This window comes from Oncorhynchus kisutch, linkage group LG23 (assembly GCF_002021735.2).
Source record: "Oncorhynchus kisutch isolate 150728-3 linkage group LG23, Okis_V2, whole genome shotgun sequence".
Lineage (NCBI taxonomy): Eukaryota > Metazoa > Chordata > Actinopteri > Salmoniformes > Salmonidae > Oncorhynchus > Oncorhynchus kisutch.
This window is the reverse complement of record NC_034196.2, coordinates 31,769,304-31,840,885: the sequence shown is the minus strand read 5'-3', so window position 1 is coordinate 31,840,885 and position 71,582 is coordinate 31,769,304. Positions and strand designations below refer to the sequence as shown.

Genomic DNA, 71,582 nt, shown 5'->3' with positions numbered 1-71,582 from the left:
TGCTCACTACTCCCTCTCTGCTCCTATCAGGGCTCAGAGACACACAGAATGTTAATGCTCTGCTCACTACTCCCTTTCTGCTCCTATCAGGGCTCAGAGACACACAGAATGTTAATGCTCTGCTCACTACTCCCTTTCTGCTCCTATCAGGGCTCAGAGACACACAGAATGTTAATGCTCTGCTCACTACTCCCTCTCTGCTCCTATCAGGGCTCAGAGACACACAGTATGTTAATGCTCTGCTCACTACTCCCTCTCTGCTCCTATCAGGGCTCAGAGACACACAGTATGTTAATGCTCTGCTCACTACTCCCTCTCTGCTCCTATCAGGGCTCAGAGACACACAGTATGTTAATGTATTATTCAACACCTACAGAACTGAACAGAACCACACTGCCTGAGCACTGGACAAGTTTATTTCAGTCCGCAGGTATTTTCGAAAACCATACACTGGAAAATTCCCAAAGTGCTTTCTTTGTCGAAAATGGATGAAAAGTTTGGACCCTCAAGTAAGTTTTTCTTTGGGCAAAGAAAACACAACAGCAAATCTTCAGTGATTAGTTATTCAACTGCTACAAGCCTACACCACTATACTGTACTGTGTTCATCTATATCCAGACCTTTCTGAACAACAAGGCCCGTCCATACCATATTTTAACCACGAGACACTGCTAATAAATGATAAGCATTATGCGTGAGTAAGAATGAGGCCCTTTTATATCACAACCTTAACCCCCATCCCTTTAATGTCACAGTATTCAGAACAACAACCCCTCTCTTTTATATCATAATATTCAAAACCTCTCTCATACCCCTTACATTTTATATTCACAATCTCTCTAACCCCCCCCCTTTAATAGCACAATATTCACAACCTCCCTCACACCCCTCTCATTAATATCACAGTATTCCAACCTCCCTCACACCCCTCTCATTAATATCACAGTATTCCAACCTTCCTCACACCCCTCTCATTAATATCACAGTATTCCAACCTCCCTCACACCCCTTTCTTTTTAATATCACAGTATTCACAACCTCCCTCACACCACCTCCCTTTAATATCACAGTATTCACAACCTCCCTCACACCCCACCCTTCAATATCACAGTATTCACAACCTCTGTCACACACCCTCTCTTTAATATCACAGTATTCACAACCTCTCTCACACCACCTCCCTTTAATATCACAGTATTCCAACCTCCCTCACACCCCCTTCTTTTTAATATCACAGTATTCACAACCTCGCTCACACCCCCACCCTTCAATATCACAGTATTCACAACCTCTCTCACACCACCTCCCTTTAATATCACAGTATTCACAACCTCTCTCACACCCCCACACTTCAATATCACAGTATTCCAACCTCCCTCACACCCCTCTAATTAATATCACAGTATTCCAACCTCCCTCACACCACCTCCTTTTAATATCACAGTATTCACAACCTCTCTCACACCCCCACCCTTCAATATCACAGTATTCACAACCTCTCTCACACCCCCACCCTTCAATATCACAGTATTCACAACCTCTCTCACACCCCCACACTTCAATATCACAGTATTCCAACCTCCCTCACACCCTTCTCATTAATATCACAGTATTCCAACCTCCCTCACACCACCCCCTTTTAATATCACAGTATTCACAACCTCTCTCACACCCCCACCCTTCAATATCACAGTATTCACAACCTCTCTCACACCCCCACCCTTCAATATCACAGTATTCACAACCTCTCTCACACCCCCACCCTTCAATATCACAGTATTGACAACCTCTGTCACACCCCCTCTCTTTAATATCACAGTATTCACAACCTCTCTCACACCCCCACCCTTTACTATAACAGTATTCACAACCTCTCTCACACCCCCACCCTTTGAACTTCTTCTCACTCTGAGTACACATGTAAGGGGGTCCAGGCTCTAAATGGAACCCCCTGTCTTTATCTCCCTTTTTCTTTGACTGGGGTAACTGGTGTGGTAAGGCTGGGGGTCATGGTACATGTGGTACATGGTATCCTCCAGAGTTACCACCCTGTGTAGGGCTGAAATCCTTCATCTCTGACCCCCCTGTGTTGGAGAGAAGTAGGGAGGTCTGGACACCCAGAGGACAAGCAGATGACAGTGTGTCTCAGTGGGTGTCGTGTGGAGCGGATACACTTGGGTGCGGTACCTCTGGTCTCCACCAAGTAGTAGTAGAATCAGAGAAGATAGAAGGCATTCCTGTCTTGTCTGTTACTCAATGCGAAGGAGAGGATATATTTCAACAAATCCTTTATCTCCTTCCTCACACCCTACAGATCCCAAACAGTTTTATGAATGACTATACCAGGAGCTGAGGAAGCCGGGCCCTTGATTATACTGTATACAGCCTTATATAGCCTGTCAGTCTGTTGTGTCTGTTCTATAGAGATTAATCAGCAGACCATAGCCACACCTGGTTGAGTTAGTTCGGGTGCTTGACTGTAGACTGGACATCCTCATTGAGCCCCCAGGCCCTGTTTCCTAAACATGTAGCTGAGGTTACTCCAGAGACGGTGGACTGGTGGGGGTGGAAGGGGAAGGGGGAGGTTAGAATAGAGGGGGTGGATGGAAAGGTTGCGTTAGGATAGAAGAGGGATCAAGAGAGGCTGCAGTAGCTTTAAAACCCCAGTCGGTCACATTTGAATGGAAGAGGAGGAGTGAAGATGGGTTGCAATTCAGTAGCATGACTCTCCCTGTGTCTGTCTGTGCTTTTGAGATGGAATGTTGTGGTTGGAATGATTAAGACAGAACAGGATGACTGTTCAGTTGTTTTCTCTCTGACAACATAGTCCCTCCCCTTCTCTGACGGTCTGTCCCCCATATAACCATCAGCTTTCTCTGTTCTATTCAGTTCACAATTGGGTTGTATCATACATTCTGGGACCAGAATTTGTTATTTTGGTTTCTGTTTTACATTCTGGGACGAGAGTTCGTTATCTCTCGGAAGCAGGCAAATCCTCCTGGTACCCAACAACCAGCACCACCCTGGCCTCTCTATTTGTACTCTGTCCCCCTCTAACGTTTGGGGATTTGAATAGTATGAGTCAGCGGCAGTCCAATTCACTGTGTCCGATTATTCCCCATCAGAGGAAGTGTGAGTTCTATTGTTAATGGTAATGAGTAAACAACTTTACTCATCCTTTTCTCAAAGGACCAAGGAACAGACCTGAGGGAGGAGAAGAGTAGCATACCATCTTTCACACCCACGCACAAACGCATGCTAGCATACAAGCACACACGCACACGTGCACACACATAACCTACTGCTGTAGTTACTGAGCTTCCCAGACAATTTATTTTCCTGAGATATTAAAGGTAAAATAAAAATATAAATAAAATATGTAAATATATTCCCTACCAGAACAAATGAAAGCCACTCTCGTGCATCACAACGGAGAGTGATTAGAATGTTTGTGTGGAAATGGAACACAGGGGAACAAACTATCCCATAAGAGGGTTGTTCATTCCTTCAGCACACCAAATAGGGTTAAACGGTAACCTTTGGTCTTATCTAACCCTCTCCTGGCTCCACTAGCAGTATCTAGAGGGTCATTTGCATCCTAGACAGTAGCCTTGAGGCCTTTTGAATGAGGAAAGTGTGTGTGTGTGTGTGTGTGTGTGTGTGTGTGTGTGTGTGTGTGTGTGTGTGTGTGTGTGTGTGTGTGTGTGTGTGTGTGTGTGTGTGTGTGTGTGTGTGTGTGTGTGTGTGTGTGTACCGCTCCAGTGTGTGTGTGTATGTACCACTCCAGTGTGTGTGTGTGCTGTGATTCTGGGTCAATTAACATTCCAGCCTAGTTTCTCAGGGGTTTAGCATGCGTGACCTGAGGCTCCAGGGCATCTTGGGATAGCCGAGGTCCGTGGTGGAGCAAGCCATCCTTCCACGCTACTGACTTTTGACCTTCAATTGAGCATGGCTCAGGAGTTAAACAGCTAACTAAATGATAGAGGAGGTTAGAGAAAAGGGTTCTGTTGCAGGTAGTTTTCTGTGTTGACTGAAGTGCGGAGGTCAAAATCCTGGAGCATTGACATTGGAGATACTTTTGGTCATGTAGTGGATGTTGACACCTGCTTGTCGAACATCTCATTCCAAAATCATGGGCATTAATATGGAGTTGGTCCCCCTTTGCTGCTATAACAGCCTCCACTCTTCTGGGAAGGTTTTCCACTAGATGTTGGAACATTGCTATGGCAACTTGCTTCCATTGAGCCACAAGAGCATTAGTGAGGTTAGGCGATTAGGCCTGGCTCGCAGTCGCCGTTCCAATTCATCCCAAAGCTGTTCGATATGGTTGAGGTCAGGGATTTGTGCAGGCCAGTCATGTTCTTCCACACCAACCTCGACAAACCATTTCTGTATGGATCTCGCTTTGTGCACAGGGGTATTGTCATGCTGAAACAGGAAAGGGCCTTCCCCAGACTGTTGCCACAAAGTTGGAAGCACAGAATCGTCTAGAATGTCATTGTATGTTGTAGTGTTAAGATATCCCTTCACTGGAACTAAAGGGCCCGAACCATGAAAAACAGCCCCAGACCATTATTCCTCCTCCACCAAACTTTACTGTTGGCACTATGCGTTGGGGCAGGTAGCGTTCTCCTGGCATCCACCAAACCCAGATTTGTCCGTCAGACTGCCAGAGGATGAAGCATGATTCTTCACTCCAGAGAATGTGTTTCCACTGCTAGTTTCCAATGGCGGCGAACTTTAAACCACTTCAGGCGAAGCTTGGTGCATGGTGATCTTAGGCCTGTGTGCGGCTACTCGGCTCCATTTCATTTAGCTCCCGATGAACAGTTCTTGTGCTGAAATTGCTTCCAGAAGCAGTTTAGAACTCAGTAGTGAGGGAAAGGGAAAGGGGAATACCTAGTCAGTTGTACAACTGACTGTATTCAACTGAAATGTGTTTTCCACATTTAACCCCTCTGAATCAGAGAGGTGCGGGGACTGCCTTAATTGACATACACGTCATCGGTGCCAGGGGAACCGTGGGTTAACTTCCTTGCTCAGGGGCAGAACGACACATTTTTACATTGTCAGCTCAGGGATTCGATTCAACAACCTTTTGTTTACTGGCCCAACATTCCTACCCGCAAAGCTACCTGCCGCCCCAGTGCTGCAACCAAGGACAGACGATTTTTACGCGCTACACACTTCAGCACTCGGCGGTCCAATTCTGTGAGCTTATGTGGCCTACCACTTCGCGGCTGAACTGTTGTTGCTCCTAGACGTTTCCACTTCACAATAACAACACTTACAGTTGACCTGGGAAGCTCTAGCAGGACAGAAATTTGATGAACTGACTTGTTGAAAAGGTAGCATCCTATGACGGTGCCACATTGATTTTAGACACCTGTCAGCAGTGGTTGGCTGAAATAGCGAAATCCACTCATTTGAAGGGGTCTCCACATACTTTTGTATATATAGTGTGTTTCCCTTCTTCTGAGCAATATATACTGAACAGAAATATAAATGCAACATGTAAAGTGTTGGTCCCATGTTTCATGAGCTGAAATAAAAGATCCCCGAAATGTTCCATCGGCACAAAAAGCTTATTTCGCTCAAATTTTGGTCACCCAGTGACTGGCTGGCACTGTTAGTGAGCATTTCTCATTTGGCAAGATGATCCATCCACCTGACAGGTGTGGCATATCAATAAACTGATTAAACAGCATGATCTTTATACAGTTGCATCTTGTGCTGTGGACAGTAAAAGGCCACTCTAAACTCATTCTGATTGTCTGGGCCTGGCTCCCCAGTGGTTGGGTCTGGCTATGAAGTGACTGGGCCTGGCTACAAAGTGGTCCTATGCCCTCCCAGGCCCATCCATGGCTGTGCCCCTGCTTAGTCATGTGAAATCCATAGATTAGGGCCTAATGAATTTATTTCACTTGACTGATTTCCTTATATAAACTTTAACTCAGTAAAACCATTGAAATTGTGGCATGTTGCGTTTCTATTTTTGTACAGTATAAATAATCTCATTTCGGTCTCGCTTTTTTCTCTCTCGCTCTCTCTCTTATTCTATCTCTTTCTCACACACAGAAACACACACACACAAATATACACACAAATACACACACTCAGGAAACCAACCACATGACCTGCCTGAGGCAAAAGGAAATGTGAATATTGAGCGGCAACCTTTAACTGACCTCAGAGATGCAGAGCTCTCTCCATCATGATTGGACTGAAGCCAAGCCAGGGTCGTCCCTACTGGGTCGAGGCCAAAGTGGGCTCATTCATGCTGGAGCAGAGCCAAAGTGATGATTCAGTCAACAGAGCAGTGGAGGTGTTGTGAGTCCCACTAATGATGAGAGGAGAGGAGAGGAGAGGAGAGGAGAGGAGAGGAGAGGAGAGGAGAGGAGAGGAGAGGAGAGGAGAGGAGAGGAGAGGAGAGGAGAGGAGAGGAGAGGAGAGGAGAGGAGAGGAGAGGAGAGGAGAGGAGAGGAGAGGAGAGGAGAGGAGAGGAGAGGAGAGGAGAGGATAGAGAAAAAGACAACAATAAGGACAGATAAATACTTAGGGTTTTGTAGAGAACTAAACAGTCATTCAGTGCTTGGTTCAGACATGTTTTCATAAGAGTTAGCATTATGGAGTGGAATGGGGTAGACAGAGGACTGAATATACAGTATGCACTATACACAACTAATTACAATATTACTCACTATGGAGATGTATTTCATGCTACGTTAAAGATGCTCCAGGTCAGGAGATGTGTGAGTCAGATAGATCCAGTAGGAGTAGAGGGAAGGAACAGCCATAGCTTGTCTCTATCCGTGGGAGGGACTGCTTTGTGGATGGGAAAATGTCCTGGAAGATCAGTCATGAGGGAGGGCTGGAGGGAGAAGGTTGGAGGGAAGGACAGATGAGTTGTGTGTATTTTCCTGTGGTCTGATAGATGGAGAATGTCTGTGCACACAGAACAGAAGAGTCAGGGAGAGTTGAAAGTTGAAAACTGGGTCATGGTCTCTAAGGATGTTAACGTCTAGAGAGAGCCAAGGTTAGAGATAGTGATACAGCAAGGGAGGAAAGTGAAACAGAATTTTTTTGCTTCTCATACATTCCCCTAGAAAAAAGTAATTAGGAAAAGGCTGAAAAATAATATAGAAACTGAATGATTGTCTATTACAGCAGTATCGAGGAATATTCTGAAAAAAATGAATATGCCGTATTAGAGTGAGTAAGTTAGTTATAACACTTCAAATGTATCAATGTAAGCAAGGGGAGTCAGTTGTAAATGGAAAATGCAGTAATGAGAGAGGGGAAGGAAGGAATTGTAAATGAGGTGAGACCCGGCACATGAAGTGGGCCTGTTCAGAGGGAATGGATGATGGAGGTGCTGTAAGGATGTCATTTGGAGGTTAAAGGAGGTTATAGCTGTATGAAGGTTGAACTTCAAGGTAATAGAGAGTACAGTAGCCTAAGCCTGAGGTGTACTGGAGTTGTACACTGAACAAAGAGAGGTTTCCTCCTTCCTTCCACAGCTGTAATGGTTTGTCAGCTGGACCATTTCCAATCATCTTTAAATATTTAAAAAATCACAAAAGTCACAAAGAAACAGAAAGGAAGGAGAAACTTAAAGGGAGGGAGGGAGGGAGGGAGGGAGGGAGGGAGGGAGGGAGGGAGGGAGGGAGGGAGGGAGGGAGGGAGGGAGGGAGGGAGGGAGGGAGGGAGGGAGGGAGAAAAGTGAAGGCTATAGAGACAGCAGAATGACGAGATAAAGGGACATTCCCATTTCCCTCCTGAATATTCTCCTCCTCTTCAAACTGCTCCATCCCGGACTACCTCTAACCCCACTGCTTCCTGCCTGCCTCTTCTACCCTAATGCCTGCTTCTCCTCCCTGCCTGCCTCTAACCCCATTGCTTCCCGCCTGCCTCTCCTCCCTGCCTGCCTCTTCTCACTGCTTCCTCCCTGCCTGCCTCTAACCCCATTGCTTCCTGCCTGCCTCTCCTCCTTGCCTTCCCATGTTTCATACAGCACTATTTTCACCCTAAACATAAAGTCCTTGTTTTTTACCCAGACCCAGTCCATACGCTGTCACAGGAATCAACAGAAATAATCGTTTCTGTAATAGTCTCCGTGACTTTGTGGAAGGGCAAAGTCATTTTCCTCCATAATTGGAATGCTTCGTCATTTCATTCTATTTATCATGTCTGAGCTGGTGGAGAGAGAGAGAGAGAGAGAGAGAGAGAGAGAGAGAGAGAGAGAGAGAGAGAGAGAGAGAGAGAAAGAGAGAGAGAGAGAGAGAGAGAGAGAGAGACAGTCACAGAGACAGAGACATAGAGAGAGTGTTCCTGATTCTCACACTTCTGTATACAGACACTAGCTCAAAGTCATACACAATCAAACACACACACTAATAATCACACATACACACACACACACACACGCATATATAGACCCATGAGCACAGAACCCAATCACCTGCTGTCTGTCTCCCTCTCTGTAGACTCCCAGGCTAAATCCTCTTGCTAATCTTCAATTAAAACAGTGATAATAGCTGTTAGCATAACACTGCTGGCTAGTCCTTCACCCTTCCACCCAGTGACTTGCTGGCTAGCCCTCCACCCTTCTACCCAGTGACTTGCTGGCTATCCCTGCCCCTTCCACCCAGTGACTTGCTAGCTAGCCCTCCCCCTTCCACCCAGTGACTTGCTGGCTAGTCCTCCACCCTTCTACCCAGTGACATGCTGGCTAGCCCTCCACCCTTCTACCCAGTGACTTGCTGGCTAGCCCTCCCCCTTCCACCCAGTGACTTGCTGGCTTGCCCTCTCCCTTCCACCCAGTGACTTCTGGCTAGTCCTCCACCCTTCCACCCAGTGACTTGCTGGCTAGCCCTCCCCCTTCCACCCAGTGACTTGCTGGCTAGCCCTCTCCCTTCCACCCAGTGACTTGCTGGCTAGTCCTCCACCCTTCTACCCAGTGACTTGCTGGCTAGCCCTCCCACTTCCACCCAGTGACTTGCTGGCTAGTCCTCCACCCTTCTACCCAGTAACTGGCTGGCTAGTCCTCCACCCTTCTACCCAGTGAATTGCTGGCTAGTCCTCCACCCTTGTACCCAGTGACTTGCTGGCTAGTCCTCCACCCTTCTACCCAGTGACTTGCTGGCTAGCCCTCCCCCTTCCACCCAGTGACTTGCTGGCTAGTCCTCCACCCTTCTACCCAGTAACTGGCTGGCTAGTCCTCCACCCTTCTACCCAGTGACTTGCTGGCTAGTCCTCCACCCTTGTACCCAGTGACTTGCTGGCTAGCCCTCCACCCTTCCACCCAGTGACTTGCTGGCTAGTCCTCCAGCCTTCTACCCAGTGACTTGCTGGCTAGTCCTCCACCCTTGTACCCATTGACTTGCTGGCTAGTCCTCCACCCTTCTACCCAGTGATTTGCTGGCTAGTCCTCCAGCCTTCTACCCAGTGATTTGCTGGCTAGTCCTCCAGCCTTCTACCCAGTGACTTGCTGGCTAGCCCTCCACCCTTGTACCCAGTGACTTGCTGGCTAGTCCTCCAGCCTTGTACCCAGTGACTTGCTGGCTAGTCCTCCACCCTTGTACCCAGTGACTCGCTGGCTAGCCCTCCCCTTCCACCCAGTGACTGGCTGCCTAGCCCTCCCCTTCCACCTAGTGACTGGCTGCTTAGCCCTCAACCTTTCCACCCAGTGACTGGGCTGGCTAGCCCTAGACCCCTCTACCCCGAATCCATCCCTCTCCTTTTAAATCTGTAAAAGGAGACTGACACAAGCACACTAGCAAGCACACACACACACACATACACACAGGCAAACATTGCCGACCGGATTGACCTAAATTGAGCCCCACTTCACAAACTAATTTGTGTTTAACACAAAGAGGGATTAGTGCAGATTAGGATGACAGGGTCTGAGGGTAACAGGCCCGGGCCAATTAGAATCACTGAATGCATCCCAAATTGCATCCTATTCCCTATGTAGTGCACTACTTTGGAACAGATGGGCCCTGGTTAAAAGTAGTGCACTAAGTAGGGAAGGTGTGTTATTTGGGATGCAGACACCGCCTTTACAAAGACACCAATAGGGCTAATCCAGCCAGCCGTGCTGCAGAGGCTAACACTGGAATCTGTGATATATGGCTCCGAAATGTTACAACACTACAGAACTGTTATGTACAGCAGTTGTCACGAGACCTGCGTTCAAAAAGTATTTGTTTTCTTTCAGATATGTTAGCTGTGCTCAATGATCTTCATTGAACTTGTATCACTTGTAAGGCTTTGACTGCCCTCATCCTCCTATAATGCAGTCGTGGCCAAAAGTTTGAGAATGACACAAATATACATTTTCACAAAGTTTGCTGCTTCAGTGTCTTTAGATATTTTTGTCAGATGTTACTATGGATACTGAAGTATAATTACAAGCATTTCATACGTGTCAAAGGCTTTTATTGACAATTTCATGAAGTTGATGCAAAGAGTCCATATTTGCAGTGTTGACCCTTCTTTTTCAAGACCTCTGCAATCCGCCCTGGCATGCTGTCAATTAACTTCTGGGCCACATCCTGACTGATGGCAGCCGATTCTTTCATAATCAGTGCTTGGAGTTTGTCAGAATTTGTGGGTTTTTGTTTGTCCACCCGCTTCTTTAGGATTGACCACAATGGGATTAAGGTCTGGGGAGTTTCCTGGCCATGGACCAAAAATATCCTTGTTTTGTTCCCCGAGCCACTTAGTTGTCACTTTTGCCTTATGGCAAGGTGCTACATCATGCTGGAAAAGGCATTGTTCGTCACCGAACTATTCCTGGATGGTTGGGAGAAGTTGCTCTCGGAGGATGTCGGTACCATTCTTTATTCGTGGCTGTGTTCTTAGGCAAAATTGTGAGTGAGCCCACTGCCTTGGTTGAGAAGCAACCCCACACATGAATGGTCTCAGGATGCTTTACTGTTAGCATGACACAGGACTGATGGTAGCGCTCACCTTGTCTTCTCCGGACAAGCTTTTTATCCAGATGCCCCAAACTATCGGAAAGGGGATTCATCAGAGAAAATGACTTTACCCCAGTCCTCAGCAGTCCAATTCCTGTACCTTTTGCCGAATAATAGTCTGTCCCTGATGTTTTTCCTGGAGGGAGAGAAGTGGCTTCTTTGCTGCCCTTCTTGACACCAGGCCATCATCCAAAGGTCTTCGCCTCACTGTGCGTGCAGATGCACTCACACCTGCCTGCTGCCATTCCTGAGCAAGCTCTGTACTGGTGGTGCCCCGATCCCGCAGCTGAATCAACTTTAGGAGATGGTCCTGGCGCTTGCTGGACTTTCTTCGGCGCCCTGAAGCCTTCTTCACAACAATTGAACCGCTCTCCTTGAAGTTCTTGATGATCCGATAAATGGTTGATTTGGGTGCAATCTTACTGGCAGCAATATCCTTGCCTGTAAAGCCCTTTTTGTGCAAGCAATGATGACGGCACGTGTTTCCTTGCACGTAACCATGGTTGACAGAGGAAGAATAATGATTCCAAGCACCATCCTCCTTTTAAAGCTTCCAGTCTGTTATTCAAACTCAATCAGTATGACATAGTGATCTCCAGCCTTGTCCTCGTCAACACTCACACCTGTGTTAACGAGAGAATCACTGACATTTAGTCAGCTGGTCCTTTTGTGGCAGGGCTGAAATGCAGTGAAAATGTTTTTTGGGGAGGATTCAGTTCATTTGCATGGCAAAGAGGGACTTTGCAATTAATTGCAATTCATCTGATCACTCTTCATAACATTCTGGGGTATATACAAATTGCCATTATACAAACCGAGGCAGCAGACTTTGAAAATTAATATTTGTTTCATTCTCAAAACGTTTGGCCACGACTGTAGATAATATAATATATAATCTGAGTGTGGGAAGGGAGGGGGGGGGGTATGAGTGTGGGAAGGGAGGTGGAGGGGGGGGGTCAATGAGTGTGGGAACGGGGGGGGTTAAGAGTGTGGGAAGAGGGGGGGGGGGTTAAGAGTGTGGGAAGGGGGGTTATGAGTGTGGGATGGAGGGTCAATGAGTGTGGGAAGGGGGGGTTATGAGTGTGGGATGAGGGTCAATGAGTGTGGGAGGGGGGGGCTTATGAGTGAGAACGGGGGGTCTAAGAGTGTGTGTGGTTGTGTGTGTGGGGGAGGTCCATGTGTGTATGGGGGGGTCTTTGAGTGTGGCTATGGGAGGTCTATAAGTGTGTGTGTGTGTGTGTGTGTGTGTGTGTGTGTGTGTGTGTGTGTGTGTGTGTGTGTGTGTGTGTGTGTGTGTGTGTGTGTGTGTGTGTGTGTGTGTGTGTGTGTGTGTGTGTGTGTGTGTGTGGAAAGGGGGGTTGAGCAAAGTCTATTGTGGTTGTTTGAATGGGTGTTCAGCACATGGTTGTGATTATGAGTGTGTGTGTCCCTGAGTGTCTAGCCTCAGATGGAGGAAAAGAAGCAGGGCTCTCATCAATTGCACAGAGACATACAGACATTCGGGCCCCATCAACTGCACAGAGAAATACAGACATCCAGGCCCCATCAACTGCACAGAGACAAAAAGACATCCAGGCCCCCAAAGAGCAGCAGTAAAATAACAATAGTAAGACTATATACAGGGGGGTACCAGTACAGTTTCAAGTTATATTAGTGTTATGTACAGGATTAACATGGTATTTACCATCCAACAAAATGCTTACTTGATGGTTACTTCTCGACAGAAAATAAAATATAAGAATATGAACATAAAGTCAATTGCTCAGTAGAATAGAATAAACATTTTAGCATAAGTATTTTACAGGAAGACACAATTTATAGTCAAACATTTACATGTTGGAAAGTGTATAAACTGAGCAGTATAATAAGAGTCTGGTAGCAGCAGTTGGGATGTGTCTGTTTAGGTGTGTGTCTATGTGGGTGTGTCTGTGTAGGTGTGTGTCTATGTGGGTGTGTCTGGGTAGCTGTGTGTCTATGTGGGTATGTGTCTGTGTAGGTGTGTGTCAGTGTGGGTGTGTGTCTATGTGGGTGTGTGTCTTTGTAGGTGTGTGTCTGTGTAGGTGTGTGTCTATGTGGGTATGTGTCTGTGTAGTTGTGTGTCTATGTGTGTGGGTGTGTGTCTGTGTAGGTGTGTGTTCATGTGGGTGTCTGTGTGGGTGTGTGTCTGTGTAGGTGTGTGTCTATGTGTGTGTGTGTCTATGTGGGTGTGTGTCTGTGTGGGTGTGTGTCTGTGTGGGTGTCTGTGTGGGTGTGTGTGTGTGTGTGTGTCTGTGTGTCTATGTGGGTGGGTGTCTATGTGGGTGGGTGTCTGTGTGGGTGTGTGTCTCTGTGTGTGTGTGTGTCTATAGGCGTGTATGTGTGGGTGTGGATGTGTGTCAGTGTGGGTGTGTGTCTGCGTGGGTGTGTATCTATGTGGGTGTGTGTCTGTGTAGGTGTGTGTCTGTGTGGGTGTGTATCTATGTGGGTTTGTGTCTGTGTAGGTGTGTGTGTGTCTGTGTAGGTGTGTGTCTGTGTGGGTGTGTATCTATGTGGGTGTGTGCCTGTGTGTATGTGTGGGTGTGTGTCTGTGTAGGTGTGTATCTATGTGGGTGTGTGTCTGTTTAGGTGTGTGTCTGTGTGGGTGTGTGTCTGTGTAGGTGTGTATCTATGTGGGTGTGTGTCTGTTTAGGTGTGTGTCTGTGTGGGTGTGTGTCTGTGTGGGTGTGTATCTATGTGGGTGTGTGTCTGTTTAGGTGTGTGTCTGTGTGGGTGTGTGTCTGTGTAGGTGTGTATCTATGTGGGTGTGTGTCTGTTTAGGTGTGTGTCTGTGTGGGTGTGTGTCTGTGTGGGTGTGTATCTATGTGGGTGTGTGTCTGTGTGTCTGTGTGGGTGTGTGTCTGTGTAGGTGTGTATCTATGTGGGTGTGTGTCTGTTTAGGTGTGTGTCTGTGTGGGTGTGTGTCTGTGTGGGTGTGTGTCTGTTTAGGTGTGTGTCTGTGTGGGTGTGTATCTATGTGGGTGTGTGTCTGTTTAGGTGTGTGTCTGTGTGGGTGTGTATCTATGTGGGTGTGTGTCTGTTTAGGTGTGTGTCTGTGTGGGTGTGTGTCTGTGTGGGTGTGTATCTATGTGGGTGTGTGTCTGTTTAGGTGTGTGTCTGTGTGGGTGTGTGTCTGTGTGGGTGTGTATCTATGTGGGTGTGTGTCTGTTTAGGTGTGTGTCTGTGTGGGTGTGTGTGCGCCAAGGTGCGGAGATCAAACATATCAAACATATGGAAACCACGTGTGTGTGTGTGTGTGTGTGTGTGTGTGTGTGTGTGTGTGTGTGTGTGTATGTGTGTGTGGCAGAGATACAGTTTAGAGAATGAAGCTGCATGTCACCGGTCGGGGGTCAGTCGGAGGAGTGGAGCGTCTCTCTCTCTGAGACACAGTTAACAAGAAGCCTGCGGGGCAGAAGATAAAAACAGTCCAGCCAGCTGTTGGACGTCCTGCTTAACTCTGCTAATTACAAACTCAGTGTGCATCCTCTCTGTCCAGACTCCCCCTGCAAGCACACACTCATACATGCATATGAACGGGCAGACACGTGCACACGCACACAGGCACACGCACACACATAAACTTGGGACTGTTGTTTGGACTAGCTAGCAGGCTGACAGGAGAACTGAACTTGTCACTGACAGGTACCTTCATTGGAGGTTTGGTAGACTGGTGTGTGTGTGTATATGTGTGTGTGTGGGGGGGGGAGGGGGTCAGTTCTTTGCTGTGGAGGAAGACAACACTGAGACAACACTCCAACTATTTCCCTCCTCACTCTTCATTCAGATGGATTATCTGACCTTCATGCAGGTGGAATATCTGACCTTCATGCAGATGGAGTGCCTGACCTTCATTCAGATGGATTATCTGACCTTCATGCAGATGGAGTGTGTCTGACCTTCATTCAGATGGATTATCTGACCTTCATTCAGATGGAGTGCCTGACCTTCATTCAGATGGAATATCTGACCTTCATTTGGATGGAGTGCCTGACCTTCATTCAGATGGATTATTTGACCTTCATTCAGATGGAGTGTCTGACCTTCATTCAGATGGAGTGCCTGACCTTCATTCAGATGGATTATCTGACCTTCATTCAGGTGGATTATCTGACCTTCATTCAGATGGAGTGTCTGACCTTATTCAGATGGATTATCTGACCTTCATTCAGATGGAGTGTCTGACCTTCATTCAGATGGATTATCTGACCTTCATTCAGATGGGGTGGCTGACCTTCATTCAGATGGAGTGTCTGACCTTCATTCAGATGGATTATCTAACCTTCATTCAGAATGATTATCTGACATTCATTCAGATGGGGTGGCTGACCTTCATTCAGATGGGGTGGCTGACCTGAGCCGCTTTCCCTTCTGTGTCCAAAAGGCACCATATGCACATAGGCCTGCCGGTCAATGGAGTAGCAGATTGTGACGGTTCCTCATTCTAATCTAATCACCTCCTCTGTGTCACGCCCTGATCTGTTTCACCTGTCTTTGTGATTGTCTCCACTCCCCTCCAGGTGTTGCCCATCTTCCCCATTATCCCCAGTGTATTTTTACCTGTGTTCTCATTTTGTCTGTTGCCAGTTCATTCTGTTTGTCAAGTGTACCTGTGTTTTCCCCTTGCTCCTGTCTTTTCTAGAGTTCCTGTTTTTTAGTTTTCCGTTTTTGACCTTTCTTCCTGAGCCTGAGCCTGAGCCTGCTTGCTGTTCTGTACCTTGTCCCACTACCCTGGAAAACTGACCTCTGCCTGCCCTTGACCTGTTGTATTGCCTGCCCCCTGTTCTAGTAAAAAACTGTTGTTACTTCGACACTATCTGCATCTGGGTCTTCCCTGAAACGTGATACTCTGTGCTGGTTCCTCATTCTAATCTAATCACCTCCTCTGTGCTGATTCCTCAATCTAATCTAATCACCTCTGTGCTGGTTCCTCATTCTAATCTAATCACCTCTGTGCTGGTTCCTCATTCTAATCTAATCACCTCCTCTGTGCTGGTTCCTCATTCTAATCTAATCACCTCCTCTGTGCTGGTTCCTCATTCTAATCTAATCACCTCCTCTGTGCTGGTTCCTCAATCTAATCTAATCACCTCCTCTGTGCTGGTTCCTCATTCTAATCTAATCACCTCCTCTGTGCTGGTTCCTCATTCTAATCTAATCACCTCCTCTGTGCTGGTTCCTCAATCTAATCTAATCCCCTCCTCTGTGTTGGTTCCTCATTCTAATTTAATCACCTCTGTGCTGGTTCCTCATTCTAATCTAATCACCTCCTCTGTGTGTTTGAAAAGGGCAGCTGACAGGGAATCACTGGAGTCTGACAACATTGGAGACAGGCTCACTGAATGTGTACCAAATGCAAACCTATTTCCTATATAGTGTACTACTTTTGACCAAGGCCCTTGACCAGGGTCCTTAAGGCTCTGGTTAAAAGTACTGCACAAATAGGGAATAGGGTGCAATATGGGACACAAGCACTGTTCAACTGCCAGGCAACGGACTCATTACCAAATTCCTAGATGTAATTAGAAAGCTGATGATAGCGCACCTCGATAATGTTTAGCGTTTAACAGACTTCACTAGGCAACTAGGCAAGTCAGTTCAGAACAAATTCTTATTTACAATGACGGCCTACACCGGCCAAACCTGGACGACGCTGGGCCAAAGCCTGGATTACAAGCCCTTAAACCAATAATGCAGTTCAAGAAATAGAGTTCAGAAAAAATGTAATAAACAAATTAAATTAAAAATGAAATAAAAAGTTACACAATAAAAGGACAATAAAGAGGCTATATACGGGGTACAGGTTAGTCAAGGTAATTTGTACATGTAGGTAGGGGTAAAGTGACTATGCATAGATAATAAACAGCAAGTAGCAGCAGTGTAAAAATAAAGGGGGGTCAATGTAAATAGTCCAGGTGGCCATTTGACTCATTGTTCAGCAGTCTTATGGTTTGGGGGAAGAAGCTGTTAAGGAGCCTTTTGGTCCTAGACTTGGCACTCTCTGCTAGAAAAGTCTATGACTTGGGTGACTGGAGTCTTTGACAATATTTGGTCCTTCCTCTGATACTGCCTACTATATAGGTCCTGTATGGCAGGAAGCTTGGCTCCAGTTATGTACTGGGCCATCTGCATTACCCTCTGTAGCGCCTTACGATCAGATGCCGAGCAGTTGCCATACCAGGATGCTCTCGATTGTACAGCTGTAGAACCTTTTGAGGATCTGGGGACCCATGCCAAATCTTTTCAGTCTCCTGAGGGGGAAAATATGTTGTTGTGCCCTCTTCACAACTGTCTTGGTGTGTTTGGACCATGATAGTTTGTTGATGATGTGGACACCAAAGAACTTGAAACTCTCGATCCACTCCACTTCAGCCCCGTTGATGTTAATGGGGGCCTGTTCGGCCCTCCTTTTCCTGTAGTCCACGATCAGCTCCTTTGTTTTGCTCACATTGAGAGAGAGGTTGTTGTCCTGGCACCACACTGCTAAGTCTCTGACCTCCTCCCTATAGGTTGTCTCATCATTGTCGGTGATCAGGCCTACCACTGTTGTGTCGTCAGCAAACTTAATGATGGTGTTGGAGTTGTGTTTGGCCATGTAGTCGTGGGTGAACAGAGAGTACAGGTGGGGACTAGGCACACACCCCTGAGGGGCCCCAGTGTTGAGGGTCAGCGTGGCAGATGTGTTGTTGCCTACCCTCACCCCCTGAGGGCGGCCCATCAGGAAGTCCAGGATCCAGTTGCAGAGGGAGGTGTTTAGTCCCAGGGTCCTTAGCTTAGTGATGAGCTTGGAGGGTGTTGAACGCTGAGCTCTAGTCAATGAACAGTATTCTCACCTTTTGTCCAGGTGGGAAAGGGCAGTGTAGAGTGCGATTGAGATTGCGCCATCTGTGGATCTGTTGGGGCGGTATGCAAATTGGAGTGGGATGATGGTGTTGATGTGAGTCATGACCAGCCTTTCAAAGCATTTCATGGCTACAGATGTGAGTGCTACGGGTCGGTAGTCATTTAGGCAGGTTACCTTCACTTTCTTGGGAACAGGGACTATCGTGGTCTGCTTGAAACATGTAGGTGTTACAGACTCAGACAGGAAGAGGTTGAAAATGTCAGTGAAGTCACTTGCCAGTTGGTCCGCAAATGCTCTGAGTACATGTCCTAGTAAAGTAGTGCACTATATAGGGAATAGGGTGCCATTTGGACACAGAGCGCATCCACCTTATGATGTACTCCCTATGGTGTTTCATCTCTATCCATGAGATACGCCTCTGAGTGCTGAGGTAAGCTAAGTGGCACTAAAAGCAATTCTTAAGACGTTAATAATTACGCTCTAATGACCCTAAACACATTTGATCTTATATGAAAGAGTCTGATAAAAAAAACGTATCGCATATTCAACAGAGCGATGCGGTGGGGTGATTGGAATTTACAAGCACAAAGTATGAGGGAAGGAAGGCTTTTAAATCTGCTGCTGTGAGAGAAATGAGAGTGGGCGGGGGGCGCGTTACAAGGCTAGGCTGCAACATGAAGGTATGGAGCCTCAGTCCCAGTGCTTCACAGAGAGAACGCAGCAGTCAGTTTTCATATCAGTGTGGGATAGGGAGTTTCATACCTTCCCAAGGATAAAGCTTTGTAAAACCATTAGTCTCTAGGTGTGGAGCTGGAAGATTTGCTGCACGGTGAGGTAGGTAGGTGTCCAAGTTATTGGACAAAACAGAGCTTATTGAGCTCCTCATAAAACATTTCCAGCTGCCTGCTTCTGATGACCTTGCTATGACCAGCTATTTTCGTAGGCTTTCGATAGATGAACAGCACAAACCTTGTCTGGAGTATTGTTAAAACTTAGGGCTGCAATCCCGTTAACGGGATCAATATGACATCAGCCAGTGATAGTGCAGGGCGCCAAATTCAAAACAACCGAAATACCTTAATTCAAATTCCTCAAACATACATGTATCTTATACCGTTTTAAAGGTTGTTGTTAATTCCACTACAGTGTCCGATTTCAAATGGGCTTTACAGCGAAAGCACCACAAACGATTATGTTAGGTCACCACCAGAAAAACACAGCCATTTTTCCAGCCAAAGAGAGGAGTCACAAAAAGCACAAATAGAGATAAAATGAATCACTAACCTTTGATGATCTTCATCAGATGACACTCATAGGACTTCATGTTACACAATACATGTATGTTTAGTTTGATAAAGTTCATATTTATATAAAAAAAAATCTCAGTATACATTGGCGTGTTACGTTCACTAGTTCCAAAAACATCCGGTAATATTGCAGAGAGCCACATCATTTTACAGAAATACTCATTATAAATGTAAATGAAAATACAATTGTTAGACATGGAAATATAGATATACCTCTCCTTAATGCAACCGCTGTGTCAGATTTTTTTTTAACTTTACGGAAAAGCAAACCATGCAATAATCTGAAAATTATCCGCCATGTTGGAGTCAACTGAAATCAGAAATAACATTATAAATATTCCCTTACTTTTGATGATCTTCATCAGAATGCACTCCCAGGAATCCCAGTTCCACATTAAATGTTTGATTTAGTTCGATAATGTTCATTATTTATGTCCAAGTAGCTACTTTTGTTAGGGCGTTTAGTACACAAATCCAAACGCTCATGCAGGTCCAGTTGAACATCGGATGAAAACTCCAAAGGTATATTACAGGTCGTAGAAACATTTCAAACTAAGTATAGAATCAATCTTTAGGATGTTTTCATCATAAATCTTCAATAACGTTCTAACCGGAGAATTCCATTGTCTGTAGAAAAGCCCTGGAACGCAGGTCGCTAATCATGTGAAATGCGCGTGACCAGGACCTGGCTCTCTGGCAGACCACTGACTCAAACAGCTCCCATCCTGCCCCACATCACAGTAGAAGCCTCATTCAAGTTTCTAAAGACCGTTGACATCTAGTGGAAGCCTTAGGAAGTGCAACATAACCAATATCCCACTGTGTCTTCAATAGGGGCTGGGTTGAAAATCGACCAACCTCAGATTTCCCACATCCTGTTTGGATTTCTTCTCAGCTTTTTGCCTGCCATATGAGTTCTGTTATACTCACAGACATGATGATCAAACCATTTTAGAAACTTCAGAGTATTTTCTATCCAATATTAATAATAATATGCATATATTAGCAACTGGGACTGAGGAGCAGGCCGTTTACTCTGGGCACCTTTCATCTAAGCTACTCAATACTGCCCCTGCAGCCATAAGAAGTTCCTTTCCCACTATCCAAAGATGTATTCAGAAATATATTATTTGTGGGATTTGGCAACGTTATAAATATACTACTGGCTTTATCTGGAATTGGGCAAAGCTGGTAACTTCTACCATGCAAAGACCATAGTAGCCTAGGCTAACCACAGCCATCAGATGACTATGACCTTAGGCTGCTTCCCAAGAAAAGCCTTGAGAAACTGTTGCGATCCTCTGTCTTATTAGTCAGAGAAGGCTTGACACTCTCTCCATAAGCCAACATTTACTTTAGCCCCTTTCGTTAACGCACACATCTGAGAGATAGCACTGAGCATCAGATCCCACTCCAAATTGTTTGTCGTGTCACGTCCAATCTGCATCTGTAAACCCATTGAGAGGTTTCTGGGCTGAGACAGGACCAGGTTAAGGAGCATTCTGGTGCTGGTCAACTCTGACACTGATAAGCCAAGAGGAGCAGAGCCGCTGACTGAGACACCACGCTCTATTTCCCCCTGTCCTTCTCCTGACACTCACCCATACTGAGTCCTAAACGGCACCATAGTACCTACAGCACTGGTCAGAAGTAGTGGACTATAGGGGGAGTATGGTGCCATTTGGGACACACACCCAGTCAACTGTCTCTTTACACAAACAACAGACAGGCGGAGCTGACATCTAGAGCAGACGGGCGGAGCTGACATCTAGAGCAGACAGGTAGAGCAGACATTTAGAGCAGACAGGCAGAGCTGACATTTAGAGCAGACAGGCGGAGCTGACATTTAGAGCAGACAGGCGGAGCTGACATCTAGAGCAGACAGGCAGAACTGACATCTAGAGCAGACAGGTGGAGCAGACAGGAGGAGCAGACAGGAGGAGCAGACACGAGGAGCAGACAGGCAGAGCAGACAGGTAGAGCAGACAGGAGGAGCAGACAGGAGGAGCAGACAGGCAAATGCAGACATCTAGAGCAGACAGGTTGAGCAGACAGGCAGAGCAGACAGGTAGAGCAGACAGGCAGAGCAGACAGGCAGAGCAGACAGGCAGAGCAGGCAGGTAGAGCAGACAGGTAGAGCAGACAGGCTGAGCAGACAGGCAGAGCAGACAGGTAGAGCAGACAGGCAGAGCAGACAGGCAGAGCAGACAGTCAAGATCAGTGGTTGTTTGTTGCTGCCCAGTGTTCGATTAAATCCATTGCTTAGCTAACTACTGTCCTCATTCTGATGGAAAATCATTTCAGATTATGTTCAAGTAGTAAATCAGGCGCTGACGGCATTTGGAAGGCGACCCAATCAACGCAAGTTCTCTCCAAGGATTGCACAGGGTGAGAGGGAGCGAGAGAGAGGGAGAGAGAGAGAAGGGGAAGGGATAGTGGATAGAGGGATAGAGAGAGGGAGAGAAGGGATAGGGAGAGAGAGAGGGAGAGAGGGAGAGAGGGAGAAAGGGGAAAGGATAGGGGGATAGAGGGATAGAGGGAGAGAGATAGGGGGGAGGGGAACTGTAAGAGGGGTAGAGAGCAGAGGAGGCTGGTATGCTATAGGAGGATGGGCTCATTGCAATGGCTGGAATGGTATTGATGGAATGGAGTCAAACATGTGGTTTCCATATGTTTGATGTGTTTTACACCGTTCCAAAGACTCCATTCCATTCATTACAATGAGCCTGTCCTGCTATATCTCCTCCCACCAGCCTCCTTTGGTAGAGAGAGGAGCTAATTTAATCCATTTTAATTTCCCTGTTCGTTCAATCATGCTGCAGAGGAGATGCAGATGTATTGGACCTGGGAAGAACCAATGAACCGTCTCCCTTCTCTGACTCCATGGAAACATTGGGACATTTCTGATTCAAACAGAACACTTGTGATCTCATTCATTTCTCTGTATGTTCTCTCATGATGCAGCAATCAACAATCACTCTCTTTCAGCAAGGGAAGTGCAATCTCCTACCTAAGAGTTAAAGATAATCTTTCTTTTTTATTTTCTGATGTAACACAACGAAAATAGGACCTGACCTGGGTTTAGATAGTCTTGTGTGGTCCAGACCTACAGTAGGCCTGCTGAGCCCCTCCTCTCCTATCTCTCTCTGCTGCAGTAAGTCCAGCATATGTTAGCTAGCTAACTTTCACTACCCTTTCTTCCATCATGTGTTATCTCCTACGTGCCAGGTGATCGAGATCAGCAGAGAGCCAGAGGTCAGCAAAGAGCCAGAGGTCAGCAGAGAGCCAAATCAAATCAAATCAAATTGATTTATATAGCCCTTCGTACATCAGCTGATATCTCAAAGTGCTGTACAGAAACCCAGCCTAAAACCCCAAACAGCAAGCAATGCAGGTGTAGAAGCACGGTGGCTAGGAAAAACTCCCTAAAAAGGCCAAAACCTAGGAAGAAACCTAGAGAGGAACCAGGCTATGTGGGGTGGCCAGTCCTCTTCTGGCTGTGCCGGGTGGAGATTATAACAGAACATGTCCAAGATGTTTAAATGTTGATAAATGACCAGCATGGTCCAATAATAATAAGGCAGAACAGTTGAAACTGGAGCAGCAGCATGGCCAGGTGGACTGGGGACAGCAAGGAGTCATCATGTCAGGTAGTCCTGAGGCATGGTCATAGGGCTCAGGTCCTCCGAGAGAGAGAGAGAAAGAAAGAAAGAGAGAAAGAGAGAATTAGAGAGAGCACACTTAAATTCACACAGGACACCGAATAGGACAGGAGAAGTACTCCAGATATAACAAACTGACCCTAGCCCCCTGACACATAAACTACTGCAGCATAAATACTGGAGGCTGAGACAGGAGGGGTCAGGAGACACTGTGGCCCCATCCGAGGACACCCCCGGACAGGGCCAAACAGGAAGGATATAACCCCACCCACTTTGCCAAAGCACAGCCCCCACACCACTACAGAGATATCTTCAACCACCAACTTACCATCCTGAGACAAGGCTGAGTATAGCCCACAAAGATCTCCGCCACGGCACAACCCAAGTGGGGGGCGCCAACCCAGACAGGATGATCACAACAGTGACTCAACCCACTCAGGTGACACACCCCTCCCAGGGACGGTATGAGAGAGCCCCAGTAAGCCAGTGACTCAGCCCCTGCAATAGGGTTGGAGGCAGAGAATCCCAGTGGAAAGAGGGGAACCGGCCAGGCAGAGACAGCAAGGGTGGTTCGTTGCTCCAGAGCCTTTCCTTTCACCTTCCCACTCCTGGGCCAGACTACACTCAATCATATGACCCACTGAAGAGATGAGTCTTCAGTAGAGACTTAAAGGTTGAGACCGAGTTTGCGTCTCTGACATGGGTAGGCAGACCGTTCCATAAAAATGAAGCTCTATAGGAGAAAGCCCTGCCTCCAACTGTTTGCTTAGAAATTCTAGGGACAATTAGGAGGCCTGCGTCTTGTGACCGTAGCGTACGTGTAGGTATGTACGGCAGGACCAAATCAGAGAGATAGGTAGGAGCAAGCCCATGTAATGCTTTGTAGGTTAGCAGTAAAACCTTGAAATGAACCCTTCAAGCCAGAGATCAGCTGGAGGGCTTGGCAAAGAGAGGCAGAGACTGCTGCACACTTTCATTACTATACAGCAGTTGAGGGCTGTATCTAAAATGACACCCTATTCCCTATTTAGGGCTCTACTTGACCAGAGCCCATGGGCCTAAAAAAGGGCACTATATAGAGAGTAGGGTGCTGTTTCGGACACAGACCAGGTTCCGTGGGCTAAAAACCAATACATCAAGCCACATGCTGTGCTGTATGACAGGTCCTCATTGAGAGGCCTGTGTTACCTCATTGAGAGCCTTATGTTACTTCATTGAGAGGCCTATGTTACCTCATTGAGAGGCCTATGTTACCTCATTGAGAGGCTTATGCTACTGTAACGGATGTGAAACGGCTAGCTTAGTTAGCGGTGGTTCGCGCTATATAGCGTTTCAATCGGTGACGTCACTTGCTCTGAGTCCTTGAAGTAGTGGTTCCCCTTGCTCTGCAAGGGCCGCGGCTTTTGTGGAGCGATGGGTAACGATGCTTCGTGGGTGTCAGTTGTTGATGTGTGCAGAGGGTCCCTGGTTCGCGCCCGGGTATGGGCGAGGGGACAGTCTAAAGTTATATTGTTACACTACCTCATTGAGAGGCTTATGTTACCTCATTGAGAGGCCTATGTTACCTCATTGAGAGGCCTATGTTACCTCATTGAGAGGCTTATGCTACCTCATTGACAGAGGTAGCCTCATTGACAGGCTTATGTTACCTCACTGAGAGGCCTGTGTTACCTCATTGAGAGCCTTATGTTGTCTCATTGAGAGGCCTATGTTACCTCATTGAGAGGCCTATGTTACCTCCTTGAGAGGATTATGTTACTTCATTGAGAGGCCTATGTTACCTCATTGAGAAGCTTATGTTACCTCATTGAGAGGCTTATGTTACCTCATTGAGAGGCCTATGTTATCTCATTTAGAGGCCTATGTTACCTCATTGAGAGGATTATGTTACCTCATTGAGAGGCCTATGTTACCTCATTGAGAGGCCTATGTTACCTCATTGAGAGGATTATGTTACTTCATTGAGAGGCCTATGTTACCTCATTGAGAGGCCTATGATACCTCATTGAGAGGCCTATGTTACCTCATTGAGAGGCCTATGATACCTCATTGAGAGGCCTATGTTACCTCATTGAGAGGCCTATGTTACCTCATTGAGAGGCCTATGTTACCTCATTGAGAGGTTTATGTTACCTCATTGAGAGGCTTATGGCCTATGTCATTAAAAATTCATAAACTACACATACAGTGTGCTCTTGATCATTCCCCACCGGTCTCACAGATCTGCAAACCTGCAGCACAACTGGAAATGAAAGGTGGCCCTAAATCCAACATAAAAATGACCCCACCATGAAGATAATATTTTACTTTGTCACTGAAAGCCCCTCCAGGGGTACATGTCTTTTCTGCTGTGATATTTACTTGGCCTGAAGCTCCCTGGTCTCTCTCTGTCTATCTTATTGGTGATGTAAAAGGGGAGTAAGGGCTGGCACATCTCAAAGGACTTGTCTCTCTTTTCAACTCTACTTCGACAGGAGGCTCACACCCTGTGTGTGTGTGTGTGTGTGTGTGTGTGTGTGTGTGTGTGTGTGTGTGTGTGTGTGTGTGTGTGTGTGTGTGTGTGTGTGTGTGTGTGTGTGTGTGTGTGTGTGTGTGTGTGTGTGTGTGTGTGAACTGGTAAGGCTGAATCAGAGAGCTGCCAAACGTGTTGCCAGGCAACGGTGACATGCAGGAACATTGTTTTTATCGCCTGTGGGCACGTAGTACATGCTGCCAGAGCGTAGGTGGCTTCCTGGGTGGGCAATCATTCTGTCCCTGTTATATTTTAAAAGCAGTCTTTCTAAATCTGAATATGTTTCATCTTTCTCTCTCTCTCTCTGTCTGTCTCTCTTGCGCTCTCTCTCTCTCTCTCCTTGTCTCTCTCTCGCTCTGTCACTCTCTCTCTCTCTCTCTCTGTCACTCTCTCTCTCTCTCTCTGTCACTCTCTCTGTCACTCTCTCTCTCTCTCTCTGTCACTCTCTCTGTCACTCTCTCTCTCTCTCTCTCTCTGTCTCTGTCACTCTCTCTGTCCCTCCCTCCATCTGCAGCACAAAGCAGGGGTTTGAACTGAACTTGGTGAGGACAGACTTCCCAGTTATCACTGGAGGTCAACTTATCATTGGTAATGTTATGATAAGGAAAAACAGGAGCCATTTCCTGCTAGACAGGATATTTAATTTTTCTTTGATTAATAAGGGACTGTTAACTCACATAGGGGCACTAGAGGAGCCTCCCAGTCCCTCAGACACAGACCAAAACTTAAACTCAAGTGCTAATCAGTGTATCTTTGTTATACAGCATTGCCACTGGGGGAAAATAAACATACTTACTCAGTCCTCTTTGTTCTGGGTGGGACATAAGGCAGCAACAATATTCTACCACTGGAGTCTGTCTTTGGCCAAATCTTGTGGCCTGACCCATGAGGAGGGAAGTAAAGAGGGAAGAAAATTCATTCCATCTCACGGATACACCGCAAAAAAAGCCTGGGCGTCGCAAAACTTTCAGTTCGAACCACAAAGTGAAACTGAATAATAGCACATGTCCAACCTATGAACTTGAAGAATGTCTCTTTTGGTCGTGTTCCCCATCTTTCTGTGAAAGGGTACGTGTGATGTGTTTGTCTATGGCGAGGGTCAGGACTGGAGCCAGTTAAACTGGTGTTTCAGAACCTGCTGTCACCAATCACCAATCACTAAGCAGAGCAGAAAGGAGAGGAGCTGGACTCCACAGTGCTAGAGGAATGCAGTGTTATGTGGAGTCCCAAATGGCACTCTAATTCCATAGGGTATTGGTCAAAAGTAGTGCACTAAATAGGGTCATTAGGGATGCTGTCTTATTAAGCAGCTGTGCTGTGCTGTGCTCTCTGCTTTGCAGTCTCCACACTAATGGGATATTAAAGTTGTTAGAGAGACAAGGAAACGTTAAACACAGTGAGTCCACAGTTGGCAAGCAGATATGTACCGTATTCTCTGCACTGTCTCATGTGGAAAGAGCGAGTGGAGGGTGTAGGAAGTGAGAGATGAGGGAAGGGAGGGAGAGAGTTCTCCTTTTTCCTTCCTCAGCCCCCACAGTTTTCAGCAGATAAAGGTCACCGTTGCCTAGGTGACATGGCAGAAAAAGGGAAAGTATCTGGGCAGTCTTTTTTGCCTTATTCCTTCCTAAGCTGCAGATAGAGAAAGAGAGAGCAGAGCAGAGAGAGAGAGAACAGAGAGATCTGAGAGAGCATAGCAGAGAAAGAGCAGAGAGAGAGAGAACAGAGAGAGAGCAGAGCAGAGAGAGAGAGAGAACAGAGAGATCCGAGAGAGCATAGTAGAGAAAGAGCAGAGAGAGAGAACAGAGAGAGAGAGAACAGAGAGAGAGAACAGAGAGAGAGCAGAGCAGAGAGAGAGAGAACAGAGAGAGAGCAGAGCGAGAGAGAACAGAGAGAGGAGAGAGAGAGAGCAGAGAGAGAGGCGAGAGCGAGAGCAGAGAGAGAGAGAACAGAGAGAGAGAGACAAGAGAGAGCAGGGAGAGAGAGAGCAGAGAGAGGAGAGAGAGCAGAGAGAGAGAGCAGAGAGAGCAGAGAGAGCAGAGAGAACAGAGAGGAGAGAGCAGAGCAGAGAACAGAGAGAGAGCAGAGAGAGAACAGTGAGAAAGATAGCAGAGAGAGAGAAAACAAAGAACAGACAGAGAGAAACAGAGAGAGAACAGAGAACAGACAGAGAAAACAGAGTGAGAGAACAGAGAACAGACAGAGAGAAAAGAGAAAGAGCACAGAGAGAGAGCCGAGAGAGAGAACAGAGCAGAGAGAGAGAGCAGAGAGAGAGAACAGAGAGAGCCGAGAGAGCAGAGCAGAGAGAGCAGATCGAGAGCAGATCGAGAACAGAGTGAGAGAGTACAGAAAGAGAGCAGAGAGAGCAGAGAACAGACAGAGAGAACAGAGTGAGAGAACAGAGAGAACAGACAGAGAACAGAGTGGGAGAACAGAGAAAACAGACAGAGAGAACAGAGAGAACAGAGTGAGAGAACAGAGAGAACAGACAGAGAGAACAGAGTGAGAGAATAGAGAGAACATAGAGAACAGAGTGAGAGAACAGAGTGAGAGAGCAGAACAGAGCGGAGATGGAAAGCCACAGACATACAGTAGATTATTTGAGTCTCTCCTCTAACAGAACAAAAGGCTGTGTGGAGGGATAATACAGTGGGCTTTAATACTGTGGGACAATTCAAGTGAACTACATTCCCTCTAAAGCTGCCTAAATATGTGAAACATGCAATAATGAGCTAGCTAGGCCTTCGGAACCCAAGGCTATGGTGCTACTGCTGGAATGAGTGGGTTGTATTTTTCCTCATTCCTACTACTCAAGAGCTATGTCAAAATATTTGCAGGAGGTTTATAGGGGAAGTTTGTCTTAGGAATGATAGATAGCCTGTATGCAAAACCGTCACGTGCCTTCATGAGTTCAGCCTGGGAAAGACATTGGATGTTGGTTTAAGCATAGTGTTAGAATACATTTCTTTAGAGGTCATTGTGTGTGCACACCTAATAGTTACACAAATAGTTGCAGTATATCAAAGCTCAATTGCAAATAAAGACAGGTAAGGCAAGTGATTACAGTAAAGAGGAAAAACTCGTTTATTTTGCCATGAATTTCACACTGTGAAAAAAAATCTGTCAAGTGTACAAACAATGTTATAAAAAATTTAAACATGACAGAAAAAATGAAAGCAAATGCACATTGAAAGTGTTTATAAAGAAGTTTCCATCATTTTGGTGAATGCCTACTGCAAGCCAGTCAGGGAGAACACACTACACGTAAGCGAGCTGAATCCCAATAAAGGGGGAAGAGAGAGGGGGCAAAAAGAGAAATGAGAGAGGGAAAATATGACACTGAACAATCACTTGGAGGGGCACTCACTGTTGACTGTTGCCAGGGTAACTTATGTTCTAAAATGAACCCTCTTATCTGATTGGTGAGGAGAAAGGTGCAGTGTTCTGTGGGCAGGTTGGTTGGTTAGGGGGTCGACATCAGGAGGGAGGTGGGTTGGGAGGTGGGATGGGAGGTAGGAGGAGGGTTGGGAGGTGGGAGGTGGGCTGGGAGGTGGAAGTTGGGCTGTGAGGAGGGCTGGAAGGTGGAAGTTGGGCTGTGAGGAGGGCTGTGAGGTGGAAGTTGGGCTGTGAGGAGGGCTGGGAGGTGGAAGTTGGTCTGTGAAGAGGGCTGGGAGGTGGAAGTTGGGCTGTGAGGAGGGCTGGGAGGTGGAAGTCGGGCTGTGAAGAGGGCTGGGAGGTGGAAGTTGGGCTGTGAGGAGGGCTGGAAGGTGGAAGATGGGCTGTGAGGAGGGTTGGGAGGTGGAAGTTGGGCTGTGAAGAGGGCTGGGAGGTGGAAGTTGGGCTGTGAGGAGGGCTGGGAGGTGGAAGTTGGGCTGTGAAGAGGGCTGGGAGGTGGAAGTTGGGCTGTGAGGAGGGCTGGGAGGTGGAAGTTGGGCTGTGAAGAGGGCTGGGAGGTGGACGTTGGGCTGTGAGGAGGGCTGGGAGGTGGAAGTTGGGCTGTGAGGAGGGCTGGGAGGTGGAAGTTGGGCTGTGAGGAGGGCTGGGAGGTTTGGGTGGCTCAAATAATCAAACAGGAATGTGGAATACAAGGGATTGAGGCCATTCACTGAATCCACCTAGAACACATCCTGCCTGGGAAAATCTATACAACTGTTAGCTTTTATGTTGACCTTGACAATGATTTCATCATGCTAAACTGTACATGTCAATATTTTGGCCACCCAGACAGACAAACAGACAAAAACATCCAGAAATCAACTACTGGTACAAAACTGTGGATGCAAGTATTTAAGACATTCTCTTTGTTGGTCTTTGGAACTCTCCCCTGTCATATTCCCTCCCATACATCAATGCCCATATGGTGAAGAGCACTGCGGTGTCTGCCTGCCCTTTATATTTACAGGAGTCAGTTAACTACACATCCTCTTCCTCCTCCTCATCTTCACACTCACACTACACTAAAATGTCAGTATTCTGATTTGAGATCTACATGCTTAGCTTGTATTTTTCATGCAAGTCTCCCATTGACATTGATAAAGATGTACACAGAAGTCTGAGCTACATACACTCGTCTCAAGTCAGAATGTTGAATATTTGAGTGTGGGACTTAAAATAAAGCAGATATGCCTCATAGCAGAGTCGACATTTAAATGTGAGATGTTACTCTACCCAGAGTCCACCTCTAAAACAAACACATTCCCACCCACTGGCCACTTACACTCTAGGTAATCTAAAGTGTCCATCCGTATACTGACTCCTAACTCCAGACCTCTGACCTGTTTACCTCACTGACCATATGGTTGGAACAGGTTGCACTTTGGGAGAAACTGAACTGTGCAAAAAAAGCAGACCAAAGGATAAACAATCAAATAGAGCATCTATAACAAGGGTCATGCATGATTTACCCTTAAAAAGATTTACATTCATTTACCTGGAAATGAATGCAGGCAGAGAAACTATAAATAAAGTAAAGTCATTTTTGTATAAATTAAGATTTATGAAACATGATACACTGGAGCAAGATAAGACAAGAATGTATTACGTTTCAGTTTTGGTTAGGAAGTTAACAAGATGCTCTTGGCCAGAGAAGTTCATCATGCCAATCATACTTGAGTCCCCATATCCATGGTACATGCTCTGAAGAGTTCAGAATAATCTTCTAGGCAAAGTAGAAAATGTATCCATCAGTGATCCAACAAAACAATACTGCTCATTGGAATGACTTGGGAACAAACAGTAAATAGTGTGCAAGAGCAAACCCTTCAGGGCTGGATGCAATCCGTAAAGGAAGCTTAACATTTTAAAGGTCATTTCCGATTGAGCCGACGTATGCAGCTATTACCGTGAATGCAGTCTCCGCGAACATGGAAACATTGCCTTTCAATTTCAATCACGCTGTAATCCTGATATTCAGCACTACAGATTGAATCGAGCCCTTAGTGTCCAACTGAGCTTGAATTAGCATTTTCTTCAGTTCTGTGTTGCATTGTCCACTTCTCTTCCTTGATTATTGTTATTTTGGGTCAGGAGAGTGTAGTGACCTACAGCAAGAATGGCGTTGGGGGAGGCAGGGCGAAAGGGGGTGGTAACTTTACATCGGTAGACATGTCAGGACATGACCCTCCTTCACCCTCTCCCCAACTCCCCTCTCAGACTCAGCTGGTGCTGGCACTTCAAGTCCTCACAACACGTAGTGACAGCTAGAGCCAGGTCTCACAGCAAACTGCCAAAGAGGAACTTCCAACACCCATTACAACGTTTTAAACCCCAAACGCCTACTAGGTGATGGGGACAGGAAGAGGAGGGGAGGAGGTTGTCAATCTCTGTCTTTCTCTCTCCTCTTCCTTGGCGAGGGCAGAACGACTGGAACAAGAAGAGTCTAAAGTCTCAGATACACTAGGGAGAGAACTGTTTATGGATCAGCTGCTCATAATCAAGCTGAAGAGGAGTCTCTGGTCACTATCCTCTCTCCCCTCATATGTATCCTATGTCCAAACAGGTGCTCCTTCATGCTATTACATTAAAGGCCCTGTGCAGAGAATGTTTCTTCTTCTTCATTTTTCAAATTTCATATCACAGAATTATCAGAGTGAGAAGAGCAAAGACATAGTCCGTAGTACAAGTATTTCATGATTGAACGGAAAGAAATCCAGGCTGTGTGAGTGTGTGACTGACTGATATGTTGATGGGTCTTCATGGAAGGCTGAGACACACAGGCGCGGTATGCCGATAGTACACTGGGATTAGCGGGTTGTTGGATTTTACAGTACAAGCAGCAGGTTGCTGGATTTTACAGTACAAGCAGCAGGTTGCTGGATCTTACAGTACAAGCAGCAGGTTGCTGGATCTTACAGTACAAGCAGCAGGTTGCTGGATTTTACAGTACAAGCAGCAGGTTGTTGGGTTTGTTTGCATGAATAACGTCCAAACCTCTCTCTCAGAAACGATATGACATCATTGACATCATTCTGTGTACAAGGTCCTCTCAGGAGCATTGATGGTTCTTTAAACGTCTGTAAACTCACAGTAGCATTAGGGTGGATCGTGTGTTTTCACACTTATACAATGGTTCAGTTGTTTTCATGAAGAAAATTAGAAAGTCTTATTTTTTTATTGCACAGACAGGAAGTTAAAGAGTGTGATTCTATCTTCACAGCTGGAATCCAGTGGATGATGCAAAACAGAGAAATCTGAGGGAAAAGGAGAGAGAGAGAGAGAGACAAAAAAAACATTAGACAAAGTGTTTAAGAGGTCATGGAAAATATCTCTGCTTTTGCGCCTCGAAAAAAGGCTCAAAAGTAGACTATTTAGCATATTTGCTAAGATTCAAAAGTTCAGGGACAGACAAATCCCTCAGATAGGGTCTGGAGTCTATCTTCACTCCTTTACTGTCTCCCCTAACTCATTCTCTTTCTCCCCTCAGTAAAAAACTAAACTAAACAGACACTGCTTTGCCTGCTGTGGCATTTGCACCTGTTCCTCTAGAGACTTGTCAGAGATATCATGCATTAGGCTAGAAGGCTAATGGACTCCTTTGTGAAATTCATCCACTTTACTGCCATTCCCCCGACACAGTTAGGGTTCTTTTTATCGCTCCCCCAAATCTAAATCCAGATAGATATTTCAAATCTGACGGCCTTTGACTTCTGCTCTGCATCTTATTCTGACTTTTCGGTTTTAAAAGCTTTTTTTTTTCAGCATTACACCACAGATGGTTTATAGCCTTGGGAAGGTCCAATGTGTAACGAGAGTCTAATATCCATTTTAAATACATATCCTCCTCCCCCATCTCTCTCGCCTTCTTCCCATGTGGCCCTATCTTGAGGGGGAAGCCCAATCTTACAACTGGCTGTGGTGGCTAGAGGAAACGCACATACAGGCACACACATGCAAACACGCACACACACACACACACACACACACACACACACACACACACACACAAGTGCATAACGGTCACTCCGCCAACTCTGCCTCCCAGAAGAGGCCTTTCTCAATTAGGCTTCCAGAAAAGATCCAGGTCTAGTGATGGGGATATCTGCCTGGAGGTCATCGCATAGCGAAGGATGAATAACAATAAGCAAGCATCTCTATCCTCTCCAATGCATGAGTGGAATGAGCTAGCTGACTGATAATGAAATCCTCATTTCAGATTTTGGAGGATTCTATACCCTGGAATTCCCCAGTCCTTACCAACCTTGGATGTTACAAAATGGAATGATAACAAATGGGATTTTATCAGTATTGGCACCCTTGCGAGACAAAAGCAGATCTCTGAACAAAAGCATGAATTGGCTTGACACCAGATACCTAGTGGGGCTGTAACCAGTACAAGCCAGCAGGATGGACTAGACCTAATAGAGGGAGAGAGAGGAAGGGAAAAGGGAGGGATGAAGAGAGAGGAAGGGAAGTGTAGAGGGGAGTCCCCCTGGGAAGTGTTGAGCAACCAAAAAAGTGTGAAAACAGACTAACTGAAGAGATCTGTTTTTCACCCTCCTCTCCTCCCACTATTTTAGTGGCCAGTAATACGTCAGTGTCACTGTGTCTCTGTGTGGAGTCACATTATGACTGTTTACAGAAAAATGGGCACCTACACAAAAAAGAGGAGCAGGCCTTACAATAAATCAGTGACTGAAATCTGAAATAATTGTACACCCAAAAGCAGTATGTTGCATTGGTCTAGTCTAGAGGGTTAAAGCTTTCACTGTAGTCTCTGTTTCAGAGATGAGTCACTGAAGAAAAATTTGCACTTAAGTCAGGGAGCATTTCATCAAAGGAGAGCAAAGAATAGTGGAGCGGAGAGGCGCATCAGTATCCCAGGCCGATCAATCTATTTATCTATCCTTCCCTCTCTGTCTCTCCCCTCTCTTTGGCTCATGAGCTGAGGGCACACAGCCATTTCACCAAGGTCTGCGAAATGAGAAGGTCTGCCAATTGTGTCTGCATGCGTGTGTGTGTGTGTGTACATGTATGCCTGCCTTTATACGATCGTGTGTGAGTGTGAAAGAGAGAGTCGGATTATGACACCAGGGTCTCCAGTGTTCAGAATGAGCAGGGTTGCCAATGGTCTGTGCTCTACATCCGTCTGGCCTGCTTATCGTCAAGGAGACAGAGAGTGGTTACTATAAGGCTTTGCAGATACACACAGACAGACACAGACAGACACAGGGGAGAGGTGGGGGAGACTGGGGCTGCTCAGAGAAACAGTAAACACTCACTTCCTGTCCAGGCACTGTTATTTGTCAGGGCCGGAGTGTGTGTACTGGCTGTGCTTTGCTTGTCTGCATGGCTGTGCAGCCGCGTTCTCTCTGAAAGACATGCACCGAAGCCTTACTCCCTGTTACCACCCTCTGCCTTCTCCTCATCTCAGTAACTCCAGACTGCCTCTCTCTCTCACCTCCCACCCAGAGCACCATAAACCCATCAAAAAGAGGCCATTGAGAGTGGATTAGCCTCACCAGGATGTTGTAGCTTGCCGGCATGTAACTTGTCTAATTGGCCTCCCCGCTCTCACCCCCCTCAGACAAATTTCCCCCACAGGGACAATAAAAGTTTTCTATTCTGTTTCAATTACCCCCTGTGTGCCTCCTCCTTCACTGCCTCGTGCAGGTTGAAGTTTATTGTCATGAGTCTTGTCCTGTAGGCAGAACGGAGTGATTTCCCCTTAGGCCAGCCGCAAAGTCAAAATTGTCTCGCCCTAACCCTGCGGTCTCATAACTCTCATGACCTACACATACAATCCCCCATCCTACCACTCACTCCCCTCTCTCCACACAGTGGTCTGGTGTATTTAGTTTCTCCCTGTATCTGTGGTTTTCACTGGTATCAACAGACACAAATCAAATAGCGGCGGCTGCTTGGTTAGTATTCAAAGCATGCAGTTCAGCCCTGGCCAAAATCACATGGCAATCTAATTACTCTATCAATAGTCCATTTGTGCTTGATTCAATCAGGATCTTTGTAGGGTGATGGAGGAAGAATGGGATTTGTATCTACTGGCTACTGAATGAAAACAGCTGCCTTGAACCTATGAGCTGGGAATTGTACTTATATCATCCCAGTATGTGACAATGAGAGCTCAAAACACAGCCCAATAGATATTTGACAATGAGAGCTCAAAACACAGCCCAATAGATATTTGACAATGAGAGCTCAAAACACAGCCCAATAGATATGTGACGAAGAGTGTTCATTATAAAAACTGACAACAAGAAACTGTCTTATGCACTCAGCTCAGCTGAGAATATTTGAAATCGCTAGGACTCTCCAGTCTGGACTGCCTAGAGTATCACTAATACATTATGCATTCCATCTCATTCCTCTACTGACAGATAGTAACAAACAAACAAACAGACTACACACAGAGAGAGAGAGAGATCTCCATACCTCATGAGAGGGGGGTTGGGATGGAGATGTGGGGTTATCCCAGAATGCCATGCAGGTCAGGCTGGGAGATGTTTCCAGGTGCTGACGAAGGCAGTGGGGATGAGGGAGTAGGGTACGGTAGTGATGCTGTTCCAAGCATCCAGCGTCGGGTCATAACAGTCCAGAGTCTTACACCGCTGTGTGCCAAAGTAGCCCCCCACCACATACAGTTTGTTACCTGACGCTACGGCCTGGCAGCTCATCCTCTTAGCCGTCACGTCTCCCACTTTAGTCCACTGGTAGGTATCGCTGCTGAACTTATAGGCCGAGCACGCCGAGAACTCTGTGTCCCCGCCCATCACAAAGATCTGATTGCCGAGGACGGCGGCGGCAGTGTAGCGCCAGGGCTGCGGGCAGGAGGCGGGAACCATCCAGCAATTCTCCTGCGGGTCGTAGCACTGCACCTTGGGAAGTTTGTCATGGGTGACGCTGGTTCCGCCAAAGGCGAAGAGTTTCAGCTTGACGCTGACCACCGCCGCGTTGCTCACGCCTTCCCTCAGCGGCGCCACCATGGTCCACTTATTGGCCGCCGGGTCAAACTGCTCCACCTGTTTCAGGGACACCGAGGGTGAGGCAGGGAGGCAGCCGGTGCCGGCCGTGTGTCCTCCAACCACGTACAAGCAGTGTTTCAGCTCGGCTGACCCGTGGCCGAAGCGGGCAATGAGCATGGGCGCTGCCTTGGACCACTCCTCATGCACAGTGTCATAGACCCACACGTCTTTGGACACACCGTTCTCTGAGCCCCTCCCGCCGGTCACGTAGACATTACAGCCGATGGCACAGGCGCTGAACTCCTTCCTGGGGCTGGGGATGTCCGCCTTGGGGATGATCTCCTTGGCCTTCTGGTCCACCAAGTACAGCTTGTCACACATGAAGGTCTGTCCTCCCAGGAGGAACAGGGCGTGGCTGGTCTTCCTGGGCCGGGCGCAGGGGCTGTTCACCACCCCGTCGTTCTGGAGGATCTTCAGTTTGCAGTGGATGGCCTCGTCCACCAGCTCCTTGCTCTTTAACTGGGCATTGATCAGCTCCTCTGTGGACACGTTCTCCATGAGGAAGATGGCGGGGAGCAGTGCCAGGCGGACGGTCTGCAGCAGCTCCGGCAGGTGACAGTGCCTCCTCTCCAGGTCGTAGTTGACCCAGTTGAGGGTGGCCTCATAGACCAGCCTCTCGTCCTCTGTCTCCAGCTCCTCGTGGGACAGGAGCTGCACCACCATGTCTTTGGGGAGCTGCAGGAAGTCCTCTGTCTTGCAGATGGCGGGGAAGTTGCTGAGGCACATGGCCCAGGACAGCTCAGACAGCTTGGTGCACTGGTGGGCGTCGGACAGCAGCAGCATGCCCAGGCAGTTGGACGGGTGCAGGTTCCTCTCCAGGAACTCGGCGCAGGCGTCCCGGATGTCCTGGAACTCCAGCATGTCCCCGGCCTCCAGCAGAGACTCTGCATTCTCCTCGTTGATGACCACGCGTGAGGAGTAGACGTAGTCTAATAACAGCTCCAGGACCTCAGGGTGGATGGAGTCCCTGAAGTCAACCTCGCTGGCCTGGCTCTCCCGGAGACCTCCAGAGAACATAGCCTGACAGACAAACAAGGGGGTGGGAAACCAAGAGTTAGCGGATTAGCATTTGGTCCAGCTAGTGTTAGCATGGCAGCTAAACGTGACTTGTTTTCCAATGGCAAACACTAACAGTATCCTGCCTTGGGTAACAGTGTCTTTACCTGGAAGTAGCGGCTGCAGGCGGCCAGCACGGCACGGTGGCAGGGGAAAGAGCGGCTCCCGGCGTGGAGGAGGACGTCGGTGAAGAGACGCTGCTGCCTCAGTGTGTTCAGGTGCATCAGGACGCTGTCGGCGTACGACGACTTGTGGAACAGGTAGATGTTCATGGAGCCGGTGCTGGCACGCGACTTGCGGTTCTCATGGACGCACACAGACATTTTCATTGAATCCTGGAGAAAGAGAACAAAATTATGAATTGTATTTGCATTATTATACTGTATAATAATCAAGTAATAGACATAGCCAGTGGCATGAGTGATTCTAAAAAGAAAACCCATACAAACATATGGAAACCCATACAAACATATGGAAACCCATACAAACATATGGAAACCCATACAAACATATGGAAACCCATACAAACATATGGAAACCCATACAAACACATCATAGAAAAATGCATGATAATATATTTAAAGCATTGGGATGTAGCCTACAGTTCAAAGTCCTTTTTCTAACCAGAATCCCTGAATATAAATGGAAGCTAGCCCAATCAAGCCAAACCCTGTAAGAGTGTATTACTCATCTCTACACAGTCCTAGGGAAGGGTAGTGAGTCTCCATCACATTCTCAGGATGCATCCCAATTGGCCCCCCATTTCCTATAGAGCCCTATGGGCCCTGGTCAAAGTGGTGCACTATACAGAGAATACGGTGCCATTTGGAATGCAACCTCTCAGTCTCATTTTGATTTCAGGCAGGGTGTGTGATATGATCAATATCAGCAGGGTCGCTCGCTCCCTGGGCTGGGATCAAGAAAGCAATGTCTGTCTGCCAGAGACGTTGATATGACTGGGTCAGGCAGACAGATAGCTGCTGTGCTGGATGATGTCATGACACACACACACACACACACACACACACACACACACACACACACACACACACACACACACACACACACACAGTCTGATCTGATGTCTGGGGCTGGCTGGAATCTGTCAAATCGTTGCCAGGTGTTCAAAGTGGACCAGGGATATAGAGAGAAGAGGTGGGGGGGCTAGGCAGGGAGAAAACTTGCAAAAGTAAACAGCAAGGCATGTGTATCCTATAACTGTCCGATCCATGCAGGAAAAATAAACCCTATCACTGGGCCTAATGCCAATTTAACCCCTCAGTGTAAACAGCCGTCATCTACAAGTGTATATTCAAATCCAATCAGTCCTAATTGTCATGTAACCAATACAATGCCGGCGGTCCCCGACTGGCTGTCATCGTCTCTGTGCGAGAGGTTAATTGTGTTGTTAAACCCAACGCTCCACGGAACTAAAATTGTGTTCCTTGCCGAATTTAACCGAATAAGGAACATTCATGACACATCAGCAGCTATGTTGGCACTATATCACACCTGATGCCCTCCGTTAATCTCGTTACACCGGGAGCAGCTGTGAAGGGCACCCAGGGAGACCATTCAGAATAGACCGGGTTTAATCAATGAGAAGACAACACAATATAAGGGTTACAATTGCAAGGGTTGATTTCTTTTTTTTCTTTTTATAAACATCACCTCAGTGTTTCTAGATGGGATTGGCTTGAATATATTTATAAAAGACGTACACATGCTAAAAGTCCTCTTCATGCCCTAAAAATAACACGTTAGGCTATATGATCTCAATCTTTGCTTTGTCTTGCTTCTCTCGTTAAAGTATGCTAGAATATATGCAGCCAATTAACATGATAATGCAAATGTAAAAACACAACGTTCCCTCTGAATATTGTCCTCTAAATTATTCTAATATGACATCTCCTAGACAGACATTTGAGGAATTACTTTAATAAGTGTCATGCTGCAAAATCCATTACAGGATGGTGTCTAGGCTATGTTCTTAAATGAGGCGTTTCCACAGAAAGACAGAATAATGGTAGATGTGATCCTCTTAAATGCTCCATGAAAGCTCCTCCGTGCATGGAGCCTATATCACAACATCAACAATAATGGCAATAACAATTCTCAAATGTGAAAAATACAAATAGGCTATGTGCCATTCCTACCTCTTTGGGTGAAAGTAGGAGTTCAATTGTGTCTGCTTTATCCCTCGAACATGCCACTGCTGGAAGAGTAGCCACGATGCTGGTTCAAGCAAGCCACTTGTGCTTGGGAGAATGCGCGTCTTGGGTTCCTCAAAAAGGAATAGCCTTATTTGGAAAGGATCTGGACAATATTTCTATCCCTATATAGATGTCAATGGACTCGACTCATCCAAATGTGTCGTTCAGTGATGAGATCTCCAGTTCAACATTCGTCGTTCCGTCCAGTTTGAAGGAATAAAGATAAAGGGTTGCGCTCCGGGACTGACTCCAGACTTGCTTCTGATCCTATAGGAGTTCTATGTCGATAGTGCATACTGTGCGCTCGGTTGAGTCGGGTCTTCCCTCCGTAAAATCAATGGGTGTGTTTATAGTGAGGAAGGGGGAGGAACGTCCTCGTGTCGAGGAAGCGGAGTGGGAGAGGTAAAGCTATGCAAAGTAGTCTAGTGTGATGGGAACGGAGCAGCAGCAGCGGTAGGATGACAACGGAAGGGAGAAGTAATAAAACAGTAAAATAGTCAGTGAGAAAGAGTCTGGCGTCTCAAATCTAAGAGTAGTACAATTTACTCACCTGTAGAACTGTGCCCTTTATTACAAACAGACGCTCAACAGACAAATTGTATCCTGATCCGTCAGAAGGCCTAAATAGCCCATAGCCTACCTCCACTCTGTAATGTAGACGTGAGTTCAGATTTGTTTGCACACCATACGAGGCCTACTGGATGATAAAATGCACACAATATGATTTATATTAGGCTACATTTGATTTCCATGAAGTCAACTTCCTTAATGGGAAACGTCACCATTCTCCAACTTCATAGTCATCATCTCCAGCACCATCCCAACATCAACATGTGAAATTGGTGCATTTCGACGTTTTCTACTAAAACATAGAGGAAGATAAGCGTTTCCAATGACATCATAGGTGTGCCTCGTGATTTTGATCCATTTTGAGTAGGTATTGCCTACTAATTGGTTGATGATGTCATTAGAATCACATATTTCTCTATCATAGGAGTGTTTCTGGATAAAAAAAAGAAGAAGAAATGGAATGGGGCTAAACACAGGCAGAATCTTAGAGGAAAACCTGGTTCAGTCTGCTTTCCACCAGACACTGGGAGATTCATTCACCTTTCAGCAGGACAATAACGTAAAACACAAGGCCGAATCTACACTGGAGTTGCTTACCAAGAAGACTGACTCAGTTAAAATATATGGCAAGATTTAAAAAGAGTTGTCTAGCAATGATCAACAACCAATTTGACAGAGCTTGAAGAATTTAGAAAATAATAATGGACAAATATTGTACAATCCAGGTGTGGAAAGCTCTTAGAGACTTACCCAGAAAGACTCACAGCTCTTAGAGACTTACCCAGAAAGACTCACAGCTCTTAGAGACTTACCCAGAAAGACTCACAGCTGTAATCACTGCCAAAGATTCCAAATGATTCTAACATGTACAGACTCAGAGATATGAATATTTCAGGGAGACATTTCTGTATTTCATTTTCAATAAATGTGCAACATTTCAATTTTTTTTCACTTTGTCATTATGGGGTATTGTGTGTAGAGGGGTGAAATGTGTTTTGTTACTTTAATCCATTATGAATTCAGGGTGTAACACACTAAAATGTGGAATAAGACAAGGGGTATGGAATCCTTTCTGGGGCGCTTGTATGTGTGTGCCAATATACACGTGACCAGAGGCCTGGCCATGACCCAACATAGTCTAGTGTACAAATTATGTGGAATAGATATTTTGCCTGCCAGGGTCTTTACACCTAAATGTGTTCATATTTGTAAAATATAATGGACAGACAGACACGGGACAGTACGTTTAGATGGATATAGGTCATTTTGGCATGCAACATTGGCCAAATTTCTAACGTTTTACTGCTTGAAACATATTGTCACAGATAATTAATCCACTTAGAAATTGTGAAATGGTGAGATATTGTTGAGATTGATGTGAGACTGAATGAAAACTTCATTAGAGTCTGAAACAACTTTGTGAAACATGACTGTTTTTGTGACAACATCGCCACTTGCTGGAGAAAATGAAAGCTTGAGAAAAGGTTGATTCTAGAACGTTCAAAGAGCAAGGAGTCATATTATCAAGTCTTCTTACTCACTCACTGAACATTCGTTTGGTCAATGTTCAGGCAGCAGGTGTAATATGTGACCATAGGTACTGGCTAGATTATCCCTCAACCTGTTTATGTATTTTGTCCATATGCTTTTTTTAACCATGATCTATTTATGTGGCAATAAGACTTTAATCCATCCGGTGGGGATGAGAGCAAATAAACATAATCATGTTGTAATGTGTTTGTGGAGATATTCTAGACACTCATACTTGTAGTAGGTATTTACAATAAATAGCCGAGCTATCTTGAGGACCTCTAACTCATAAATCATGTATTTATATTTCCTTTACATGATTTATGAGTTGAAAGTCCTCAGATAGCTAGATTGAAAGGTCATCTAGCCAGTCACTGTGGTCACATATTACACTGGCTGCTTGACCATTAACCAAACAAATGCTCGATTTTCAGTGATTTACTGTCTCATGGCTCAATATATAAATAAAGACATGTCTTATATGATTTGCTAGATTAGATTTCGTCCTATTTCTACATTGATTCAAGCCCCACCCGCTCGAGGCTAATGCAGTCTTGCCAGTTGTCAGCCGACTGGCAACACCATAGCACATCATGTTTGCGACGCTGAAGTTTGCAGCGTTGTTGCTCGCGGTTGTTGTCTGCTGGGCAACGCAAGATTATGATTATAATGACGCTGAAATAGACGAGGAGCCTACTCTGGGTGATTCTCCATATGGATCTCTTTGGCCGTTGCCTCAGAAAGTCCAAATATCCACGGTAGTATTCAAACTCAGCGGTGCTAGCTTCCATATATTCGACGCTAAAGCATCGTCTTCTGGTGCGAGCTGCAGACTTCTTCAAAATGCATATCGAAGGTAACCGACCGAGTCGTGTAAATAACAGGCATCAGCATGCTTTCATGATTTGCGTTAGCTCCTTTTAAAGTGGCAATATGCGGTTGCTACATCAGTAGTTTTACTTTTAAATGAATGTACCCATTGATTCTTGAAGAATATAAATACATTTTTTACCTTTATTTAACTAGGCAAGTCAGTTAAGAACAAATTCTTATTTTCAATGACGGCCAAGGAACAGTGGGTTAACTGCCTGTTCAGGGGCAGAACGACAGATTTGTACCTTGTCAGCTCGGGGGTTTGAACTTGCAACCTTCCGGTTACTAGTCCAATGCTCTAACCACTAGGTTAGAGCATTTCTCTAGCCCCAACCCTAAACTGTTGACCTCAAAAGGTGTCGCTTATTATTGTTTAAACTGCATATGTTCCATTTGAATAACGTTTGCTTTAAATGCCGGTAGTCCATTTTTATTTTATTAGGCCTACAGATGTATCAATCTGAATGTTTTTCAAAAGTAGGAGATAAATGAATGTATAAATACAAGTGGCTTGCTGCTGAAGTGTATTATGGATAGATATTCTACTTACATTTCTTCTCTTCCTGGGGTTCTAGACCAATTGTCACACAAACATGACACACTGGTTTTGTTCCTTCTTCCTTCAGGTATGATGAGTACATCTTTACCAGTTCCAGAAAACAAGGGCAAAACAAGAGCAAAAAGGCATTGGCCTCTGACATGTCTGAATTACAGGTGTGGATCACATCAGCTGACTCTGAGTGTGACAGCTACCCCAGTGTGACATCTGATGAGTCATGTGAGTTCACAGGCATGGTGTTTGTCTTTTTCCATTTTAGTCATTTAGCAGACACACTTATCCAGAGCGACTTACAATTATAGTGCATTTGTAACTGATGTGAAATGGCTAGTTACGCTAACAGCGTTTCAATCTGTGACATCACTCACTCTGAGACCTTGAAGTAGTTGTTCCCCTTGCTCAGCAAGGGCTGTGGCTTTTGTGGAACGATGGGTAACGATGCTTTGTGGGAGGCAGTTGTCGACTGCAGAGGGTCCCTGGTTCGAGCGCAGGTAGGGGCGAGGAGATGGACGGAAGCTATACTGTTACACATTCATCTTAAGGTAGCTAGGAGAAACAACTACATATCTCAGTCATAATATGTACATTTTATCACAATAAAACCGCTGTCAGCAAAGTCAGTGCTAGTAAGAAAAGACGGGTGCTGGTGTTCTAAGACAGGGTCCGTATGCACAAAGACTTTCAGAGTGTGCTAACACAGGATCGGATTTCTAAAGCATATGGTCAGGGGAGGACCTAATCCCAGATCAGCACTCCTGAGACTCTGACTATGGGCACATGTTTTCAAGTTTGGGACTGGAGCAGGATATATGCAAATGAAAGAGACTTCAGTCGTATAGTGGCGGGGCCTCCCCAGAGGGATCGGGGTCTCATCATCCCACACCAGTGTTTAGGGGAGTATTATCCTCTGGTGCGGTTTACGTCTGCCAGTATATTTTACGTCAGTAGTAGACCAAGAGGGAGACCCATTGGATGAGATGGTCAGAAGGGCGGGACCTCTGACCTTCTCATCCAATGGGTTTTGAGATGCAGTCGAGAAGAGCAGACGCAAGGAATCAAGGAAATGCAATTGAGATTATCCCACAGAGGGATTACCTGGATTGTCTTGGAGATAATGGATTTATTCTACGGTCAGATCTTTGTTGTGAAGGCCCTTAGCTACTGTTTCATGAATGCACACCAGTAGTACACATCCATGTTTGGATGCGTTTCAAGGCCCCAAACTAATAGAGAAATGAACGTATTTACTTACACGTCAAAGAAGAAACATTCACTTACCTAGATGGGTAACCATGACAAATGTATGTCTTTGAATCAATTTACATTATTGGATGTTAACACATTTTAAAACACAACATAGGACTGTGTTCTCTGCCTTTCCACAGACAAACTGTCAGTGGACTCTCCTGTTGCTGTGCTGAAAGCACCTAAAGTGTGGGGAGCTCTGAGAGGTAGGGGTCATAGCTTTTATTCTACACACTGTTTATATTCTGATGAAGAGGTTTGTTCAAGACCGTCACGACATCCTCTATTTTCATACTATAATAACCCTTTATTGTTTTCATAACCCATGTGCAACTTTTGTGGTTGCCTTTAGAGTTTCTTGTGTCTAGACCTTGAGCTACAGAAAGTACTATCTCCATAACCTGATCTTTGAGACTTGTACTTTCTATAGTACTGTTGTCCTGAGAGGAAAGCTTGCAAGTAAGCATTTCATTGTACTGTTTACAACGCTACACTGTATCCTGTGCATATGGCTAACTTTGATTTGAGACATATCCAGTTTGCAGCAGTGTGTTTTAAATGGGGATGTAACAATTGACCGATACCCATCGGTCACAGATTCAAACGTTTGAGATACAAGTGCATTGGTTCGTGGACCCCAAACTGACCCAAATGTAGCATGCATCGGTCAGAAAATCTATTAATACGTTCTGAATCAGAAGTTCAATTTGTTGTCGTTGCTCATATTACGTTCTTCATACCTTCCGAAAAGACCATCTATTGTGACAACTGAAGTCCTATCCTTCTGTGTCAAACTGCATGTAACTATTTTGTTGTTGATCTACAAGTCATTTTGAATGCAGAACAACTCCAGGCGATATCAGTAGCCTAATCAAACTGCGCATTGTGCGGCAGGTAGCCTAGCGGTTAAGAGGTTGGGCCAGTAACTGAAAGCTTGCCGGTTCGAATCCCAGATATGATTAGGTGACATCTGTTGATGTGCCCTTGAGCAAGGCACTTAACCCTAATTGCTCCTGTAAGTCCCTCTGGATAAGAGCGTCTGCAAAAGTGTTGGTAGTTTTGCTCTAAACAATCAGAGTATTTGGTCGTTTTTTGATATACAGGGTAAAGTTCATAACTTCATAACGAGGACAGCAATCACTTCTGCGAGGAGAACTGTGTGGCAGAAGTGAGAGAAGAGAAGATCACTCTGTTAACTTCCAAACGATCAAACCCATTTGATTTTGATATGTGGGGGGTGAAATCCAAAGTTGTGCTTTGTATTGGCCTTGTCATAGCTAATTTCTAAACGATAAATATTGATTCTATCTCAAACATTTCATCTGCAAAAATGACAAGTGTGTGTGATGGTGGTTTCATAACCAAAGTGGGGGGACCAAAAACAGGCTACAGTGCACCCCCCTAATCTGATAGTGGTAATGAGATGGTAGATGCCTAGTCTCCCTTATGGCTCAACTCAGGAGTCTACATAGTACATGCACTATAGACATACATAATTTACACACACCACATATCAAACCGACTCTCACAAATCGTTTCAAACTAAACTAAAACGTATCTGTCCTATATGGTATCGGAGCCCATACATCTAGGTACATATCGAATCCTCTTGAAATGGTAAGGTGCACATCCCTAGTTGTAAAGCATGTCTTTGCAATCGTTGCGATTGTGACTCTGTTGATTAACCATTGTCTGTGTCTCGTTTCCTAATTGCTAGGTCTGGAGACTTTTAGCCAGTTGGTGTATAAGGATGAATATGGAGCAGTAAGTTTGCGTTAGTGCCATGTGAATAGTTTGCTACATTCAACCAGGAGGCCTCACCCATGTCTGAACACCAGTCGTATGATTACGGAAGTAAACTACCTCACCGGTTTTAATTTGTTATTATGCCAAGTGTTTGTATTGCATCAACACATTTGGACATTCAGTTGCCCTCAATTTAGCAAGCTATTTTCAATCTAACATCGTGGTTTTGGCCTCAGTGACTCAGTATTCATTGTGTAAATTGTACCAATATTTCAATAATAATTCCATTTTACATTTATTTATTTTTTCACAGAAAAGCATCAATAGGACAGACATTCACGACTTCCCACGGTTTGCACATCGAGGCCTCTTATTGGACACCTCTCGTCACTTCCTGCCCATCAAAGTCATTTTAGCCAATCTGGTGAGAGGACGATACATGGATCCTGATTTCAGTTCACTTTGTTGTTATGGTTAAATGTTTGCGTTGGCCATATGATCAAATCATTTTCAATTTCTAATAATGGCATAACGTCATACTCATAACATAATGTTCTCCCCCAATCCATACACAGGAAGCCATGGCGTGGAACAAATTCAATGTTTTCCACTGGCACATAGTAGATGACCCCTCCTTCCCTTACCTGAGCCGTACCTTCCCCCAGCTGAGTCAACATGTGAGTAGATGGGCATTGTTATTGATATCCTGGTCCCATTTCAGCTGATATGACTTCAGTTTCCCACACCTGAAAGGACTAGATGGGTGAAGGGGATATGGTGAAATGTGAAAAGAATATGGTCGGTGCTTCACAAGGCCTATTGGAGGGCTAGGTAGAGCCATCATATTGCTAAGACTGAAGATCTGTAATAATATATGTAGGGATATATAACCAGTCTGAACTTCATTGTGATCATGAAGTGCAGGATGTGCATACATTATGCATGTTTCATATAAATGTCAAATGTGTGTAGATAACTTTTTCTATCCTGTGACTGCAGGGAGCATACCACCCGTACACACATGTGTACACGCCTTCTGATGTGAAGATGATCATCGAGTTTGCTCGCCTAAGGGGCATTCGGGTTGTCCCTGAGTTTGACACCCCTGGGCACACTCAGTCATGGGGCAAAGGTGAATGTGGGGTCATTCAGATGAACATTTTCTGGCTGTATCGAGGGGTTCATTTCTAGGGGCTCAGGGTTGTCTTTTGTCCTTTAGACATGCACATTTTCATAATCTTTTTGTAAGAATTTAACTGAAATATATGCAGCTACCTGATATTGCATTGGTTTTATCTGCACCAAATGACACGTCCTTCCTCTCGAATGCACCCTTCTCACTCATGCTTCCCTCCCCCTCATGCTCACCCCTTCCAGGGCAGAAGGACCTGCTGACCCCCTGTTACTCTGGAGCCAGCCCCTCTGGTTCGTTCGGACCGGTCAACCCCATGCTCAACACCACCTATGACTTTATGAGCATGTTCTTCAAGGAAGTCAACACAGTGTTCCCTGATGCCTACGTCCATCTGGGAGGAGACGAGGTCGACTTCAGCTGCTGGTGAGACAGGGACACTGTACTGTAGGCTGTGTCTTGGCCAACATCAAGCACATCAATAAAAACACTTCTACTTTCTGCCTCTGTGATCCACAGGAAGTCCAACCCTGACATCCAGAAGTTCATGGAGCAGCAAGGCTTTGGGACGGACTACAGCAAGCTGGAGTCTTTCTACATTCAGAGGTGTGTCTTCATTCAGACCTCTGGATGGCCTTAAAGTGAAACAAATTATGTTGATCACTCATTCGGCCAACCTGAAAAAACTTAATTTATCCATATATTCGCAGAGATTTCCTCTCCTTGATTTCCACTCTTTTTTTCTTTCTTAAGCTTAATTATTCACATTATCATGTGGTTATTTTCTGTCACGTGATAGGCTCTTGGATATCGTCACCACTACCAACAAGGGCTACATGATCTGGCAGGAGGTCTTTGACAACGGTGTTAAGGTAGCAGAACAACAGCAGTTATAAGCACTGGCAGAGTGAAAAGCAGCAACTCTAATGTCTAGAAATCAAAGGGTCATTTTCTGAAATCAAATTCTGATACTTATATAATCAATATATCTTCAGTTACCCTACTCCTTGCCTGGTGTTTACATAGTAGTACATTTAGCTTCATGGCTTAGCTTCTATAGTTTCCCTCCTGTTAGTATTAGCTTTTCCTTTCCAACTCTATCTGATAACCACCAAAACTTGGTTCACACACATAAGTCTATCTGTGTCTGTTTGGGCTTGCCTGGATTAATAGACCAATAGAAATGTCCCAAAACTGAAAATACCACCCATCTGGCCCTCCCGGCAGAGAGGGGATTCGAGGAGGCTTAATCGAATTCCCATCAGACTCAAGCAAACGCTCAATGTATTTGAATCGATCGGCTATTTGAAACCCAAGTCTGACCACCACATCCACAAATAATACACAGACAAATATGTTTTCTGAGTCTAACAAATCAGTGTAATACTTGCAGTTGAAGTCGGACACGGTAGTGCATGTGTGGATGGGGAACAAGGTGGAGGAGGAGCTTCAGAAGGTGACGGAGGCGGGCTTCACCACCATCCTCTCCGCCCCCTGGTACCTAGACTACATTAGCTATGGACAGGACTGGCAGAAGTTCTACAGAGCCGAGCCGCTCAGTTTCAAGGGTCAGTTGGCTTCATCAGATGGTGTTTTTATACTCTCAACGTGTGTAAAAAAATAAAAAATAAATAAATAAATAAGAATATATATATATGGGAATTTCCCTGTGTTTTGGCCTAACACGCCAGGGCTGAAAATGCCAAAATAGTGATTAAAAACTGAAAGACTTCACTCAACAGGTTTGCGCTTTAATATTGCACAGCTGTATCGAAATCTCTGCTCTCTGGAAGAAAGTTTTGTAGGGAGATGGTGACTGTTGGAAGGCGGGTTCGGCTCTATGTTGTGCCATTAGCTCTTGCTGGTTTTGAGAGCAGCCTATTCAGTTGAAAAAGTGTCTTGTTTACATCTATTACAAATGTTTCTCCATCCTGGTCTTGGGGTCCCAAAGGGGTATTTTGGTTTTTTCCATACCACTAAAAACCTTATTCATATCATCAAAGCTTGATGGTGAGTTGATCATTTGAATCAGCTGTGTAATTTTAGGGCATAAAGTAAAATACCCCTTTGGGTCCCCAGGACCATTATTGAGAAACACAATATTACAATGTTGACAGGTGGCCCGAAGTATACATCTTCATGGCTTGTTGCACAGTATTACTTTCCAAATACTATCCCTGACAATTCCTACATTGTCAGTTATTTTCCTTTCTGTACATGTTCACTTGGCATTCATGATGTGTTGTTTTTCAGCTGCACAATGCTTCTCTTATATCAGGGTTACATTCAAGACCAGTAACACTGTAGCATGTTAAACATTATGAGCAAGAAGTTGACATACAGTGTATTCAAAAAGTATTCAGAACCCTTCTCTTTTTCCACATTGTGTTACGTTATAGCCTTATTCTAAAATGGATTCAATAATTGAAAAATCCTCAAATCTACATACAATAAATACCCCATACTGACAAAGCGAAAACAGGTTTTTAGACACTTTTTTGCAAATGTATAAAAAATATATATATCTATCGAAATTGGGCTCAGGTGCATCCTGTTTCCATTGTTCATCCTTGATGTTTCTACAAGTTGATTAGACATGATTTGGAAAGGCACACATCTTTCTATATAAGGTCCCACCAAGCCATAAGATCGAATTAATTGTCCGTAGATCTCTGAGACAGGATTGTGTTGAGGCACAGATCTGGGGAAGGGTGGAATTCTGCAGCATTCTGCAGCATTGAAGGTCACGAAGAATGAAGCATGGTGGTGGCAGCATCAAGCTTTGGGAATGTTTTTCAGCAGCAGGGAATTGGAGACTCAGGCTCGAGGGAAAGATGAACAAAATAAAGTACAGAGAGATCCTTGATGAAAACCTGGTCCAGAGCACTCAGAACCTCTGGGTCGAAGGTTCAATTTCCAACAAGTCAACGACCCTAAGCACACAGCCAAAACAACACAGGAGTGGTTACGGGACAAGTCTCTGAATGTCCTTGAGGGCCCAGCCAGAGCCCAGACTTTAACCTGATCAAACATCTCTGGAGAGACCTGAAAATAGCTGTGCAGCGACGCTCCCCATCCAACCTGACAGAGCTTGAGAGGATCTGCAGAGAAGAATGGGAGACAGTCCCCAAATACAGGTATGCCAAGCTTGTAGCGTCATACCCAAGAAGTCTCGAGGTTGTAATCGCTGCCAAAGGTGCTTCAACAAAGTACTGGGTAAAGGGTCTGATGTTAATAAGTATTCATATTTCAGGTTATTGTTAATACATTTGCAAAAATTGCTAAAAATCTGCTTTTGCTTTGCATTATGTGGTATTGTGTGTCGATTTAGAATAAGGCTGTAACAAAATGTGGGGAAAAAATCAAAGGGTCTGAATACTTTCCGAATGTACTGTAAAACCTTACAAATGCAGGCAACTTTGGACTTTGCTCCATCTGTATTGTGATCTCTACCCCCGAAGAGAGACGAATGCCAATGCATTGATGAAAACCACCCCACCGGAACCATCTGACAAGAGGACCGCTACTTCAATTGGTCACTGCTCTGTTGTTTTGCATCTTGAATGTACCCTGATGCAAGCTTATCAGCTCTGCTGTGGCATTTTGTTTTTCTATTGAATGTTTTTCTCCAAAAAATACTACTCTACCCTAATCAGTACTAATAATACTCCTAATTGCTAAGGCTATTTCTCAATCACATGTTGCATGTGTATCTGTGTGTGTCTACTGTATGTAGCTGAAGGCAGACTCACTAATCCACATGTGGAAAGGCAACCAGTAGCAGTACCAGGCTGAGATGACGAGGGTCACAGCATCAGGCTACCAGACCCTGCTCTCCACACCCTGGTACCTCAACCGCATCTCCTACGGCCAAGACTGGCAGGCCATTTACAAGGCCGACCCATAGAACTTCAATGGTGTGTGTCCTATATGGCTGTGTTTACACAGGCAGATACATTCTGATATTGTTCTCCACTAATTAAAAATTAATAAATAATAATTGGGAAAAAACAATCAGAATTAGGCTGTGTTTACACAGGCAGCCCATCTAGATGCTTTGGACAGAGGCTTTACACTCATTTACATCATCATCATGAGCCCCAACACTCATCACAAACCCAGTGGTGTAAAGTACTACGTAAGTCTTTAAAAAAAAAAAAGTCTTATCTGTACTTTGCTATTTATATTTTTGCCAACTTTTACTCAACTACATTCCTAAAGACAAATAATGTACATTTTACTCCATACATTTTCCCTGACACCCAAAACTACTTGGTACATTTTGAATGCTTAGGTCCAATTCACGCACTTATCAAGAGAACATCCCTGGTCATCCCTACTGTCTCTGATTTGGTCGGACTCACTAAACACGTGTCGTTTGATGTGTTGGTGTGCCCCTGCCTATCGGTAAATGAAAAAACAAGAAAATTGTGCTGCCTAGTTAGCTTAATATAATGAATTTGAAATTATTTATACTTCTTTTGATACTTAAGTACATTTGATCAATTACATGTTATTTTAATACTTAAATATTCTTAAAACCAAATAGTTTTACACTTTTACTGAAGTCGTATTTTACTGGATGACTTTTACTTGAGACGTTTTTTATTAAGGTATCTTTACTTCTCATCAAGTATGAAAATTGGGTACTTTTTCCACCACTGACAATACCTCACTCAATATTAACAGTAGGGCAGCAAAGACCAATACAGTGATTGACTTGCTTTATGGTTTGTGATAAAGAAAGACTGCCTGGCCCTGCTGTTCTAGAGTGCTAGTGGATTAATGTGACAGTTCTGAGGTCACCCACTTTCTGAGTCTGCTTTTTTTCTAATGAGCCGATGGTCACACGGTTTGGATTTCTGTGCAACTAAGTGTAAACCTGTTGACTGAAGTAGCAGAAAAATGTCCCTCCAAAATCTGTGTTCACATGGTAAGATTAAATACATAAATGTTTACATATATGATGTTTATGTGAAGGTGATTACCCCCTGACCCCTAAATTACCCTTTGAACCCAGGCACAGATGCCCAGAAAAAGCTGGTGATTGGAGGAGAGGCATGTCTGTGGGGAGAATATGTGGATGCTACCAACCTGACCCCTAGACTCTGGTACACCAGGCAATGCCACATCAATAATAGATGAGAAAAGATGTTTCATTATCTCACACATATGTTCAGCAATGTTATAGCCTACAGATGAATTACTAAGAAGTCTGTTGGTCCCATAATGTGTTTCCTATGCTCAGGCCCCGTGCCAGTGCTGTGGGGGAGCGGTTGTGGAGTGACAGGGATGTGAGGGACCTAAACGATGCCTACAGTCGTCTAGCCAAGCACCGCTGTCGCATGGTCCAGTAAGTCGTGCCCATAGAGATACATAAACTCAGCAAAAAAAGAAACGTCATCTCACTGTCAACTGCGTTTATGTTCAGCAAAACTTAACGTGTACATATTTGTATGAACATTACAAGATTCAACAACTGAGACATATTCTGAACAAGTTCCACAGACATGTGACTAACAGAAATGGAATCATGTGTCCCTGAACAAAGGGCGGGTCAAAAAGTAACAGTCTGTATCTGGTGTGGCCACCAGCTGCATTAAGTACAGCAGTGCATCTCCTCCTCATGGACTGCACCAGATTTGTCACCTCTTGCTGTAAGATGTTACCCCACTCTTCCACCAAGGCACCTGCAAGTTCCCAGACATTTCTGGGGGAATGGCACTAGCCCTAGATCCAACAGGTCCTAGACGTGCTCAATGGGATTGAGATCCGGGCTCTTTGCTGGCCATGGCAAAACACTGACATTCCTGTCTTGCAGGAAATCACGCACAGAAAGAGCAGTTTGGTGGCATTGTCATGCTGGAGGGTCATGTCAGGATGAGCCTGCAGGAAGGGTACCACATGAGGGAGGAGGATGTCTTCCCTGTAACACACAGCATTGAGATTGCCTGCAATGACAACAAGCTCGTCCGATGATGCTGTGACACACCGCCCCAGACCATGACGGACCCTCCACCTCCAAATCAATCCCGCACCAGAGTACAGACCTCGGTGTAACACTCATTCCTTTAACGATAAAACGCAAATTCAACATCACCCCTGGTGAGACAAGACCGTGACTCGTCAATGAAGAACACTTTTTGCCAGTCCTGTCTGGTCCAGCGACGGTGGGTTTGTGCCCTTAGGCAACGTTGTTGCCGGTGATGTCTAGTGAGGACCTGCCTTACAACAGGCCTACAAGCCCTCAGTTCAGCCTCTCTCAGCCTGTTGCGGACATTCTGAGCACTGATGGAGGGATTGTGCGTTCCTGGTGTAACTCGGGCAGTTGTTGTTGCCATCCTGTACCTATCCTGCAGGTGTGATGTTTCGGATGTACCGATCCTGTGCGGGTGTTGTTAAACGTGGTTTGCCATCCTGTCTCCCTGTAGCGCTGTCTTAGATGTCTCACAGTATGGACATTGCAATTTATTGCCCTGGCCACATCTGCAGTCCTCATGCCTCCTTGCAGAATGCCTAAGGCACGTTCACGCAGATGAGCAGGGACCCTGGACATCTTTCTTTTGGTGTTTTTCAGAGTCAGTAGAAAGGCCTCTTTAGTGTCCTAAGATTTCATAACTGTATCCTTAACTTCCTACCGTCTGTAAGCTGTTAGTGTCTTAATGACCGTTCCACAGGTGCATGTTCAACACTTGTCTATTGTTCATTGAACAAGCATGGGAAACAGTGTTTTAAACCCTTTACAATGAAGATCTGTGAAGTTAATTAGTAAAAATCTAAATATCTTTGAAAGTCAGGGTCCTGAAAAAGGGACATTTCTTTTTTTGCTAAGTTTACTTCTCTGTATTACTGTTCTATTTAATTCCATGGTGGCCCCCCAGTTGTAGTAAAAAGAATGATCAACTCTAGACGGTAGCATACAATGTAGTAATTCTCTCTTCCTGTCCTCTCTCTTGACTGGTAACTCTCTCTCCCTCCCCAGGCGTGGTATCCCAGCTGAGCCTCTATTTACAGGTTACTGTGCACATGAGTACAAAGGGGTATGAAAAGTGAAGACCACTGTGATCGTCTTCATGACTTCATTGATGCACTGATACGAGCCAAAATTTGTTTAAAAACAATCCTCATTCCATGTAATGTCACATTGATCTTGTTTTTAGAAAACCATTTGTTTTTATATGAATGTATGATGAAGAATGACATTTTAGTCCATTCGCAGATGCTCTTACAGTGACTTGCAGTAGTTATTGCATACATTTTCATCTTTTTTTTATACTGGTCCCCCGTGGGATTCAAACTCTGAAATTGCAAGCTCCATGCTCTACCAACTGAGCCACACGGGACTTAATAATAATAAACCTTTACACGGTCAGTTGTCTGTGTACAGTGCTGTGGACACCTGAAGTGTGATAGTTTTACACACTCATGGAAATGACACACATCATCACAAAATCATCTTTCATACAATGTCCATACATTTCCCTACAATATGTTCAACAGCACTACTATATGCCCTCATACACGGACTACCATGTTCTTTTTCTTTTTTTTTTCACCTTTATTTAACCAGGTAGGCTAGTTGAGAACAAGTTCTCATTTGCAACTGCGACCTGGCCAAGATAAAGCATAGCAGTGTGAGCATACAACAAAGAGTTACACATGGAGTAAACAATTAACAAGTCAATAACACAGTAGAAAACAAAGGGGGGGTCTATATACAATGTGTGCAAAAGGCATGAGGAGGTAGGCAAATAATTACAATTTTGCAGATTAACACTGGAGTGATAAAAGATCAGATGGTCATGTACAGGTAGAGATATTGGTGTGCAGAAGAGCAGAAAAGTAAATAAATAAAAACAGTATGGGGATGAGGTAGGTGAAAAGGGTGGGCTATTTACCAATAGACTATGTACAGCTGCAGCGATCGGTTAGCTGCTCAGATAGCTGATGTTTGAAGTTGGTGAGGGAGATAAAAGTCTCCAACTTCAGCGATTTTTGCAATTCGTTCCAGTCACAGGCAGCAGAGTACTGGAACGAAAGGCGGCCAAATGAGGTGTTGGCTTTAGGGATGATCAGTGAGATACACCTGCTGGAGCGCGTGCTACGGATGGGTGTTGCCATCGTGACCAGTGAGCTGAGATAAGGCGGAGCTTTACCTAGCATAGACTTGTAGATGACCTGGAGCCAGTGGGTCTGGCGACGAATATGTAGCGAGGGCCAGCCGACTAGAGCATACAAGTCGCAGTGGTGGGTGGTATAAGGTGCTTTAGTGACAAAACGGATGGCACTGTGATAGACTGCATCCAGTTTGCTGAGTAGAGTGTTGGAAGCCATTTTGTAGATGACATTGCCGAAGTCGAGGATCGGTAGGATAGTCAGTTTTACTAGGGTAAGCTTGGCGGCTTGAGTGAAGGAGGCTTTGTTGCGGAATAGAAAGCCGACTCTTGATTTGATTTTCGATTGGAGATGTTTGATATGAGTCTGGAAGGAGAGTTTGCAGTCTAGCCAGACACCTAGGTACTTATAGACGTCCACATATTCTAGGTCGGAACCATCCAGGGTGGTGATGCTAGTCGGGCATGCAGGTGCAGGCAGCGACCGGTTGAAAAGCATGCATTTGGTTTTACTAGCGTTTAAGAGCAGTTGGAGGCCACGGAAGGAGTGTTGTATGGCATTGAAGCTTGTTTGGAGGTTAGATAGCACAGTGTCCAAAGACGGGCCGAAAGTATATAGAATGGTGTCGTCTGCGTAGAGGTGGATCAGGGAATCGCCCGCAGCAAGAGCAACATCATTGATATACACAGAGAAAAGAGTCGGCCCGAGAATTGAACCCTGTGGCACCCCCATAGAGACTGCCAGAGGACCGGACAGCATGCCCTCTGATTTGACACACTGAACTCTGTCTGCAAAGTAATTGGTGAACCAGGCAAGGCAGTCATCCGAAAAACCGAGGCTACTGAGTCTGCCGATAAGAATATGGTGATTGACAGAGTCGAAAGCCTTGGCAAGGTCGATGAAGACGGCTGCACAGTACTGTCTTTTATCGATGGCGGTTATGATGTCATTTAGTACCTTGAGTGTGGCTGAGGTGCACCCATGACCGGCTCGGAAACCAGATTGCACAGCGGAGAAGGTACGGTGGGATTCGAGATGGTCAGTGACCTTGATTAATCTGTTTGCACAGCAAACACCCTTACAAGAGTATTGACAGGGGCATTCCTGGCTTACATTTACATTCAAACATCATGTATATTCCACAGAAACATACTATAACAACTGAATTGTGCTCTTGTTCGGTACAAAAGTCCATTAGTCCAATCCTAGTCTCTTGTGAGTGTGGCCATGCCACATGCTTGAACTGGATGCTGAGATTTATCAAACCATAACTGTTCAGTTTTGAAGTGCAACAATCTCAAATCCTGCAGCCATTTCTTGTAGTTTAGGAACAGGAGGTGACGTCATCAGGCGAGGCCAGCCATCTTGTTGAGCAGTGTTCTGGTGCTGGAGGTTCATGGCCTCGTAGCTGTCCAGCTGGAAGGAGTTTCAGAGTTTGCAGGGCGGTAGAGTAGCCCTGAAACCTTTACGACCTGGGACATATTTATTAGTGCACACTGTAGAAAAAAGTGAATATGACCTTGGTCAAAGGTGCTAAACATGGACTTAGACTTAGACATCGCATCATTGTATCTGTCCCATTATGGCGTCTGAGAACATGAGCGGCGCCATGAGGGCACAGTCTCCATTTTGTAGTCCAAATTCTGTGAGCTGGCAAACAAACTGAAAGGGTATAAGGTCAAGGTAATTTGCAGTTATGGACTGTTTCCTCACTGTTGACTACTTCAAAATAGTGAAATTCCTCAATGGCGCTGCCCATGCTAAAACAGGCTTTTGGGTACTAGAATCCTATCTATCTCTATGGTGCTAACTGATGAGTCTACTGTACTCTATTTTTATTCTCAAATGTGAGTGAAATGCTCACACTGCCGAGCCTTGACCTCCCGCCAACATGTCTGGGGAAATGGACATCATGTGTCCTCTGATACACAAGCCGCACTGCTTCTTAACACAGCGCCCATCCAACCCGGAAGCCAGCCGCACCAATGTGCGTGCACCTGGCAACCTTGGTTAGCGAGCCCTGCGCCCGGCCCGCCACAGGAGTCGCTGGTGCGCGATGAGACAAGGATATCCCTACCGGCCAACCCCTCCCTAGCCCGGACGACGCTAGACCAATTGTGCGTCGCCCCACGGACCTCCCGGTCGCGGCTGGTTACGACAGAGCCTGGGCGCGAACCCAGAGTCTCTGGCCCTTGACCACTACGCCACCCGGGAGGCGTCTTAAACTATTTCTGATTGTTTTAACTCACCACCACTAATGAGCTATGGAGCTTCTCAATGTAATTTTTCATAACCTCAAACAGAAAGTAAACTAAGTCTGTTTTTAGAATCAATTGAGAATGACAATAGTTCCTTAAAGTATTTGAACAATATTTCCAGTGCTCTCTCTTTCGATAACCACTCGGCATTAAAAGGAAAAATGTAATGCTCTTATCCAGTGGAAACGTCATAAAATACCTGATTACTTATTATCCTGTGCACAAATAGCCTACAGCTGTGTTTGTCCCGAGGTAACTGGCGTTGGAAACTGAGGGCACAGAATCTTAGTCTTATACTCAACTGGCCCCTCCCTGGATTTTGTGTTAAACGCTCTACAACAAAGCGTTCTTAGTGTCCAACAAGCATTCTCTGCCCTTAATCTTGTTCTGAACCCCTTCGAAACGAATGGCATGTGGTTTGGTAAGAAGAATGCCCCTCTCCCAACAGGTGTGATTATTATCTCTGAGTTTGAGGTAGTCTTCTCATACAAGTACGTATGGCTAGAAGTATGCCTAGAAGGTACACTGTCCTTCTCTCAGCACATATCAAAGCTGCAGGCTAAAGTTAAATCTAGACTTGGTTTCCTCTATCGTAATCGCTCCTCTTTCACCCCTGCTGCCAAACTTTTCCTGATTCAGATGACTATCCTACCCATGCTAGATTATGGAGATGTAATTTATAGATTGGCAGGTAAGGATGCTCTCGAGCGGCTAGATGTTCTTTACCATTCGGCCATCAGATTTGCCACCAATGCTCCTTATAGGACACATCACTGCACTCTATAAACTTCTGTGAACTGGTCATCTCTGTATACCCGTCGCAAGACCTACTGGTTGTTGCTTATTTATAAAAACCCTCTTAGGTGTCACTTTTACCTATCTGAGATATCTTCTGCAGCCCTCATCATCCACATACGCATGTCCGCATGTGTCCGCATGTCAACATCAGAAGCCTCCTCCCTAAGTTTGTCTTACTCACTGCTTTAGCACACTCTGCTAACCCTGATGTCCTTGCTGTGTCTGAATCCTGGCTCAGGAAGGCCACCAAAAATTCAGAGATTTCCATACCCAACTATAACATCTTCCGTCAAGATAGAACTGCCAAAGGGGGAGGAGTTGCAGTTTACTGCAGAGATAGCCTGCAAAGTAATGTCATACTTTCCAGGTCCATACCCAAACAGTTCGAACTACTAATTTTGAAAATTACTCTCTCCAGAAATAAGTCTCTCACGGTTGCCGCCTGCTACCGACCCCCCTCAGCTCCCAGCTGTGCCCTGGACACCATTTGTGAATTGATCGCCCCCCATCTAGCTTCAGAGTTTGTTCTGTTAGGTGACCTAAACTGGGATATGCTTAACACCCCGCCAGTCCTACAATCTAAGCTAGATGCCCTCAATCTCACACAAGGTACAACCCTAACTCTGTAAACAAGGGCACCCTCATAGACGTCATCCTGACCAACTGGCCCTCCAAATACACCTCCGCTGTCTTCAACCAGGATCTCAGCGATCACTGCCTCATTGCCTGTATCCGCTACGGAGCCGCAGTCAAACGACCACCCCTCATCACTGTCAAACGCTCCCTAAAACACTTCTGTGAGCAGGCCTTTCTAATCGACCTGGCCCGGGTATCCTGGAAGGACATTGACCTCATCCCGTCAGTTGAGGATGCCTGGTCATTCTTTAAAAGTAACTTCCTCACCATTTTAGATAAGCATGCTCCGTTCAAAAAATGCAGAACTAAGAACAGATACAGCCCTTGGTTCACTCCAGACCTGACTGCCCTCGACCAGCACAAAAACATCCTGTGGCGGACTGCAATAGCATCGAATAGTCCCCGTGATATGCAACTGTTCAGGGAAGTCCGGAACCAATACACGCAGTCAGTCAGGAAAGCTAAGGCCAGCTTCTTCAGGCAGAAGTTTGCATCCTGTAGCTCCAACTCCAAAAAGTTCTGGGACACTGTGAAGTCCATGGAGAACAAGAGCACCTCCTCCCAGCTGCCCACTGCACTGAGGCTAGGTAACACGGTCACCACTGATAAATCCATGATTATCGAAAACTTCAATAAGCATTTCTCAACGGCTGGCCATGCCTTCCGCCTGGCTACTTCAACCTCGGCCAACAGCTCCACCCCCCCCGCAGCTCCTCGCCCAAGCCTCTCCAGGTTCTCCTTTACCCAAATCCAGATAGCAGATGTTCTGAAAGAGCTGCAAAACCTGGACCCGTACAAATCAGCTGGGCTTGACAATCTGGACCCTCTATTTCTGAAACTATCTGCCACCATTGTCGCAACCCCTATTACCAGCCTGTTCAACCTCTCTTTCATCTCGTCTGAGATCCCCAAGGATTGGAAAGCTGCCGCAGTCATCCCCCTCTTCAAAGGGGGAGACACCCTGGACCCAAACTGTTACAGACCTATATCCATCCTGCCCTGCCTATCTAAGGTCTTCGAAAGCCAAGTCAACAAACAGGTCACTGACCATCTCGAATCCCACCGTACCTTCTCCGCTGTGCAATCTGGTTTCCGAGCCGGTCATGGGTGCACCTCAGCCACACTCAAGGTACTAAACGATATCATAACCGCCATCGATAAAAGACAGTACTGTGCAGCCGTCTTCATCGACCTTGCCAAGGCTTTCGACTCTGTCAATCACCATATTCTTATCGGCAGACTCAGTAGCCTCGGTTTTTCGGATGACTGCCTTGCCTGGTTCACCAATTACTTTGCAGACAGAGTTCAGTGTGTCAAATCGGAGGGCATGCTGTCCGGTCCTCTGGCAGTCTCTATGGGGGTGCCACAGGGTTCAATTCTCGGGCCGACTCTTTTCTCTGTGTATATCAATGATGTTGCTCTTGCTGCGGGCGATTCCCTGATCCACCTCTACGCAGACGACACCATTCTATATACTTTCGGCCCGTCTTTGGACACTGTGCTATCTAACCTCCAAACAAGCTTCAATGCCATACAACACTCCTTCCGTGGCCTCCAACTGCTCTTAAACGCTAGTAAAACCAAATGCATGCTTTTCAACCGGTCGCTGCCTGCACCCGCATGCCCGACTAGCATCACCACCCTGGATGGTTCCGACCTAGAATATGTGGACGTCTATAAGTACCTAGGTGTCTGGCTAGACTGCAAACTCTCCTTCCAGACTCATATCAAACATCTCCAATCGAAAATCAAATCAAGAGTCGGCTTTCTATTCCGCAACAAAGCCTCCTTCACTCACGCCGCCAAGCTTACCCTAGTAAAACTGACTATCCTACCGATCCTCGACTTCGGCGATGTCATCTACAAAATGGCTTCCAACACTCTACTCAGCAAACTGGATGCAGTCTATCACAGTGCCATCCGTTTTGTCACTAAAGCACCTTATACCACCCACCACTGCGACTTGTATGCTCTAGTCGGCTGGCCCTCGCTACATATTCGTCGCCAGACCCACTGGCTCCAGGTCATCTACAAGTCTATGCTAGGTAAAGCTCCGCCTTATCTCAGCTCACTGGTCACGATGGCAACACCCATCCGTAGCACGCGCTCCAGCAGGTGTATCTCACTGATCATCCCTAAAGCCAACACCTCATTTGGCCGCCTTTCGTTCCAGTACTCTGCTGCCTGTGACTGGAACGAATTGCAAAAATCGCTGAAGTTGGAGACTTTTATCTCCCTCACCAACTTCAAACATCAGCTATCTGAGCAGCTAACCGATCGCTGCAGCTGTACATAGTCTATTGGTAAATAGCCCACCCTTTTCACCTACCTCATCCCCATACTGTTTTTATTTATTTACTTTTCTGCTCTTCTGCACACCAATATCTCTACCTGTACATGACCATCTGATCATTTATCACTCCAGTGTTAATCTGCAAAATTGTAATTATTTGCCTACCTCCTCATGCCTTTTGCACACATTGTATATAGACCCCCCCTTTGTTTTCTACTGTGTTATTGACTTGTTAATTGTTTACTCCATGTGTAACTCTTTGTTGTATGCTCACACTGCTATGCTTTATCTTGGCCAGGTCGCAGTTGCAAATGAGAACTTGTTCTCAACTAGCCTACCTGGTTAAATAAAGGTGAAATAAAAATAAAATAAAAATAAACATACAGCACCCATTCTGCCAGTAACATTCTGTTAAAGGTCCACAAAGCACACAGATCCCTGGGTCGCTGGTCTTTTCAGTTCGCTGCAGCTAGCGACTGGAACGAGCTGCAACAAACACACAAACTGGACAGTTTTATCTCAATCTCTTCATTCAAAAACTCAATCATGGACACTCTTACTGACAGTTGTGGCTGCTTTGCATGATGTATTGTTGTCTCTACCTTCTTGCCCTTTGTGCTGTTGTCTGTGCAGAACAATGTTTACCCTGTTTTGTGCTGCTACCATGTTGTGTTGCTACCATGCTATGTTGTCTTAGGTCTCTTATGTAGTGTTGTCTCTTTTTATCATTATGTGTATTTTGTCCTATATTTAATGTATTTTTAATCACAGCCCCCAACCCTGCAGGAGGCCTTTTGGCAGGCTGTCATTGTAAGAATTTGTTCTTAACTGACTTGCCTAGTTAAATAACGGTTCATTTAAAAATATATATATATTTTAATAGTTTCATGTTTGGTAGAGCAAGTTTCAGGCGATACAGTTGATTGTTGATACAATATTTCAAGTTTGTTACAGACAGGTCATGGGTAGCCAATGTGATTAATAGAATATTTATTTTTATCAGGATATTTTCTACCTGCAGGCTGCAATGTTTTTATGTTTTGTGTTTATGTAGGCTATTTTTACATAGTTGGCAATGAGTTACTTTTAGATTTGTATAATGTTCAGTTAGATTTAGAATGTAGATTAACCACAGATAATGATTGAGATACTAGATGAAACTGTTACACAAATATATGCAAATCACAACTGGCACTCAGATTGGTAAAATTTGTAAGATAAATTGTCACTCCAAATGATAAAGGTTGCTGACTGCTGGTGTAGCGTATTACAGGCAACTTCAGGAGCATAATGGCAGAATCTGTGAAGGCCAGCAGCAGCGGGAGGAGCATCGAACTGTTTCAAAAAATCTTTGGCTCCCTCTTGAGTAATATGTGTCATAATTATTTAATCAAACAGCCTGCTTAAAGGATCAGACAAGTTTAGTACATATAGCCTAGTTTGTTTTATTAATCACAGTGTTTTATATCTACAGTACCAGTCAAAAGTTTGTTTACACCTACTCATTCAAAGGTTTTCTTTATTATTACTATTGTCTACATTGTAGAACAATAGTGAAGACATCAACTATGAAATAACACATCGAATCATGTAGTAACTAAAACGGTGTTAAACCAATAAAAAATATATTTTAGATTCTTCAAAGATTCTTTGCCTTGATGGCAGTTTCGCCCCTGCTCAACTCTAAACTTAGCACCTACTGTTGGCCTTGAACTGGCTGTCAAATAAGCTAAACACATTCTTTAAATGCCTGGCAATCATTTTTCATGATAACAATAATCAAAAACAGTAATGTATTCATATCTCAATGATCCAACTATAAGAAATCTATCCACATGTTCCTAATTTTCCTCACACTTTCCTCATGAAAGCAACCTTCAAAATACATTCCCAAGCAGCATTCCCATCAGAATTTCACTTTCGGTTTTACATTTTAAAAAGCCAAGTGTAATGAGTATTAAATCTGGCCAGATTTAAAAAATTGTATTAGTAATTTATAGGTAACTCGTCAATTTAGTACAGTTTATAGTGTGCAACGGGACAGTTCCTGAACCCTCGCACCAAGTTTCATTCCGGAATTTGTTTGAGGACACTCCAGTCACGTACTTCCTCTAAAATTCTGGCTTCTGGGAAAATAAACACCAAAGACCCAAGCCTTAATTAGGTCAAAACGACGAAAGAAAAACACATTTGAAACAACCAATTAAATCAAATAAGTATTGTACCCGACCACGTAACATTCAAGACACAAAATGGTAAGATATCCACGTTTCACGTATAACATTTGATGGGAAAATGTGTTAGCATGCAAAGTTAGCTAGCTGCCTAGCTAACATGTGGCAGACGCCTGACGACAGTGTCTCGTGTGTTTTGTTGGTCGAACTGCTCTAGATATAAAAACACGGCTTGTTTCAGATACATATTTGCAAATCCGATGCACAATAGTTAATACCATTTGAAATGACAATGAAACCTACTATAGGAATAGGCCCGCTGGACTGAATTGTTTTGATCTTGCCTTACCTCAAGTAGCTAACGCTAATCAATCAGCAATTAGCTAACCAAGTTACTTTAATGGGCATCATTCCAAACATATTTTGAGTATGCTTGAGCCAAGTAAGCCGATCTTTATATATTCATTATTATCATTCATTATTTGTGATGTTTGTTTACTTAACACACATTCAGAAAGCCCTAACCCTTTTAAAAAGAAGTTGAATTGTAATCCTTCTTTGCCTCTTACCCCAGCCCCAGAACGAACACATTGAGTTACATCGCAAGCGCCATGGCCAGCGCCTGGACCATCAGGAGAGGAAAAGGAAGAAGGAGAGCCGTGAGGCCCATGAGCGCTCACATAAAGCCAGGAAGATGATTGGTCTGAAGGCCAAACTCTACCACAAACAGAGGCACTCTGAGAAGATCCAGATGAAGAAGACGTGAGTATATAGTCGTACAATACCATGCTGCAGCACCCTTTGAAAAATCAGAATAACATTTTTTGAAAGTAGTGCACTGGGCCTTTACTAGTCCTGTATTAATGGACCAATAAAGCTGTCTGTAGCATGGGCAAACAAATGTTTCCTTTGATTTGCCATTGCTGCTGTTTGTTGACAGCTATGTACCACAACCTGTCTCACCACAGCCTCAAAATGCACGAACAGAGGAAGACCAAGCAGAAGAACGACGACAAGACGCCTGAGGGAGCAGTACCAGCCTACTTGCTGGACAGAGAGGGACAGTCACGCGCCAAGATCCTCTCCAACATGATCAAACAGAAGAGGAAGGAGAAGGCTGTGAGTATTCAATGCCTTTCTTTTTCTTGTTTGTGTTTTCATCATGTCTCACCGAAGATAGTGTATGTCTGGACAGATTATCTTGTATAAAAGGGAACAATACCTAGCTGACATTGTTTCAAATGTCAACATAAAACTGTATGGATTGGTTTCCAGCAATCCCATATTAAGCTTAGTCCTTAACTTAAATGCACTTTCAATGAAAGTGGACCTGTGTGCAAAGCCCAAGCCAGTTTAGTTGAGAACAGGTTCTTAAAGGTGTCCTGAAATGCTCTCTGATCGGATATTCTGTTTCTCCCTGTAGGGTAAATGGGAGGTGCCCCTGCCCAAGGTTCGGGCCCAGGGGGAGACGGAGGTGCTCAAAGTAATCCGTACAGGCAAGAGGCAGAAGAAGGCCTGGAAGAGGATGGTGACCAAAGTGTGCTTTGTAGGTGACAACTTCACCCGCAAGCCTCCCAAATATGAACGCTTCATCAGACCCATGGTAAGGAGGATGGCGCCAATACTCACTAGCATACTGTGTGTGTATATATGTGTGTGTGTGTGTGTGTATAATATATATTTATTGTGTCTGTATATATATTAGAGGTCGACCGATTATTATTTTAACGCCGATACCCATTATTGGGGGACCGCAAAAAGCCGATACCGATAATTTTTTTGAGCAGTGTATTAAGTTAAAATAAGTGTTCATTGAGTATTGTCATTATTACAAAAATGTGTGTATGATATATATATATACAGTTTTATTTTTAAATAAATCTGCCGATTAATCAGAATCAGGGTTTTTTGTCCTCCAATAATCAGTATCGTTATCGGCGTTAAAATCATAATCGGTCGACCTCTTTTATATATATATATATATATATATATATATATATATGTATGTATGTATGTATGTATGTATGTATGTATGTATGTATGTATGTATGTATGTATGTATGTATGTATGTATGTATGTATGTATGTATGTATGTATGTATATATATATACATACATACATACATACATATATACATATATATATATATATATATATGTATATATGTATGTATGTATGTATGTATGTATATATATATACATATATATATATATATATATGAGGTCGATATATATACACACACACGCGCGTATATATACATACATACAGTACACCTTAGCCGAAGATATTTAAACTCAGTTTTTCACAATTACTGACATTTAATCCTAGTAAAAAATTCCCTGTCTTGTCAGTTAGGCTCACCACTTTCTTTTGAGAATGTGAAATGTCAGAATAATAGTAGTGATTTATTTCAGCTTTTATTTCTTTCATCACATTCCCAGTGGGTCAGAAGTTTACATGCACTCAATTAGTATTTGGTAGCAGTGCCTATAATTCTTTACGTTTTGGGTAGCCTTCCACAAGCTTCCCACAATAATTTGGGTGAATTTTGGCCCATTCCTCCTGACAGAGCTGGTGTAACTGAGTCAGGTTTGTAGGCCTCCTTTATCGCACACGCTTTTTCAGTTCTGCCCACACATTTTCTATAGGATTGAGGTCATTGCTTTGTGATGGCCACCCCAATACCTTGACTTTGTCTTTAAGACATTTTGCCGCAACTTTGGAAGTATTCTTGGGGTCATTGTCCATTTGGAAGACCCATTTGCGACCAAGCTTTGACTTCCTGACTGATGTCTTGAGACGTTGCTTTAATATATCCACATAATTTTCCTACCTCATGATGCCATCTATTTTGTGAAGTGCACCAGTCCCTCCTGCAGTGAACAAAAAGTGGCATTTGTGTCCTCATTACCAGTAAAACGTAATCAAAACATATTTCTTTGCTGTTTCTTTAAGTCGTTTAATTCTCAACCAGGATTTCATCATCCATGTCAAGCAGTGAAGTTTCAGCTCTGTCTGTCCGTGGCCTCTATTCCTCGGTGTGCTCTGTCACTGTGTCCGTTTCCATCTTGTCCAGCTGTGTATGTAAATTTCACGTAAACCCTGTTTCTTGTCTGCATGGAAGTAACGGTCCTTGTACCTAGCATCGAGCATGGGGGCGACACAGTAAAGAGGCTCAGAGAGAATGCCACCGAATTGTTTGTTCACAGCCTTGAGTACTTTTGTAAGTTAACCCCTCGGTCTGTGTCGGCAGTTTTGTTGAGCGGGCGTTTCAATGCCATGACCGAGGATATCACGTCTGCTGCAGACGCAGTTGATGAGCTCGTTTCTCGAGTCAGTTGTTCGAATGGAGAAATGAGTGTGTTCATGTTGCAAACATGTTCTCAAATGCCATTGAAATAGCAGCAGCGATATGAGAACCAGCACATTCTTGAGCATGCAATACGGCTTTCTTCAGTACGAAATCCTTATCGAGCCACTGTGCTGTCAGACTCTGCATGCTCATGGGGCTGACATCGTTGGTCCAAATGTCAATTGTGAAGCTAATACCAGTGGTGCCCATAGCAAGTAGCTCATGGATGTGTTTCAACAATACTGTAACTCCGGTAGGGCAACATCTGAAAAGTAGCACCTACTTGGTAGTGTGTACCGGTGCTCGATGAGTCGGGGAAAGCCAACATCATCCACAACAGAGGAAGGTTGAATTTCATTATCTTGGCGTTTAATGGATTTGGCCTTTTTTTTTTTTTTTTTTTTTTATACCTTTATTTAACCAGGCAAGTCAGTTAAAAACACATTCTTATTTTCAATGACGGCCTGGGAACAGTGGGTTAACTGCCTGTTCAGGGGCAGAACGACAGATTTGTACCTTGTCAGCTCGGGGGTTTGACCTCGCAACCTTCCGGTTACTAGTCCAACGCTCTAACCACTAGGCTACCCTGCCGCCCCTTTTGAGTTGTCTCGCTGAAATGTTCTTACTCTTTCAAATGACTGCTGGACTTGAACTTGTTTAGTTGTTGGGGTCCCACCAAAGTGTCCGATTTCAAATAGGCTTTACAGCGAAAGCACCATAAACGATTGTTAGGTCAGAGCCAAGCCACAGAAAAACAGCCATTTTCCAGCCAAAGAGAGGAGTCACAAAAAGCACAAAGAGAAAATTCATCACTAACCTTTGATCTTCATCAGATGACACTCATAGGACTTCATGTTACACAATACATGTATTTTTTTGTTCGATAGTGCATAAAAAAATCTCTGTTTACATTGGCGCATTATGTTCACTCGTTCCAAAAACATCCGGTGATATTGCAGAGAGCAACATCGTTTTACAGAAATACTCATTATAAATGTTGATGAAAATACAGTTGCTAGACATGGAAATATAGATACAGCGGTTGCATTAAGGAGAAGTGTATCAGATTCCAAAAAAGCTTAACGGGAAAAAGAAAACCATGCAATAATCTGAGTACAGCTTTAAGACAACAAAGCAGCCAAAAAGATATCCACCATATTGGGTAGTCAACATTAGTCATAAATAGCATTATAAATATTCACTTACCTTTGATCTTCATCAGAATGCACTCCCAGGAATCGCAGGTCCACAATAAATGTTTGTTTTGATTGATAATGTCAATTTTTGTCTAAAGAGCTACTTTTGTTAGCACTTTTGGTAAACAAATCCAAAGTCATGAAGCACGTTCCCTAATTGCAGACGAAATGTCAAAAAGTTCCGTTACTGTCCGTAGAAACATGTCAAACGATGTATGGAATCAATCTTTAGGATGTTTAACATAACTTCGATAATATTCCAACCGGAGAATTCCTTTGTCTTCAGAAAAGCAAAGGAACGCAGCTACCTCTCATGTGAAATGCGCGTGACCAACGCGTGACTGCTGGCAGACCTCTGACTCAATCCTCTCTCACTACTGTGAAGGTCTCACTTCACAGTAGAATCCTCAAACAAGTTTCTAAAGACTGTTGACATCTAGTGAAAGCCTTAGGAAGTGCAACAACTAATATCCCACTGTGTATTCAATAAGGGCTGGGTTGAAAATTGACCAACCTCAGATTTCCCACTTCCTGTTTGGATTTCTTCGCAGGTTTTTGCCTGCCATATGAGTTCTGTTATACTCAGACCGTTTTAGAAACTTCAGAGTGTTTTCTATCCAATACTATTAATAATATGCATATATTAGCAACTGGGACTGAGGAGCAGGTAGTTTACTCTGGGCACCTTTCACCCCAAGCTACTCAATACTGCCCCTGCAGCCATAAGAAGTTACTGCTTATTGCACATTTTATAAAACCGACTAAACGGCCTGTATCGCAATCTTTATTTGACTAAAATGCTGCAGTAATGCGTGTGCAACTGAGCATTCATTTTCCACAATGAAAATTGGTACAACCGTTTTTAGTAGTGTATGCTCTGCTCAAGATTTGAGTTGAAACATCAACAGGGTATGATTCGAACGATTAATTTATCCTCTTACAGTAAAATAATGTCTCCATGTGTTTGCGCCCATATGACCGATTTCTGTTGGACCAAACCTCAAATGCAAGTGGCAAGTTAACTCTTGCCAAAATCTGTACAAATTAAGCCCAAAGCGTTTCTATGGGCTTATTTTTAACCTAAGCTTGTCACCTGCCTTCCCGCCTTTGGGACAATGACTCCCATTGTTAGGACGGAGACATGAGCATCTCGTCATTATATACAGATCTCTGGTGTGAATGGAAAGGTGCACAGACAGAGCTAACGAGACAGGACCAAAAAGACATGAGAACAAGTGGATATAAATAAAAAAAACTAATTATGCGATACATGCATTTTGGAATATCACGCAAACAGAGAATTAATTTGAATATATCCCCCAGCCCTAATGTGTATGTTCTCTAATATACAGTATTTGGCATGTTGACGCCTTTCTCAGTTAGTTGCAGTGTTTGAAACTTTGACGTGTTAACACCCTCATCACTGTGTGAGCGACTACATTTGTAAAATGTATCAGTCTAGATCAACTTAGTTACAACCAATGCATTCAACTAAATGATGTAAAACAACTTAAATTGACCTAAAGCTTTTTGCTCTTTGGGAACCATTGGCAAACTTCCTCCAGTGGGCTCAGTGTTGAACAGATTTTTCCACTTCTTTCAATGATGTTCCTAGTTAAGAGGCAAAAACCCTGAAATAAAATGTCTCACCCGCCTCTGCCCTTCCTCTCTTCAGGGTCTACGCTTCAAAAAGGCCCATGTGACCCACCCGGAGCTGAAGGCCACATTCTGTCTTCCCATCCTGGGTGTGAAGAAGAACCCCTCGTCACCCCTCTACACCACCCTGGGGGTCATCACCAAGGGAACCGTGGTAGAGGTCAACGTCAGCGAGCTGGGCCTGGTAACACAGGGGGGAAAGGTCATCTGGGGTGAGTCAGCTCCTGTCCTCTCACATGGATATTTATCTGGATCAATATGGGCCGGTTTCCCGGACACCAATTTAAGCCTAGTTCTGGACTAAAAAGCCCTTTCCATGGAGATTCTCCACTAAACATGCTTAGTCCACGACTAAGCTTAGACTGTCTGGGAACCCGGCCCTATATGTTATTTATTTAACCAGAGGGCTGCAGAATTGTGGGGGTTGGTGTAGTCCGGCATTGCTACAGGAGGATGTATACTTTTAATAAACGGTGCAGAAATGTCTGATAAGATGGGTGTGGCCAAAGTAAAGAATAGTGAGTGATGGCAATATATTAGATTGATCTCACTCCTGACAACACAATAAAAAACTGCATACAATCTCAGTGTAATTCAATTTCTGAAATGTAGGGATTAAAATGTCTCTTCTTCCCCAGGTAAATACGCCCAGGTGACAAATAACCCAGAGAACGACGGCTGCATTAATGCTGTACTGCTGGTGTAAAATGAAGAACTCTATGGGAAGTTTTCCCAGACACAGATTAAGCCTAGTACTGGACTAAAGCATTTATGGAGACTCTCCATTGACCTTGTTTAATAGTCCAGGAATAGGCTTAATCTGTGTCCAGGAAACCGCTCCTCTATACAGACTGCCTGTAACATACAGCCAGAGTTGGGGCTGGCATGGAATAACAGACATCTGTGGTTAAACCGTATGATGGAGAAAACATCAGATGGCATATTTTGCAACAAGGTGTCTCGTAACTAAATTCTGGACTGTGACTAAAAGTGTTTGTCAAATAGTTGTCATTTGTTTTTCTTGGTTGCATATTGCCTCAACAAGATTCATATGTGACTGCGCTCTGAGAAGGGGGGGGTCCTTCAAAACTGATTAAGCGCAATACTTGTGAAAAAGGATGGTGGGAGAAAGCCAGCCTATACAAGTCCCCTGCACTCCTCAGAAAAGTCTGACAGCAGGCAAGCCCGTTGATGTCCGGATACCTGAGGGTCATCCAAAGTCCCCACAGAAGAGTAGGTGGTAGATGTTCCCTTTTTCTTTGCCGTCGGCATCTACAGACCGATTTATCAGACCTACAAAATCACCTTTCATCATAAATTACTGCTCATTATGATTCGTAGATCGTTCACTCCGCAGCTGCTGACTGCAACGCTGTGCATTGGTCCAGCTTGCTGCTGATGGTCTTGCAGCCCTTTACGGAGAAGAGCTTCACTGTTTTGGGGAAGTAAATCATTTCCTAGCCACTTCCTGATTGGGCATCAGGCCCTTGGCAGCCATCTCAACCATGTCACACATCAGATGAGACGGGTTAGGGAAAAGAAACAAGGATGGACAGAATAAAAAAGGAATTTTGTATTTGAGGTCTAAAAAGCCTTGTTTTCTAATTCCAGGATTATAAACACAGAAGGGGCTAATCTTAACATTAGACACGTGTAACTTGATCTTTCAATGCATGATTTGTTAAATACGAGAACGAGTTACAACCGTGCATCTAAAGAGTGATAGTGAATAGCTGGCTTACTCTGCTTGTTGTTGGACAAGGAGTGGTGTTTCCAAATCCTTCAGCTCCATCTCTGTCTCGCCCTGCTCTCCAGAAGTCTAGGGCCACCTGAACTATTTTATCTCCTCCAGTGTTGCTATGGAGATGAGCAACACAGTAAATATTAAGGGATCAGAAATAACTTAATTTTGTATGATTAAATGTCTTATTAACAGCTGACTTTCAGCTAAGTAAAATAATCACTACAGGTCACTTAGTTGTGGCCAAAATTTGAGAATGACACATTCATTTTCACAAAGTCTGCTGCCTCAGTTTGTGTGAGGGCAATTTACATTTTCTCCAGAATGTTATGAAGAGTGATCAGATGAATTTCAATTAATTGCAAAGTCCCTGTTGGCCATGCAAATGAACTGAATCCTAAAAACACATTCCCACTGCATTTCAGCCCTGCCACAAAAGGACCAGCTGACATGTCAGTGATTCTCTCGTTAACACAGGTGTGAGTGTTGACGAGGACAAGGCTGGAGATCACGGTCATGCTGATTGAGTTCCAATAACAGACTGGAAGCTTCAAAAAGGAGGGTGGTGCTTGGAATCATTGTTCTTCCTTGCCAACCATGGTTACCTGCAAGGAAACACGTGCCGTCATCATTGCTTTGCACAA

The 71,582-nt window shown here is 44.8% G+C and overlaps 3 protein-coding genes across 5 annotated transcripts; 2 read left to right on the top strand and 1 right to left on the bottom strand.

The window, feature by feature from the left end:
* Positions 1-31,774: 31,774 nt before the first annotated feature.
* On the bottom strand, positions 31,775-39,393 carry LOC109868417 (ectoderm-neural cortex protein 1). The gene is made up of 4 exons (XM_020457971.2): positions 39,007-39,393; positions 36,958-37,185; positions 35,205-36,814; positions 31,775-32,008 (listed from the first exon to the last, which is right to left on the bottom strand). Exons 2-3 carry the CDS (start codon positions 37,177-37,179, stop codon positions 35,261-35,263), a joined length of 1,776 nt encoding a protein of 591 aa, XP_020313560.1. The 5' UTR covers positions 37,180-37,185; positions 39,007-39,393; the 3' UTR covers positions 31,775-32,008; positions 35,205-35,260.
* Positions 39,394-41,628: 2,235 nt separating this feature from the next.
* LOC109868685 (beta-hexosaminidase subunit beta-like) lies at positions 41,629-54,103 on the top strand. Of its 3 annotated transcripts, XM_020458411.2 has the most exons (14): positions 41,629-42,019; positions 42,663-42,814; positions 43,981-44,046; positions 45,558-45,604; positions 45,900-46,010; positions 46,162-46,263; positions 46,586-46,718; positions 46,964-47,144; positions 47,238-47,324; positions 47,518-47,590; positions 48,112-48,286; positions 51,739-51,829; positions 51,967-52,071; positions 53,701-54,103. In XM_020458411.2, the coding sequence occupies exons 1-14, from the start codon at positions 41,757-41,759 to the stop codon at positions 53,762-53,764; spliced, it is 1,650 nt and encodes a 549-aa protein (XP_020314000.1). In that variant the 5' UTR covers positions 41,629-41,756; the 3' UTR covers positions 53,765-54,103. The 3 variants fall into 3 exon arrangements, 2 of the variants coding, with proteins under 2 accessions (XP_020314000.1, XP_031659030.1); XR_004205050.1 differs by lacking the exons at positions 51,967-52,071; positions 53,701-54,103 and adding an exon at positions 50,455-50,635; XM_031803170.1 differs by lacking the exon at positions 45,558-45,604 and having other exon boundaries at positions 41,703-42,019.
* An 8,757-nt stretch (positions 54,104-62,860) lies between these two features.
* LOC109868387 (ribosome biogenesis protein NSA2 homolog) lies at positions 62,861-70,201 on the top strand. The gene is made up of 6 exons (XM_020457909.2): positions 62,861-63,073; positions 63,567-63,754; positions 63,961-64,111; positions 64,416-64,595; positions 69,217-69,409; positions 69,836-70,201. Exons 1-6 carry the CDS (start codon positions 63,071-63,073, stop codon positions 69,901-69,903), a joined length of 783 nt encoding a protein of 260 aa, XP_020313498.1. The 5' UTR covers positions 62,861-63,070; the 3' UTR covers positions 69,904-70,201.
* The last annotated feature ends 1,381 nt before the right edge of the window (positions 70,202-71,582 follow it).

Bases quoted from the DNA above. Each gene is read 5' to 3' on its own strand.
- LOC109868417 (XM_020457971.2), bottom strand. From the start codon at position 37,179: ATGAAAATGTCTGTGTGCGTCCATGAGAACCGCAAGTCGCGTGCCAGC. The intron at 36,815-36,957 runs GTAAAGACACTG...TTTGTCTGTCAG, and splicing joins CCTGCAGCCGCTACTTCCAG to GCTATGTTCTCTGGAGGTCT.
- LOC109868685 (XM_020458411.2), top strand. From the start codon at position 41,757: ATGTTTGCGACGCTGAAGTTTGCAGCGTTGTTGCTCGCGGTTGTTGTC. The intron at 44,047-45,557 runs GTAGGGGTCATA...CCTAATTGCTAG, and splicing joins AGTGTGGGGAGCTCTGAGAG to GTCTGGAGACTTTTAGCCAG. The intron at 52,072-53,700 runs GTAAGTCGTGCC...CTCCCTCCCCAG, and splicing joins CACCGCTGTCGCATGGTCCA to GCGTGGTATCCCAGCTGAGC.
- LOC109868387 (XM_020457909.2), top strand. The intron at 64,112-64,415 runs GTGAGTATTCAA...TTCTCCCTGTAG, and splicing joins AGAAGAGGAAGGAGAAGGCT to GGTAAATGGGAGGTGCCCCT. The intron at 69,410-69,835 runs GTGAGTCAGCTC...CTTCTTCCCCAG, and splicing joins GGGGGGAAAGGTCATCTGGG to GTAAATACGCCCAGGTGACA.